Source organism: Eleginops maclovinus, chromosome 11 (assembly GCF_036324505.1).
Source record: "Eleginops maclovinus isolate JMC-PN-2008 ecotype Puerto Natales chromosome 11, JC_Emac_rtc_rv5, whole genome shotgun sequence".
Lineage (NCBI taxonomy): Eukaryota > Metazoa > Chordata > Actinopteri > Perciformes > Eleginopidae > Eleginops > Eleginops maclovinus.
Genome location: NC_086359.1, coordinates 1,068,471 through 1,140,559, shown reverse-complemented (window position 1 = coordinate 1,140,559; position 72,089 = coordinate 1,068,471). Strand labels below are relative to the sequence as shown.

General features: G+C 42.2%; 1 protein-coding gene across 1 annotated transcript; it reads left to right on the top strand.

The window, feature by feature from the left end:
- The first annotated feature begins 17,362 nt into the window (after positions 1–17,362).
- On the top strand, positions 17,363–67,680 carry LOC134872383 (glutamate receptor 1-like). The gene is made up of 18 exons (XM_063895668.1): positions 17,363–17,455; positions 24,510–24,644; positions 39,318–39,557; positions 47,542–47,726; positions 48,286–48,339; positions 48,679–48,837; positions 49,179–49,346; positions 49,693–49,797; positions 50,201–50,311; positions 51,246–51,452; positions 52,539–52,754; positions 52,833–52,956; positions 53,201–53,342; positions 55,118–55,316; positions 55,454–55,701; positions 60,883–60,997; positions 65,700–65,834; positions 66,746–67,680. Exons 1-18 carry the CDS (start codon positions 17,368–17,370, stop codon positions 66,935–66,937), a joined length of 2,823 nt encoding a protein of 940 aa, XP_063751738.1. The 5' UTR covers positions 17,363–17,367; the 3' UTR covers positions 66,938–67,680.
- Positions 67,681–72,089: the final 4,409 nt, after the last annotated feature.

Genomic DNA, 72,089 nt, shown 5'->3' with positions numbered 1-72,089 from the left:
GAAGATAAAAAGTAGAGGAATGAGAGGAAGGATGGGGTGCAGTGTTCAACCTGTTGGTGTAATTGGATTATGATCGTTAACAGGAGGATCCCTTGAGTACACACACACACACACACACACACACACACACACACACACACACACACACACACACACACACACACACACACAAATCCAATCTGAAAACCGACCACTGTCACCCGACAGAAAACTGAAGATAATACTCCACTTACTGCCAAAAAAATACATTCAAAAGTCTGTGTGTGTGTGTGTGTGTGTGTGTGTGTGTGTGTGTGTGTGTGTGTGTGTGTGTGTGTGTGTGTGTGAAATGCTTAGAGGGAGGCTGCTGACTGTGCTGTTTTAGCTAAAAGCACCACTTGGCTCCAAGGTATACACACACACACACACACACACACACACACACACACACACCATCTGGAAGGAAAGCTTTTTCCTGTGAATGTGCAGTCGGCTTGACCTCGTAACACAGTCTAATGTGTGTGTGTGTGTGTTTTAGGTGTGTGAACTATTGTAAACAGAGTGTGTTGGAGGTGAAATGGCCTCTGGACAGGTGTGACTGTACAGAAATGCATCCTGGGAAACGGTTGTGAATAAGAAGTAGTCAGGAAACTGAGAAGGAGGGAAGAGAGAAACCCAGGACTGACCGGGAGAAGAGGACGGAGGAACCGAAGAGAAGTAACTGTCTGGAACGAGCAGTACCAGATAATGCATACGAGAGTCGTAATTGCACATTATTATTAATATCAACATTTTTACACGGTATATTTATTAATTATTCATTCTTACTTTTCCATTTGTATTTATCTCACTACGTATATTACCCTAAATATGATGTTTACAGGAAGTTAAATTACAGTTACCTTTAAAGACATAATCATTTCTTTAAAAAGAGTATAATATGTGATATGAAGTAAGATCACGTTTTAGGCGCAAAACATTTAATTTAAAATGGTATTTCTGCATGTTAGCTGTTTGGTTTGATATGTAAACGGTTGTCGGACGTAGCTTTCTCTGTTTCCACTGATATCATTTGGTGTAATTTAGTCAGAATCGTCTCATTTTACGCCTCGCTCGTTGCATACAGAGGAGCGACACTAACAAGCTCTTAATTACTTTCAGAGATGTCATGGCAACTAACGAAGAGCACGTCAGCGCGCACTGAACAGTCTGATAACACAGGGCCGCAGTGTGTAATCATTATGATATTTATTAACTTTGATTGCCTTTTTATTGATCCCTCCTCCTGCCTCGGTCCTGCTGGGCGGCTTATTAACCCTCGTTAGTCACTGCTCTCAGATATTAATGAGATCATCAGCGGGAGGAAGAGATGGGAAAACTTCAGGGAAAGACACCGAATATTAGAACAAATTTAAACTCAAGGACTGATTCAAGAATACTTTCTCTTTCGTCGTCGTCAAAACTACATTACCCACAATGCACCTGGTTCAGAATCCACAACACACTATTAATTCATCTTTTCTGTACAAATCGCAGGCCTCGTCTTCAAAACATCTGCATTTATTGGGGTTGTTGTCGTCTTTTTTTCGGCCACCACACAATCTGACATCTTTTTGATCATCACCGTCACGGTTTTGTTTAACCATCAACATCTTTGTTTCAGTGTTTGTTAAGTTTGTTCTCTCAAAGACTTGTGTAAAATCTGACTTCATTACGTAAACAGTAGTCACCCAATGCTGACCGTGTGCAACTGGCAATCTGCCGGTCTAAAACTAAAAGTATTTCGACTCCATGATGGTGCAAGGGGAACATTTAGAGGATCACCAAAGTAATAACGATGCATGTTTTCATTGCTTTGTATTTGAGGAGAATAGATACTTGGACGTAAAGCTGGATGAATAACGCTCTGCCATGATATCGCTTCCTGCTAACGAGTGCACACACACCGAGCCGTTTCTCCAAGATCGGCCACGGGCTGCGCAGAAGTGTCCCCCAGTTGAGAGGCCCTTAGGCTGGGCAGCTGACAACAAGAACACCCCCCTCCCCCACCTCCCCCCGACCCTCACCCTATTCCTCCATCGCTGCATCTTTCTGAGAAAGAAACGAGGCAGTGAGGGAAACAGAATAAACTGAAATTATAAAACCGAACAAACAAAACAAGATACACAAAATTCTGCTAAAGCAAAATATGTGCAAAGACACAGATGATCAAGTTTTATTCCGGCTCTTCTCTGCACATTTTCATTTCCAGTCAGTAGCCAGATTTCCATCAAAGTGCAGTGAACCTTTTAACCAACATTTCAAATTATATCTGCAAAAAGAAAATCAGTCGTGATGAAGAGACAGAGACTCACCAGGAAAATGTTGACTGAAGTAACAAGGAAGACAGAGCTCATTTTCTCGTAGTCTTCCACACAACCTGACTTTGTTTTGCATCCAGTCGTCGCCCAATGCTGGACATTAGACAGCATGCGGGTTAAAGCCCCTTCTGCTCTAACAGCTGGGTTACACACGGATAATGGCACACAGACAGTAAGGTCGGTTACTGACTGGATGGATGGACGGACGGAGGCTTCGTCTGAACGTCCTTGAAGCCTCCGTCCTGCTGCAGGCGGCGGTGCTGACCTCTGACCCCGCTGGGAAGGCGTCATGGTGTGAAACTGGTCACAGGGAAGTGGAACGTGGGGGTCGAACTTCCGAGATACAGAAACCAGAGCAGTGAGCTGAACGCATTCAATCAACTGTGTGTGTGTGTGTGTGTGTGTGTGTGTGTGTGTGTGTGTGTGTGTGTGTGTGTGTGTGTGTGTGTGTGTGTGTGTGTGTGTGTGTGTGTGTGTGTGTGTGTGTGTGTGTGTGTATGTGTGTGTATGTGTGTGTATGTGATAATCCTTAAGCTTTCCATGTTTTCCTGAACATGCTGCGGATCAGTAAAGCGTTGATGGAGAAACATGCTTACACGCTACATCACATGCACACACACATACCAATACACATGCAGTCATGGATTAATAACTTCCCTCACACACACACACACACACACACACACACACAACACACACACACACACAGATATGTAACTATGTGCGACGCTGCCTCTGTAGACATGTTTCTGTGTTGAGGCTAATGAAGCTGCAGGAGACGATGCTGAGACACCTTACAAATGATAGACATCCTGTTTCTATGAGTGTGTGTAGCTCTTCACACACTCTTTTCATAGAGAGTAATGCACTGTGATTTAGTCCCCCCCCACCCCCGCTGCCTAATAGACTTGTATGTATTTCATGATATCAGTTAATTGGACGGGTGTTTGCGTCGGATCAAGAACAGGAATCCAAGGTTTTGTTAAACATCACACTCAAGGACCTTTCAAGGGTTTTCCAGGACTAAATCCTTTCAAATATAGAACCCATTGCATGGTTCTGATCACGTGTCAAGGTCAGTTCACTCTCCAGGGGCAGAGGGTATGTAAAGTGATAGAACTGAGGGGTCTTGTTTAGTAAAATGAGGTAAAGTATAAAATTCAAAGACCGTAAGTTGTTGTATTTATCACGTAATATAATACGTAACGTTGTGGTTATCATAACAATTATTAACGCCATTCTGTAACGGTACATTATTTGCCACTTCTCTTCAATCTTTTGAAGCCGAGCTGTGATTTATTTTTGCTGTAAGGATTCTTCTGTAAATACAACCCTGAAATTGACACATGCCTGGACATTTTGTTGGAAAAATGCACAGAGAATGAGCAAACGCTTTACCTAAGTGTGCGTGTGTGTGTGTGTGCGTGTGTGTGTGTGTGTGTGTGTGCGTGTGTGTGTTTGTGTGAGTGTGATATGAAAGCTGCTGCCGTCAGCTGGCCCTCTAGTTATGGATTTGATCGTGTGTGTGTGTGTGTGTGTGTGTGTGTGTGTGTGTGTGAACAAGGCTAAAAGCAAATTCTCACCTCTGCAAACCTCAGATCATGAGGCGTGACAGTGGAAGGTGACACAGTGAAACGGCTGCAGGAAAAACAACTGCATTGAATCAGAGAAAGACACAAATATATATAATTACACATCTGAACTTCAGGAAGGGACAACACAAGTTTAAAGAATCTGCAACAAAGTGGGCGCTATCATTCCTATAGATAGTAAGTTATTATTCTCTCTCTCTCACACACACACACACACACACACACACACACACACACACACACACACACACACACACACACACACACACACACACTGTAGCTCAGCAGTCAGCAGGAGAGTGTGAGTCACACCAACAGGAAGCAATAAATGCAGAGTACTGTTATCTCCGAGGAGACTCAGACTCTGAAGTATGAGTCCATGAAATATTCACAGTCTGAAAGTGTTTATGATAGTGTTGGTGCAATAACTGTAAAAAAGACATCATTTATCCCAAAATGTCAAAGTGGAAGTGTGATGATGGGTGGACTATAATCAGATTTAAGGGTCCACCAGGACAGAAGTCTCAAGGCACTGTGGATGGATACATATATTGAGTATGGGGCTATAGAAGAACGGAGGATGGAGGACACTTAAAGGGTCTCTCTGAAGACATCGGGGTCCACAGAGTAAAAACTCCCGCTCTCATTTGTCTTATTTTAGCAGAGACTCTTTGAAGTGGTCTCAGCAGCAGAGCGACCGACGGCAGACTGGTTTGTTGTCTCGTGGTTTTGTTCTCGCCCTGATTAAAGAGCCGTGCTTCGGCTAAAATAGATCCAGACGTTTTATTTTGGGAGGCGACCGTCACATCTGTGATGTGAGGAAAACAGAAAGGACTCGATCAACTCCAGCAGGTTTGTTATTGTTCCAATCATTCAGCGGCTGTAATTCAGCGGTTTGGTTCTCTCTCTGTGAGTTACAGTTTCAGTTCCTTGCACTTCACTGTGGGCCCTCCCTATCTCTCTCACCTCCTCAGTCAATTAAATCCCAGCACGTTTCTGCAGGAAAGGGAAATCACGTTTAAGAGTTGGATGTTTTGTGGCGTTTAAATAAGCTCTGACGTAGCTTCATGATTCTGGAAGAAGAAGAAACTAAAGTAACAGAAATAAAACCAAACAGAGAGGAGGAGGAGGAGGAGGAGGAGGAGGAGGAGGAGGAGGAGGAGGAGGAGGACAGATGTATGGAACAGAGAAACAGGAACAAAGACAGAGCTGAGGCCGGCGCCGGCGGCAGGTGATGAACAGTGAAGCAGTTTAATGAGAGACTTTAAACAGAATGACAGAGTGAGGTCACTCATTACCTCTGTTCCAGCTGACCTGAGAGCTGCTGCTCACAGGAAGTACAGGTCAATCCGGATTCATAGGCCACTTGCAGGTGAGCTGTGTGCCTTTGTTGTTATATATTATACACATATTACATTCAGAAAAACGTTGTTATTCTTTGTTTTGTTTTCAGCATGTTTTTAATCTATGGAGATCCTGAAAGAAGAACAACATTTCAAAAACCAGGAACTTACCTAAAGGCAGACATTTCAAAAAACACACAATCTTCCAAAACTGGAAATTTGTAAAAACCTCAACATTTCTGAAAAATCACAAAAATGTCTAAAACTCAGAATAAAAAATAAAAACCTCAAAATTTCACGAAATTTCTAACAACTCAAAATTTCACAGAACACAACATTTGCTAAACATTTTTACAAAAGACATCATACAAAAGTACATTTCTGAAACACAACCTTTAAACAAAGGTCCCAAACACAACCTTTTGGAAACATCACTCCAAAGTAACGTCACTAATGCGTCAGCACTCGGCAAATTGACAAATATGGACCAATAAATATTCAGAAGAAGACGGACCCACTGGTCCCACAGAGGGGATTGCACATTCTGCATTTGACCCATCCTAGTGTGAGGAGCAGTGGGCTGCCATATGTACGGCTCCCGGGGAGCAGTAGAGGGAACGGTGCCTTGCTCAGGGACACCTTCGGGGACTTGAACCGGTGACCTTCCAGTTCCCAAACCAAGTCCCTATTGTCCACCACGGACCTAGTGTTATGTAATATTCTTCACGTTTCTATTTCTATTTTGAGCGTTTGTCCCTTATTGTTACTCCTTCTCTTATTAAATCTGCTTCAGTCGTTCAGAACATCCCGCTTCTGCTCCCAGAGACTCCAGCTCTGAAAGGACTCTCTCCCCTGCCCTGTGGCTAGCAGCGTATGAAATAAAGATGTGGTTAAGTTGAGTTTGAGGGAAGTTAGCAGTGCGTTATTAGTCACAAATTATTCATCGCATTATTTGATGACTTATTGATGCTCTGGCCAGGAGAGGCAGAGGTGGAGGGAGTGTTTAAAACAGACTTCATTATGTTCCTGTGTGTATTATTCAGGACTCTGTGCACCATCAAACAAACGGATAACATTTCTAGCAGTTGTTATTTCTGGCTCTCTTTCATTCTGCGTCTTTGTGTTAGTCCTGCATTTCCTTTAGGCTCTACAGGGTTGTTGTTGGAGGTCTCTTTGTGGTAGTTGTATTTGTAGTCATTTTGTGCATCTTTGCGGTCACCAGTTCTTGAGCTGGTTTTACCTGAACTAGAACACCTTTGAAGTTATGTCTTGTTAGTCACTTGTTTGTGTCTTTTTTGGTCCTTTTACGACTCTGTGAATCTCTGGTGATTTTGTTACTTCTTGTTGTCTTTGAGCATCTCATTGAAGCCATTTCCCATTCATTCTATCTTTTCATGGCTGTTCTGGTTCTCTTAGTACCAGTTTTAGATTGTTTTGTATTTGAGATTTGCATCTGTTTCTGCCGTTGTAAGCTTCTGACTTCTTCGTAGTCATTAACTTTCTAACAGTTCAGCGGCTTTGATCCTGTGGCCCGGCTCACAGCAGAGACCCCCTTTATTTTAATTTACTTTTAATCCCTGTCGACCTGGATCCCTCCCTGAGGTTGTTGTTTGATATGTTGGGAACAAGGTGATCCGTGTCGCTGACGTGAGGAGGCCTTTGCGTGGGATGAAGCGGGGACTCTCGGCTCATTAAACTCTGGAGCTGCAGACTCAGGGCTCCGGCCTCCATTAGGCCTCGGAGGATTCAATGAGGCATGCTCTCTGCTCACCTCGCATTAAAACAGCACTGGACACGAACAGACCACGTGAACACACGGGAGGAAACTCATTTATTACCCCCCACAGAGGCGAGAAAATCACACCGAAGACCAGCGGTTCAAAGATTCACTCAAGTACTGCATAGTGCTGCTTTTAATTCTACTCCACTATAAGTATGGAATTTAGTTACTTTACAGATTAGGATTAATGATGGTAAATATAATCCCCCTTAAATCAGACTGTAGTTCACCTGCAGTAAATCCAGCAGCTACCCTGCAGTATACAAAGCCATTCAAACTAGCTGCACCTTTACCAGCTCTGAGAACACTTTAATGATCAATCATTATAAAACATATCAGAGATATTATTCTGAAATGGACCAATCAGACAATGACTACTTTTACTGTCGCTACTTTAAGTACATTTAGAGGAGAGTACTTTCTACTTTCACTGGAGGAACATTTAGAATACTTTCACTGTGACAGAGTATTCCTACACTCTGGTACTTCTACTTTACTCAAGTACAAGACCTGAGTACTTCTACTTTACTCAAGTACAAGATCTGAGTACTTCTACTTTACTCAAATACAAGACCTGAGTACTTCTACTTTACTCAAGTACAAGATCTGAGTACTTCTACTTTACTCAAGTACAAGATCTGAGTACTTCTACTTTACTCAAGTACAAGATCTGAGTACTTCTACTTTACTCAAGTACAAGATCTGAGTACTTCTACTTTACTCAAGTACAAGATCTGAGTACTTCTACTTTACTCAAGTACAAGATCTGAGTACTTCTACTTTACTCAAGTACAAGACCTGAGTACTTCTACTTTTAGATAGAATGGGAGGATGAAACCCTCTTTATTGTCACATGCACACAGCAGAGCACACACAGTGAAATGTGTCCTCTGCATTTAACCCATCCTAGTACTAGGAGCAGTGGGCAGCTATTGTGTAGCGCCTGGGGAGCAATGGGGAGGGATTGGAGATGTCCGGTGCCTTGCTCAAGGGCACCACAGCAGGGCCTAGGAGGTGAACTGGGACCTCTCCAAGTAGCAGTCCACCTTCCATATTTCATGTCTGTCCGGGGACTTGAACCGGCGACCCTACGATTCCTAGTCCAAGCCTCCTGAGTACAAGACCTGAGTACTTCTACTTGTATGTGTTCTGTTTGGTGTATTCCTCTGTTTTGAGACGGCCTAAACTCAATCTAAGATGTGTTGCCCCCCCCCCCGCTGAGATCAGTGACAGAACTGTAAAACTGTAAATAGATTTTAAACGTTGCCCCGAGCGTTCCCTGTCTTCACCTGATTTCTCTTTCTGTCTCACAGTTCCTCTCTATCACGGCGTCGCCTCCTCATTTGCATGACTTTAATCCGCCAACATTTTGGGATGTAATTCAATCTGTCAAGCAGCGGCTCCCTGCGCAGAGTGCAGCTCCCTCCAGCTTCCTCTTCCACTGCGATACGCTTTGACGTCCTAATGATCACCAACATTTACATACTGAATGCTGCCTCCCTGCCATGAGCCTAATTTGCAGGTGCAGCCGCGCTGTGGGGAATCTCTCAGATTTATCTCAGAAACAAACTCATTTTGAGCTTTAAGTGCACCATTACCAGCCAAACCCCGTCTTTATAGTCCTAGAAAACAACAGGAAGAGGAAACATTTGTTAACGTGTTTGTTTGGAAATTTGGGAATTAACTTATTTGCTTTCTTGCTGGGGGAGAATGGAGCTACAGTCAGCAGGTGATTAACTTAGCTTAGCATAAAGGCTGGAAACAGCAGGATCACCGGCTCACTAACGAGCACCTTTTGTTTCTGACTCAGAAATACAGAAAGGTGTGACTTAACTGGAAGGTTACCGCACCTGGAGGGAAAACAGGTTAGTTTTCATACATAGTTCTGTTTACAAACCTTAGACATGTTAAATAGAATCAAACGAGCCAATTTCCCCAAATGGATCAACAATAAAAAGCAAAAACTGGACAATTATGGCAAAAAAGTTTCTAAATAGTCAAAAAATCATAAAATCAAGGAAAAACAAAACTATAAACTAAACCTGAAGAACAGGTCATGTGTAAAGTCTTCAGAAAAGGTGTTCGAGTGTAGCATCTTTTAATCATAATGACGATCTATCTAATGAACAACAAGTTCTGCTCTTTGTTTCCTAGATGACACACACACACACACACACACGGTGCTGACGGTGCGTTGCTGTAGGTGTGTGTTAGTCCTGAGATCTCTGATGAGCAGCAGGAAGGACTTGTGAGGACCATTGTTGACAATAATGCCTGACTGTAACCTCAACTCAACCCAATTCAATCTGCTATAAAGAACCAGTCACACACACACACACACACACACACACACACACACACACACACACACACACACACACACACACACACACACCTTTGTGTAATGACTTCCTGATTTCCTATAACGATGCAAAACGATTACAATGGGAAGCAAAACCGAAATGCAAACAATTAATAAACAGGATCTCAAAAAGATAATGAAACAACTCATGGTAGTGATTTCAAAGAGACTAAAAACAACCACAAAGAAACACACAATCAGATAAAAGCTAAACAACGCCAAAGGGAAGCAAGCAGGACACAAGAGGGATGCAAAAGCACCATAAACATAGAGGCAGACAATCAGAGATTCAAAATAGAGCAAAGAATGAGCACAACAACCACAAAATAAGTAAACAGTGGTGCAACATAATCAAAGAGATGCCACATTTTACAACATATAGAGGCAGAACAAGCACACATTGACCACACAGAGACCCAAAATTAAAAAGAGGACTTTAAATGCATAAAAATTGAGGAAACAGGGAGGCAAAACTGCTGCACAACGAAGACACTCCAATGAACCATCTCAGAATCCTGCAGATCTGAGCATTAGTGTGTGTGTGTGTGTGTGTGTGTGTGTGTGTGTGTGTGTGTGTGTGTGTGTGTGTGTGTGTGTGTGTGTGTTTATCTGCGTCCCAGTAAATCTGCAAATCATCGTGGAGCCCCAAAGGAACCAGAAAACCATCAAATGGCTTCAAAGAGCAGAGTGGTTACCGTGACAACTGTCATAAAAAAGGCAATTAGAAAGAGATTTGAGAAACTGATCGCCCGCTAATGGTTCAACAGGAAGTGTGTGTGTGTGTGTGTGTGTGTGTGTGTGTGTGTGTGTGTGTGTGTGTGTGTGTGTGTGAACATGTTTACAGCATTTTACAATACTTCCACCGCCTCAAACATGGGCAGCTGTTTCAGTAACCTGCAGTTCCACATGGTGTTATTCAGAACCACAACTCAAAGATGCAAAATAACATTTGAATCAAACACAAAACAAACAAATGAAGAAAAGTCAAAGTCCTTTTAAATACCAGCTTATTATAGGCTACACAATGTAATCACATTTATGTAGATATACATCTTTAATTCTCTAAGTATTTATTGATCCATTTATCTTTTTATTCCCACATTTTAGACACGAGTTACTCCATATGTATGATGATTTAACCTCTGTGTTCTCCTCCCGCTAATGTGCGTTCAGACGCTCTGAAGTAACTGTGCGTCTCTTCAGACGAGACGGATTTAATGAGGCTTAAATCAGAATGTCTTAATACACAGCAGAGAGGAGGACATCGTGTGAGTGTGTGTGTGTGTGTGTGTGTGTGTGTGTGTGTGTGTGTGTGTGTTGACCTACATATCCATCTAATAAAGCAGAAATACCATCAAAGAAAAATGTGTTTTTTCCACAAAATGCCCTGAAGAGGTCATTTGACTCCTGCTGTAGGAGGCTGCTTCCTCCTCTTCCTCTGAAGGAGATCTTCGCCCTCATCTTCACCAATTAGCAGCCTCGTCAGATCCTGACTGACAGTCGCTGCATGCCTCCAACAAAACCCTTCAAAATAAAACGTCCTCTCTCAGATTTAAAAAGCTGCAGCTCGTTATTCATGTGAGACGTTCCAGATTCTGGAGTTTAGTCATGTTGGAGGAAGTGAAGATTTCCTGTTTGACTTTAAAACTTTGCAAACGGAAGATTTTTTTAGGAAGTTTTTAACAACATCTGGGTTCCCTTTAAGTCAAAGTGAAAGTCAGATTTATTGTCAATCAGCAATATGTACAGGACATAAAGAGGATTGAAATGACATTACTCTCAATCCCCAGAGCTGCAGACAATAAACACAAATACATATATTTGAAAATATCTACGAATATAAACACAGTACATGCATTCAATGACTGATGAGTCTCAGTCTGAGTATTTTCATTTTCCACCTGACTACTAAACACAGGGTGGTAGTGGCCGAGTTCAAGTCTCTGAAAGACAAGGTGCTACCGAGGTGTCCCTGAGCAAGGCACTGTTCCCTACACTGGCAGCCCCCTGCTCCCAACACCAGGAGGGGTTGTATCTCAGGTCCTGTTCCGTGTCGGCAGTAGCTGTTGAGTCCCGGCCCGCCGCAGAATGCTCTTTGTGTTAAGTGCTTTTGTTAAGAACTGCTTTGCTGAACGATGCGTTGTGACTGCGAGCGGGAAGCAGCTGAGGCGTGGAGCCGGACGTGAACCTGCGACCCCCCCCTGCTCACTGATGTCCTGCGACAGCGTTGATGAATAAAACAGTTGTTCAGTCAGAACCTCCGCTCCGAGAGACTTTCTATTCCTGCTTACTCGTTAGGTTTTGGAGGTTTGTTGTTATTGTGTGGGGCAGCAGTCAACACTCAGAGGAAGAACAGAGCTAACCCCAGGTTTCTGCATCACTTCCTCTTCCGGAAGGATTTTATATACAAGTATTTTTACTCTGATAAAGGTACAACAAATGCCCTCCCTTGAAATCAATCTCCCCCCTCCGTAAAGTTACTCAATTTCCCCCAAAAAATCACACTGGAAAAAGGACTTGATGTCAAAAATAACCTGAAAAAAACAAGAGTATTTTAATCAGATATTACTTTCACAGAAAAGTTTCAAAGCTAACTATTTTAAAGTTTAACCTCTTCCTGTTTCCTGACCCTTATCTATCTTTATGGATAGATTATTCCTTAGACCCAAAATATGTCTGTTAAGGAGTGAGTCTTTGCAACCTATTATTTAGACTTATATTTTCCCTTTTCTTGCACTTTTTTGCAGTGTTTGCATGTTTAAAGTTAGCAGAAACCCATTGTTGACTCACATACAACAGCAGAGTTTTGCACCCCAGTCGCTCCAGCTTGGCTGCAGGAACGATCAATAACAACAGCGGCTGCAGAGACCCGTTATACACAATAATAACGAACCGACTGCCACATGTAATGGATGTGAGCCTTTGTGCTAAACTGCAGAATAAAACCAGCTATATTTTACTTTGAAGGGAAATTATTACAGCGGGGGAAAAGTTTGTTGCAAGAAGTGTCCATGCAGCAAAACATACTGTACACCGTTCCAGTGTAGACATGTCTAAAGAGTCCTCTCCTGCTGATGTTCAGGTGTATATCAGTATGTAGCGTCTCTACTTTAAAGAGTCCTCTCCTGCTGATGTTCAGGTGTATATCAGTATGTAGAGTCTCTACTTTAAAGAGTCCTCTCCTGCTGATGTTCAGGTGTATATCAGTATGTAGAGTCTCTACTTTAAAGAGTCCTCTCCTGTTGATGTTCAGGTGTATATCAGTATGTAGAGTCTCTACTTTAAAGAGTCCTCTCCTGCTGATGTTCAGGTGTATATCAGTATGTAGAGTCTCTACTTTAAAGAGTCCTCTCCTGTTGATGTTCAGGTGTATATCAGTATGTAGAGTCTCTACTTTAAAGAGTCCTCTCCTGCTGATGTTCAGGTGTATATCAGTATGTAGAGTCTCTACTTTAAAGAGTCCTCTCCTGCTGATGTTCAGGTGTATATCAGTATGTAGTGTCTCTACTTTAAAGAGTCCTCTCCTGCTGATGTTCAGCTGTATATCAGTATGTAGGGTCTCTACTTTAAAGAGTCCTCTACTGCTGATGTTCAGGTCTATATCAGTATGTAGCGTCTCTACTTTAAAGAGTCCTCTCCTGCTGATGTTCAGGTGTATATCAGTATGTAGAGTCTCTACTTTAAAGAGTCCTCTCCTGCTGATGTTCAGGTGTATATCAGTATGTAGTGTCTCTACTTTAAAGAGTCCTCTCCTGCTGATGTTCAGGTGTATATCAGTATGTAGCGTCTCTACTTTAAAGAGTCCTCTCCTGCTGATGTTCAGGTGTATATCAGTATGTAGTGTCTCTACTTTAAAGAGTCCTCTCCTGCTGATGTTCAGGTGTATATCAGTATGTAGAGTCTCTACTTTAAAGAGTCCTCTCCTGCTGATGTTCAGGTGTATATCAGTATGTAGTGTCTCTACTTTAAAGAGTCCTCTCCTGCTGATGTTCAGGTGTATATCAGTATGTAGTGTCTCTACTTTAAAGAGTCCTCTCCTGCTGATGTTCAGGTGTATATCAGTATGTAGTGAGAAACTCCCTCTTGAGGGAACACAGGGATTTTAGCCTTTGCAGACCATTTACATGCACTAAAACTTTAGAACTACAGGAGCAGAGTAGGGCCTCTTTAATGGTTTTTCGACGGACTGATAACCACACAGTTTGAAGATCTGAAACAAAGCCTCTCTGCAGCTGTATAATTACTTGACGACCTGTTAACAACATGTGAACATACATGTGTGGGTCACATCAGTGTAAATGTAAGTGACAGGTGAGATGGGGGGAGAGTGGGGGAAGTAGGGGGGAGGCAGAACAACAAAGCTAAAACATCAGCAGAGTCCCTGCATCTATGATTTAGACTCAGGAGCAGAGCCGGAGCGCTGAGTGTTGTAAACACACTTTACATACACTGTGCATGCGGACAATAGCGCTGTGTGGGCACAATGCACCATCACTTATTCATCTCTCCATCATCCTGTATGGAAAACAGATTAAAAGCATCATTCTTTCATGAGCCTTTGCGCAAAAACCATCATGTAATGTATGGAAGTATCGTTTGTCAGACTTGAGGGCAACAGAGCTGCAGCTGGAAGATTCATGTCCAACTAAACAGCACAAAGTAGAACAAAACGGACGGTGAGGTCTGAAGTTAATGCAGATTACTGTGATGGGAGGAGTTCAGTCCTTCTCTACAGACTACAGGACAGCAACATGGATAGGAAAGGGTTGGAGTTAAAGCCATTGGTCCACTCATTCTGTCCCAAACCCTTAATCCTGTCTCCAGGTATGTCTGCACCTTTTCGGTTGTTTGTTCGTCAGCATAACGGATATCACCTTTTCAGCATCAAGCCTCCAAGAACCCTTCGATCCTCTGCTGCCGGTTTGTTAAAGGTTCCCAGAAACACCAGCATAAAGACTAATGGTGAAGCAGCTTTTGTTTATCATGCCCCAAAGCTATGGAGCTTATGATCATGATTATGATGATTGTTATGATGATGATAGTACATTTCAGAAAACACTTCTTTATTGGTTATTTTTCCAGTTTTATTGTTTAATCATCCTCACTCGGCAAGGAATTATTGGTACGCGTTAAAAGTGGTAATAGCTACTCATGCAATCTGCATTCAAAACGCACCTATAGAAGTCCTAAATGTAAGCGTAGGATGAATGAATAACAGACAGGGATCAGATCTATTGAAGTCATCCCCTCTGTTCAGTTTCTGACCTCCAGCGGTCATTTGCTATGTGACATTTCCTCTCAAATGTCTCCTTGTTGGAGTCCTATCGCGGCTGAATCTCCTCCTGATCGTATCGCTGAGCAGCCGTCAGATTATTGTTTGATGCAGCTCATGTGCCGCCTCAGCTAATTACACTCAGAGCTAATTACAGTCTCAATGAGGCGAGGAGACAGCAGACTCAACAATGAAGGATTTACTACCGCTAACATCCCCTGACTCTCAGTCTTCAGACCTGTTACACTACACGATCAAGACACACATAGCCTGCGATTATTAAAGGATGCAATGCACCTCTACCTGCACCAGCAAGCAAATACATCCTGTGCAGCTGTTTATTTTAGGCACAGTGCATGGATTTGATGCAACAAATTCTATGTCTTGCAAAAACCAGTCAAATTCTCAAAGATCAGCTGCAGGTTACACAGGAATGATTAGCATTCGTGCTAACATACGCACTTTAATAACGGGGGTCACGCCCTTCCCTGATCCTGGCAGCATTTGATGATTGATGACTTTTTTTTGCAAAGGTTTTAGTTTGAAGCTGGCAGACGGGGATATGGAATATTCCCCTCTCCTGAAGAGTGTTATAATAGGTTTCTGTGCCTGTAAATGGTCTTCAAAGGCTAGAATCCCTGTGTTCCCTCCAGGGAGAGTTCTCCTCCCATGATCTGCGCCTTGTCGATCTGAAAATGTGTGTTTTACTCTTTGCTGTTGTTCTGCATACTGTATTTCTCAGATCTGGGAAGAATTGCATTGAGTTGCAAAAATGCATAGGGAGGCTGTGGCTCAGTGGGAGAGTGCGTTGATCTTCTGATCAAGGGAGCACTGGTTCAATCCCCACTGCAGTCAGCATGTTGCTGTGAATGTATGAAAGCCGCTCCGGATAAAAGCATCCAACATGTAAGCTATACGGTTTGCACGCTTGTCATGTCAACCACTTTTTAGATCGCAGCTGCCTATCATGCCAATGCACCATGCTGCTTTTACACCAAATACGTGATGAAGACGTTTTTTGGATCCCTCTTGGGACATAAAGTCACGCTAACACAAACACAGCTTCAGTCCGGATCATTTCTAACCCAAACTGTTTTTCAAACAGGGAGATTTTCTACAACGTGTTCAATCAAACTGAACATATCGGAACAACTTGACAGTGATTATTTGTGATTTAGACATCCAACAGCGCTGTGGTTTTCTACAAACAGATAAACAAGACGTTTCATTCTCCACGTGTCACCAGTAGTTTTCAGTGGGTCCTCCTACGCTGCCTGCTTGTGGAGAGCGGATAGATAAATTAGGCAGAGATGTGGATGAAAGAGCTCTGCTTTGTGGCAGTAAATTGGCTGGATATGGAGAGAATAAAAATAATGAAAAAGGGGATTACCAGCGTTCCCATTATTCGTCGTGTGGGCTAACTGTGTAGGAGGAAGGCCATGTTCTGATTAGAAACCAACAAGTTAACGTGAGGCTGCTCTGCCGCTGATAAAGAAACATGCTGCTGTTTTGACCGAAGGAATGAGAGAGGAAAGGGAGTTTGAAGATTATCCAACAATGTATGTTAAACAATGTGGGAAACACACAGGAAACTGTATTTCTAACCTTTCCTGTTCACCAAATTGTCCCAGATTAGTCTGAGATGTTTTGCCATGACATTTGGTACACCCATTGATATTCCCCTCATGGTAACTCGTGAGAACTTTGGTGGTTCTCTGACTTTTTAATGAGGCGCTAACATCAGCTTACATTTTGAAATATTGACTTTTGTATATGACCAAAAACCGGCACAACTAACGACATTACCGCTGACTTACTTTAACTGAAGTCACGTGATACACATACTGAACTGAGAAGTGAGACCATTACAGTTGTAGCTCTCCTCACTGCCCTATAGAGACTTTATATGAAGATCAAATAAAGATTCCTTAGAAAACATGTCTGATCATTATTTGAACTACTTTAGGTTGAGAGAGTTTCGCTTGTTGCTCTCTGAACATCCTGCCAGTGGCTGATGACCACGTTCAATGGTGGACACAATAATCAGAGCCTTTACTTAAAGTATACAACACATGAATTGAAAGATACAATGGGAGAGGGAGGGAGAGTTGTGGGGTAGAGGGTTAAGTAAAGGATGAGAGAGAGAGAGAGAGAGAGAGAGAGAGAGAGAGAGAGAGAGAGAGGAGGGAGAGAAGGAGGAGAGAGAGAGATTAGAAGAATGGGAGAGAGAGAGAGAGAGAGAGAGAGAGAGAGAGAGAGAAAGTGAGGTGGTGATAAAGTGAAAGGAAGGGAGAGAGAGGGACTGGGTGAAAAAGGAGGGGGTACGTAAAGGGAAAGCGGGAGCAAGAAAGAGAGAGAGAGATAGAGAGAGAAAGAGAGAGAGAGAGAAAAAAGGAGGAGAGAGAGAGAGAGTGAGAGAAAAGGAGGAGAGAGAGAGAGATTGAGAGAAAAGGATGAGAGAGAGAGATTAGAAGAGGGGGGAGAGAGAGAGAGGTGTGTGGGAGAGAGGGGGGAGGTTTCAGAGGCTCACAGTCTCCCTCTCTGGATGTGTTGTCGGAGCTCCGCAGAGAGAGCCAGGTACCGGTGGATGTGTGAGAGTTTCCCCGGGCTGCGGTGACTCTCAGGCGGCCCCGCGGTGAATGGGACTCCGCCGGTCGGTCCGCGTCTGCTGGAGGAAACATGCGGAGCTGCCCGGTTCTCCCGGTGCTGCTGCTGCTGCTGCTGCGGCTCTGCAGCGGGACAAGTTTCCCAAGTAACATCAACATAGGTGAGTGAGGGGTGATGATGGGAGGCACCTGTCCAGTAGGAATACTGCAATATCTTAAATATTTATACGACTTGTACTCATATCCCTGTTTTTCTGATCGGTCATGAGCATGCATGCATAATGACGCACTCAGCGAGGCTTTACCTCGCGTGCATTTAGATTTTAGATTTGTATTGAAACATAAACAAAGCATGAAACTGGTACTGCTATTTTACCACTCTTCTCGTGACAGATATGTTTTTAATTGCACACTTTAACTATCATAAAACCGCCTGTGAGAGCTTCTGCAGCTTTATCAGTTCTTTTGATTTCATTTGAACATTGATGGGGACATTATGACAGGATACAAAGCATGCAACTGCTGCTCAGAGGTTGAATAGATGTAGCTTTTTTACAACTCTCGTCCCTACAGCTGGGCTCTTACATGTGTTAAAACATACAACTATTACTATCTTTAAACCAGAATAACTCACGAATACTGAAATACGATAAACTGCAGTTAGGGAAATACAGACACAGGTTGGTTATGTACGGTACTGTCGTTAAACATGTGCACTTCAGATGATTTTGGACACCTACTGCTTCAACTCAAGTCACTTCCTGCTACTGTTCCTGTGGTAATGCTCTGTATTTGCTGCCTAAATCGTGTTAAAGCCCCCCCCCCATCGCTCCTGTAATGCCTGCGGTCGGGATTCCCCCTCAGTGTTAGTATTCATATATTCAGGAGGAGACTTACAGTATGTTTGTGTGTTGCACTTTGATATTCCTGCAGGAAGGGACTGCAATATATTATTGGGATGACGCAAGAGTTGAATCAGCACCACGGACAGAGTCACAGTTACATTATGGGATAGAGTCACAGTTACATTATGGGACAGAGTCACAGTTACATTATGGGACAGAGTCACAGTTACATTATGGGATAGAGTCACAGTTACATTATGGGATAGAGTCACAGTTACATTATGGGATAGAGTCACAGTTACATTATGGGACAGAGTCACAGTTACATTATGGGATAGAGTCACAGTTACATTATGGGACAGAGTCACAGTTACATTATGGGATAGAGTCACAGTTACATTATGGGATAGAGTCACAGTTACATTATGGGATAGAGTCACAGTTACATTATGGGACAGAGTCACAGTTACATTATGGGATAGAGTCACAGTTACATTATGGGATAGAGTCACAGAGTCACAGTTACATTATGGGATAGAGTCACACTTACATTATGGGATAGAGTCACAGAGTCACAGTTACATTATGGGACAGAGTCACAGTCACATTATGGGATAGAGTCACAGTTACATTATGGGATAGAGTCACAGTTACATTATGGGATAGAGTCACAGTTACATTATGGGACAGAGTCACAGTTACATTATGGGATAGAGTCACAGTTACATTATGGGATAGAGTCACAGTTACATTATGGGATAGAGTCACAGTTACATTATGGGACAGAGTCACAGTTACATTATGGGACAGAGTCACAGTTACATTATGGGACAGAGTCACAGTTACATTATGGGATAGAGTCACAGAGTCACAGTTACATTATGGGATAGAGTCACAGTTACATTATGGGACAGAGTCACAGTTACATTATGGGATAGAGTCACAGTTACATTATGGGATAGAGTCACAGTTACATTATGGGACAGAGTCACAGTTACATTATGGGACAGAGTCACAGTTACATTATGGGACAGAGTCACAGTTACATTATGGGATAGAGTCACAGTTACATTATGGGATAGAGTCACAGAGTCACAGTTACATTATGGGACAGAGTCACAGTTACATTATGGGACAGAGTCACAGATACATTATGGGACAGAGTCACAGTTACATTATGGGATAGAGTCACAGTTACATTATGGGACAGAGTCACAGTTACATTATGGGACAGAGTCACAGTTACATTATGGGATAGAGTCACAGTTACATTATGGGACAGAGTCACAGTTACATTATGGAACAGAGTCACAGTTACATTATGGGACAGAGTCACAGTTACATTATGGGACAGAGTCACAGTTACATTATGGGACAGAGTCACAGTTACATTATGGGATAGAGTCACAGTAATGTTAGAGGATAAATGCATTAGGAGAATACAGGTGTCAGCACCGTGGACAGAGGCATAGCAATATCTTTATTATTGTAATTAAAATGAATCCTCATGAACTGCAGTTCTGTGTACATAATTAATTTCTGTCATGCCACTGTTCGGAACATAAATGTATGCAAATGTACAAAATACAAATAATAATAACAATATTTAATTGAGTTAGTGCAAACATTACTCTGTATTTTTTTTCTTGCTTCAGACCAACGTTTTAGGCCACAAACGTATGTAAATGTCCACATTTAATCATACAACATATGAATAATAACTATATATTAAATTAATAAAGCGCTGATCCAGTATAGCAGTGCATATCTTTGTAAATGACTTGTGTTCCTCGCAGGCTCTTGGGACTGACACAGTGTACAGCCTGCCTTTAGTCATTCTTTATTATATTTACTTTAATGTTTATGTGTGTACAGGGACAGGTGTGATCTCATTACAGCAGGAGATAATGTGCATGCATGTCCCTGCAGGAGCCTTTAAATAACATTAAGCTCAACACCAAATACACAAACTCTACGATGACATTAGAATGCAAAGGAAATGCAATCATTGCTAACAGTACATCTACAGGTGGGTCAAACGCTGTCACGTGAAGCTTCCCCACTTCATATTGCTCTGTTTTATTCAATCATTCATTTTCTTGCTGTTTTTGTTTATAGTAGACTATTATTTAGTGTTAGTCATTGAGTTGATTAAAGTAATTCTATGCTCTTATTCTGAAGGCATGTTTGGGCACCTGGTGTAATTGTATATATTGGAGACAGGTGGTGGTGGGAGCAGAGCACCAGTAGGCTCATGGTTTTTTATCAGGGTTATTGAAGCCACAAGGAAGATTTTAGGAAAGGAATCCATTGGAAACCGTGTTTATTGTACTTTTGCCAATGGAAATAAGAATACATAAGAATATTTTAACAAGGTTTTTTAACGGTTAGAGAAGTTGTATTTATCTTGGGGTTAATGACCAACCAACCAGCTGCAAGATATAAGTGAATCAATCATTGTAATCCAAATATACATACGTGTATATATTTATTTTCCTATGGAGAAAAAAGTCCTATTTAATTTTTTGAATCTGCTAAATCTCTGTTTGAATTCATGCATTGTATTCAACATAAGTCAAAATAAAATATGTTGGTTCAGATTAAGGTTAATACCATAAAAGAAAACAAATATAAAATGTGTTGATTTTATTGAATATATATATATATATATATATATATATATATATATATATATATATTATCCTGCAGTATAAAGACTATTATTTTGGTACTTTTGGTGTATTTTGATATTATTCATTGCAGTGTTTGCATTTAAATTTCAGTCTCCCATTGCCAAGTAAGCTACCAATTATCTTCCTCTCTTTAAATAATGCATAATAAACATCTCTGTGCAGTAATGATGTTGAGTATTTTGCAGAGTCATCAGTTGAAGTGTTTAAATGCTCCTCAAGTACAAGTACCTCCAAGTTAAATAATCCCCCCTCCTTTTGTTGAGTGTTAAAGCGACCGTGAATGAAACACACGCCACATGATGAGGTAAAGTATCTGTTTTGCCCTCTCCAAAAACTGCTTGCACTATAATACGGGAGACATTACTAGAATATTATTAGAATATATGAGTTATTCATCAGTGCTTTAAAGGCTAGAAGCGGTCCATCTGCCTGGACAGAAGCTCCCCCCCCCCCCCCCCTGTAAAGTTAGATGTTCCTGCTGAGCTGTGCAGCCTGTGGTTGGTATGCAGGTCAGATTGTATTTCCTGTTGAAATGCAGGTTAGTTCAACGTGATGCCACATCAGCACCGAGCCAGTGGTCCGCAGAATCACATTATAACTTCATTTTGGGAGAGTCACAGTCCCGCTCGGCAGCTGATCCACGCTGAATGTGAAGCAAACCAGCCGAGGTTAAAAAGGGACTAGAAAGAGCAGCTGGAGGATTCATCTGCTGGAAAAAATCTCACGGTGGAGGAAGAATTTGGAGAGAGACGCTCTGTGAATGTTGAAAGTGAATAGAGGAAACAATAGCTCCATTCTTTGTTCTTGTTCTACTACGTTGAAGCCATTCTGTGCAATGCATGTGAATTAAATATGGTAAGGCACGCCACAATATTCCTATGAAAATAGAAGAAAAAGGGCCAGAGGTCAGACCTAATATGTGTCCATGTTTATAGAAAAACTGGGAAAATCTCAGGGATTTGGAACTGAGTAACAAAGCGTTACCTGAACCTAAATCAAGTTAAGACAATTACACAATAAACGTCAACCAGTGGTGGAAAGTAAATGTATTCAAGCACTGTATGCATCATTTTGAGGCAATCAACTTGAATGTTGACATTGAATGCTTTCATAAGACTATAGTATTGTGAAACTAAGCCTTGTGATCTGCTACAGCTCTCTATGTATTTGTATAAGCTTTTCTAAGGTTTAAAGGCCTCTTGTTATGATAAAGTATACATATATTTCAAATAACAATTAAAAGTTTTCTTCACATTGATTGACACATCAATAAGCACAACTGTTTGGTTTTCATTATTTATTCTGATATTATAGTTTCAATCATTGGTTTTACTTTGAAAATCGGGCTGTTATTTTGAAGGTGTATCGTCGGTGACAGGTGAGAGGTCAGCAGGGAGAAAGGTCTCCAAACTGAGGAAGTGCGGAGGTAAGGGATGTGTATCAGCTGGCCGGTGGAGGCGTGAGGTTGGTCAGTATGAAGTTTGAAATTGTGTTTGTCTGAAATGACCTCTGGGCCTCTTTCGAAGTGTTTCATTAGGTGAAAAAGTGATTCAGTTCATCTCATAGACTGTATATAGAGTTCATCTTCTTACTGGACTATACTGTTCAGTTTTTAAAAGAACAATTCACATTTATTTATCTGTCAATGTTGATGTTGTTTAGCGCAGCAATCCTATTACTGCTGACTGAAGCTGAACGTTACAGCCGTTACTCCGGTACTTTAAGGCTTTTACAGCCGTTACTTAAAGTCTTTTACAGCCGTTACTTAAAGTCTTGTACAGCCGTTACTTTAAGTCTTTTTCAGCCGTTACTTTAAGGCTTTTTCAGCCGTTACTTTAAGTCTTTTACAGCCGTTACTTTAAGGCTTTTTCAGCCGTTACTTTAAGGCTTTTTCAGCCTGTTACTTTAAGGCTTTTTCAGCCGTTACTTTAAGGCTTTTTCAGCCGTTACTTAAAGGCTTTACAGCCGTTACTCTTAAGGCTTTTTCAGCCGTTACTCCATTACTTTAAGGCTTTTTCAGCCGTTACTCCGGTACTCCGTTACTCAGTTACTTTAAGTTTTTCAGCCGTTACTTTAAGGCTTTTTCAGCCGTTACTCCGTTACTTTAAGGCTTTACAGCCGTTACTTTTAAGGCTTTTTCAGCCGTTACTTTAAGTCTTTTACAGCCGTTACTTTAAGTCTTTTTCAGCCGTTACTCCGGTACTCCGTTACTCTGGTACTTTAAGCTAAATCCACTACTTTTAAAGCTAACTTTTTTAAACCGATTCTTCCTGACGTTAATCTATTCATTACATAATTGATCTATCCACTCCATTACTTTAAGCTGGCTATTTAAATGGTTGCTTAGTTAGTTTTAGCTCATTATGTTAACTGCATTAAATGATCTGAATCTTAAAATGTGGCGTCTGATATTTCATTTTATTAGGCTCCCTGTGATTAATGCATATCCTAATTAATGTACATTTTTCCATTTGAAACGTTTTTATTTAAGGATATTTTACTAATAAATCTTGTTAAATGTCAAATAATAATAATACATTATTTCTCTAACAATTGGTAGACTTTAATCTAGCAATTGTTTGAAGTATTAGTTGATTAATTTTATAGTCATTTGATCATGACAAAACTGGGAAATGTCCAACCGGCGGTGAAACACTCAAAAGATTTAGAATTCACTGTCATGGTAAGAGAAGGAAAATCCAGAGGAAGAGAATAATCGACCAATGGTTGCAGCTTTAGAAAAGAGAATGCAGGAAGACTTGAACCACATCAGCGTCTGCAATGAGAGACAGTAAAAGTTAATTCAGCAGCTTTTTACTCAAATAAAAAAACATTTATTCCCACTAGAAGACAAGAGGCTCAATCAGTCAGAGTTTAAGTGTTCATGTAATTTCACCGTGACCCTAAAAAACGTCATGTGGGGAGTGTGTGAGTGCAGAGAAAAGAGGCTTTTAACGGCAATTACTGCAAACCAGACGCGTTATTTTTAGTTCCCGGGGTTGGACTCAGCCCGTGGTGTCATCTCTGTTTGTGCTGCACGAGGCAACGAGGAGCCTAACTTTCTGAATGCTTAACGTCGCTCTGTGTTTCAGGCCGTCAGTGGAGATGTGGAGGAGTTATTGGATTCTATCTGCTGTCTGTGAGACCCTCCTCCAAGGAGCAAAGAGTCTGAAAAATTACTGAATTTTAAAGGTTATTTAAAGTGAAGATGCAACAATTAGTCGATTAATTGATTAGACAATCGTCAGAAAATAAGCCTACATTTTTTGGACAACTGCTAATCTTTCAATCGTTGCTGCTCTTTAAAGTCTTGAAGGTGGAGATTTGGGTTTTTTCCTCAGTTTAACTCATCTTAAAGTGAGCATCTTTCTGTATGGACACACATTTAGGGACTTGGTGGGGTATTTACTGACATGTTTTATGTCATAGAACATTTCTTCAGCTTGTGTTAACCACAGACCTTATTTCAACCAAAAACACCTTCAGAAAACCATTGATCTGCAGAACAGGGGACAGGAAGTCTTAAAATGCTGACTCATTTCCAGGATCTAGGACTCATTCCTGCACCAGTAAAGTTATTTGATCAGATACATGGTGGTTTATGTCATCCCTCAGCTCTGGTGTTACAGCTCTGTTTGGTGTCAGTATTTAACCCCCGCTGTGTCTCTGTGTTTCAGGAGGTCTCTTCCCCTCGGCTTCCCATGAGTACGAGGTGTTTCGCTTCGCCCTCGCTCAGCAGCAGGAAATCCCCAAGCTGGTTCCTCAGGTGGACATGGTGGACACCGGCAGCAGCTTCGCCATGACCTACGCCTGTAAGTGCACTCTCTCTGTGTCATTGATATAGATTTAGAGTTTTACCACTTGTTAATATCACTACGAACTGACGCCTAAAGAGATGAAATTCGAGGCTGACGGCATGAGATGACGGTCAGTGCTTCAGCTAGTTTTGCATTTCAAGCACAATGAAGAGCACGCGGGATCATATTGACATGGATTAGCTGGGGTTACATGTGCTCGGTGGATAAACTTGTATTGCTGCAGCTTTTTAAAGGACATCCAAATGTATTTTTAATAAGTACCATACACCCCGACCCCCAGGTGTCCACGGGCTGCCAGAGTTTTCTTTACGTAACTGAGCCAGATATTGTCTCTGTTGTATTCAGATCCTCTGACCTCTCTGGGTTTATTTGTGAGTCTTCTGAATCAAATTGACTTTAATAACACAGAGGTGGACTCAGTGATGACCCTGACGATAATTACACCCTCTTGGATTTTACAAATGTCTCATAGTTTCTTTGCTTTGGCGTATTTGCTGTCTGGTTCAGTCTCAGGTGTTTCGTCCTCGAACTAAATATTCAAAATGTTTCTTTAATTCATTCATTTATTAATCCTAACCCTGCTTTCTCACCTGCTTTAAAATGTAGATTTAGAAATATGCACAGGTGGTAGAGGTACTCAGATCCTGTTCTTTAGTAAGGTAGAAGTAAGCTGTACGTGAGCTGAGTAGTTTTTAGTGAACCTGCTGGCCTTTGCTCTCTGTAAGCCAGGCTGTTCAGGTGGACAGACCCTCTCCCCCTGCAGATTTATCATCAGATCAAAGGGATTTGAAAAAACGTCCAGAGAATAACCTCCAGTTATTCTCTCCATGAGTCGGCTCCGACTGGTTTTGGTGCAAGTTTGTAACCTTTATTGACATTTGTAGGAAATAGGGAAGCTTCAAATGTAACCCAATATTGTGTTATTGTCTTTTTGGCATGTGTGAAAATGCCGTACAGAAACAGTGACAACAGAAGAGCAACTTGTATAGGAATGACAGGGCCCTTTAACGCTGTATCCAGCTCCCTTATGTTTGGGTCTGGCTGACTAAAATCAGAACAGAAGAGCCTGTTTTTCCTATAATTTAAAAAGGACACAATGCAAATGTGATGCTGTTTATTATCTGAATCAGACACTCATCAGGACACGTTTCTTTGACAGATTTATTCAGATGTGGTGTTTGGTTTCCATTTTAGGAATCGGCTCACCATTGCAGCACATATGCCCAGTTTAAAGCCCTTTGTAAAAACCCATTAACAGACATTAAAGCACAGAGGACAGCTCCTGGATCAGACAGTGTGAGGAACAATGATCTGACCCTTACTCCAGTTCATGCAGGCGGTCAGTACCCACTGGTTCCCAGGTTTGTTTAAAGCGCTGTTGGTTAATGTGCTGCAGGTTAGAGCAGGGTGGATGGTATTCTGCCGTCCACTGTGCTCTGCTTCACGGGTCAGCGCCTCATCCTCCCTCCATCCAGACTTCATTCAGCAGACTTGGGATTTGTGGAAAACAGAACTAAAAGGAGGCGGCTTTTAAAGAGCCGACAGCAGCAGTAAATGGACAGTGGCTCGGGAAGCGTTCAGCACACTGCAGCAGGTTTACAATGTGCTGACCTCCTTTCATTCAGACGCCTTTATTACACCTGAATTTAATTCTGTACGTCTAATACCACCCTCAGGTCATCTACAGGCAGGAGCACATGTTATCTGAGGGTCTGAGGAGAAAGCCCTGAAAGAGTGCAGGCAGACAGAGAGACGCTCACAGAGAAAGTCTCTAAGATGTTTGAATTATTCAGGATTTCATAGTTAGCGGTTCATTTGTATTTTCTGCATGATTTATTTAAAAACAGCAGTTCTTTAAAGTACCTAAAGAACTAAGCAAACTCGTAAATCACTTATTAAACATTCAGAGCAGAATACAGCTGTGTTTATTCATGTATTGGTAAACTGCTGTACTTGATGACCAGAGGAGCACATTTATTAACAGAGGTGCAAATGATAGACTTTAAAGCTGCTCCAAACACAACCATTTCTTAATTCAAAGTCCACTTAAACTTCTCCCAGAGCTTTAAGCTACAAGATAATTCAATGTGAAAGCTAACCTAATGAAAGGTGTACAATGTAAACTAAAAAATAACATAACTTTGTGAAGGTTTGGACTTCATGGTGTGAAAACGCCTTCAGGAAACTCAACAGTGAGCGCCTACAGATTGTTTTAGAGTGTAGTAATAATATATTTAGAGAGAGTTTACAGCCTCGAACCAAACCAAGATGAATCGTGCACGTAAAACATTTGACGGTGCAAAAATAATTTGAAAAAGGAAGCAAAGTCAAAGTCACAATACTGTATTCGCTTATTTTAACAGTCAAACAACTACATATCCCATAAAGCATTGCGGGTGTTGACTCACCTCCTCTTGAAACGCCCCAATTTTTTGCTTTTATGTACTCTAAGTGATCTAAAATGCACTTGCGTAATTCATTCTTTCCTACATGTTTAATCTTTACAAGAATTATTGTAAATAAGAGAACACGTTTCCAAACGAGTCGCCATGTGGGTCTGATTTGAAATCTGCAGGAAATGTCACTCGCAAATAACAGATCTTTGGTAATATCAAGCTCCACCAATGAGACGCGTCCCTGTTACACTGTAGGATTGTGGGTAGTGTAGCTACCACAATTGTGATTTCTACAAGGGCGTATACCCTCGTCTCACAACCTGACAGCTCGTGAAGTCTACCTGGATTGTTACGTCAGCATGACTTTGAATCTCTAGGATTTAAATAATTTACCCAATTTCCTGCACATTGGTCACTTCTTTTGCATATTCTTTGTGGAATACATCTTATATACTCATCGTGAATTGTTGAAGCAGCCGAACAATTCAGATACGAGAATATTATAATAGGTGCTTTAAGTCCTTGTGCGTTCACAACTGTCTGAAAGTCAGTGATAAAAGTGATCAAAGCCCAAGGAGGCACAGGTTCTTATGGATTCTTATTCTGATTTATTGGATTTGAACTCGGAGTGAAGGACTGGGAACTTGTCATGCTTGACTGGGACTCTGATTCAGGTTGTTTTAGAGCAGGACGATCCTCTGAGCAGGCTGTGTGTCCTGGCAGCGCTGCAGGGTATTTTTCTGCAGCAGACGTGAACAGAATGATGGAGCTGCACCTGAGCAGCTCACCTGCCTCCGGACGCTGCTGACTAACCTCACTCCGTCTCGCTCTTATTCCCTCTTTTAACTCCTCTCCAGACCCTCTGATGTTTAACGTCATCATTTATTCACTGAAACTGTCCCTGCTTTAAACCACACGACACATTACGGCCTTCATCTTTTCTGCAATGCTTTTTATCCCCAGATTTCTACTCATGTTTTTGGCGTACAGATTGAAAATGTGATGGAAACGTGATTACTGTTCGTCACGTCCCATGAATTCTACGTGCAATCATTTACTTCTCTGCAACATTTAGCTTATTGTATTTCTTTATGTCCTATTTAAAGTTAACTTCTCCTGCATTACCTTCACATTGGTCCTGCAACATTCCCTTGCACTATTCTTATCCTTTGTCATTCTTGGAGGAGCCTGAGACTACCTACACTGTAGCTGTGCATATGAAAATATAGCCTTTGAATGTGTACCAACCTCTCTCTCTCCTTCTCTTACTATGAACCCCCCCCCCCCCCCCCCCCCCGGTCTGTTGTTGTGTGAAATGTAAAACAGACTGTGCTGCCTCCTGTGAGACAGTGGAAGCAGAGCAGCATGGCGGCCTCTCTTCAGCGTGCTCTGAGGTGGAAAAACAAATATGTGTCTGAGAGCTGCCGCTTCACTCTTTAATACAACAGGAGTTATTCTCCTTGGTGACGAGGTCTGAGGTGCAATGAACCCCATCTGGGAAGATATAAAACTAATTGATAACGGCTTCTTCTCACAGCAGATGTTTTCTTTCTTGTGCAATCAATCCACATTTTCAAATAGTTGCTTTTGTTTTATATTTTCACACCAAACGTTTGTACTTGCTGTGAAAAAGCAGCTTTCTCTGGGCTTTTGCATCACCAATAACGCCAGCACTCTCAGGTCTTCTGCTTCCATCCACCTCACTGCACCACCCTTCACCACCATGGGGTCCAGAGCCTTCAGCCGCTCTGAACCCCCCCTCTGGAATTTCAAATCCCATCTCTTCAAATCGGCATATCCAGCCTGATCACATGACACCTCCTCTGTTCCTATTGGTTCTACTGTCCTGGTGTTCTGCTGGTGTTTATTGTTACTGTACCGTGACGGGGACATATCACAGAGATTAAACCAATAAGACAAACTTTATTCCTCCTCCTTACACTTAATCTTACACAGTCATCATATGAATGAAATGAACTGTGAGCTTGATATTAAAACCTGCAGCTGCCGTTACTGCGAGTGAGAAAACGCGTTGAGTATTACTCCTCAGCCAACACAAGGTCAGGAACTGTGATGGTGTTTACTATTTCACGCATTTCCATCTGTCATTCTACTACTGCTCCTTCAACAAAGGAAGCTCTTACACCCCGCTCTAAAAATACCTGTGATGTAACCTCGTTAAATCTGCTGCTAAAAATATGTGTTCTTTTTAAGAACTGTCATGCAAAGAGTTCAGCCTAGACGATAACCACGTACAAATCAAGGCCCCTGAGTGAGGGATGTAGAGCTTATCGACCCCTGGGCTGTTAAACAATAGCACCGAATTTTAGAAGTATACAACTAACAGAATCAAATCCTACTTTCAGGTCCAACTCGTGGCTGCAGGAACCGTCTTTTCAATTCTCCGGCCGTTAACTTCATAACAAACCTTCAGTGTTTCCATCAAGTTCCAGCTCTCCCCGTGTCTCTCTGAACTTCCTCTCCGTTGCTCCAGAAGTTTCCATCACACCCACAAGTTAATCCCACCCTAACCACTGAATGCTCCCTGTTGGTTCAAAACTGTAAGCTCTAATAAACAGAGACATTTGATAAAAGGAAGCAAGTGACTAATGAAAATGGATTTCGGCTGCAGAACTGTACAATGATTTCCATCCAGTTTTGACGATGACTTTTTACCTTTAGTTTTGGTTATTTCATAATGTTTAATGTCGACAGTTTTCTGGAAATGTGGTTACAATTAGCGTGATGATATGTGTACGCAATTTCATGGCAATATATCAGACGGTTTCTGAGATATTTCAGTCTGGACCGAAGTTGTAAACAGACCAAAAATAATTCCTCCTTTGTTTCTGGAAATGTTCAGAAGTGACTAAACTTTGAGTGACACTCGAAACAACTGCAGTGGAGAGGCTCTCTGCTCTGCTCCGGTTATTAGCGTCACACAGTCGTCTTCATTATATATAATGACACACACACACACACACACACACACACACACTGCATAGCCAGCCTCCTGTCTCATCTTCATCCTCTTCATCAGGCAGACAGACGGTGACTAACCTGTTTGTGTTGTTGAACTCGGAGGACGTCTGCGTCTCAGTCTGGACTCCTTTAAAGTCTTTCTTCTTAATTTCCTCCTCTTTATTACCCGTTCCTCTTTGCTTACGTCCTCACATTCGTTGGCTAGATAATTCTCATTTGCATATATTTCATGCTGCTGATATTGCCTCTCCATGTGGCTCCTTTGACTCCGTCTCTCCTGCTTATATTCTGGCGACACTGCGTACACAGTGTTATTATATTTATGCTTATTAAGCACCAGGGCTGTTGTTCACTTGGTGTTTATTGTCTCACACTCAGTCTGTTATTTAATTTAAAGTCCAGGAGAGATATCCTGTGCCTGTGAAGACGCTGAGCTCACACACACATCACTTATTCAGGGATAGAAACCAGTCTGCAGTTTCAGTTTGTTCTTTAATTATTAGTCTATGTTTGTTTTCCTCACGGTATTCATAGGAATAATGACCTTCCTCTCTCTAAGTGGTGAACATGGAGATAACCCAGGTGTGTAGTTATTTGCACAAAGCCTTCAACTTTGAAATAAGACACTGATCACGTCTTATTTCTACATTTATAAATCAATGAACAAGAGTTATATTCCAGATTTATGACATAGAAAGGATACATCAGATTGTGAATGTTTTACACTTCCAGTTTGAAACCCCCCAAAGTGATGGCCTACTTATTCATTTCAAACATTTTGATATTTGAGAGTTTAAATCTAGATGCTACAGCTGTCCTCCTAAAGCCGGAGCAGCTGACAGAAAATATCCTAGCTCTTGAGGCTAACGTTAGCATAATACTGTTGAATGTCAACTATAATTCTCACCAAGCAGCTTCTTCTTTAACTTCTTTAACCTGCATTCTCTGCACTGTCCAGCCGGGGGCGACTCCACTGGTTATGAGAAATCAAATTGTATAGAAGTCTATAAAGAAATACTTCTCTATTGATTTATATCCTCTGTGAACACTTTCTTAATTATTTTGTCGTCTCAATCTCTAGTCTCAGGTAAATGCTGGTCCCATTTACAGTAAAACAAACAATAAAGGGCGTTAGGGCGGGGCTGGCTGTGATTGACAGGTCCCAACCACACAGTCCTTATTCATGTCGTCCAGCTTTAACCTTTGTTTTCATTGTCCATGTAAATTTGCTTCATTAGCTTTATCTGTTAGGGCGTTCTTTAGCCCAGGGCTGTGCTGCCCACTGGCTGCTAACAGCGAACGTTATCTAGTTGCACATTTCAACAGTTCCACAATTCCTTCCATGCAATGTTTATTAACAGCACCACAATCCTAGAAGCAGTTGTGTGTGTTTTTAGGAAGAATTTAAAAGATATTTGTATCTCTGATCTCTAGTGATGTAGTTTCTCGTTCTGTCTTATCCGTAGTCTGAGCTTCAGCCTTAAAGTGTGTCGGATGGCCCTGACAGCCCGACGCTCTGCAAATTAAGAAAACATCTTCATCAATTTGACAAGAGCGTACACCAGCAGAGCAGAGAGGCAGAGCTGGATGCTAATGAATGTGTCGCTGCAACAATAAACACATCCTGTTATGAAGGAACCCAAATGAATTTGGGCACTTTGGCATCACATCGGAGTACAATTCCTGCCAGCAGATCAGGCTGCAGTGAATGGGGGTCTGAATAGAGCGGGAATGAATCAGGAGAGCGTCTCCGTCTAATAGAGCCTGTAACAGGGTTTTGAAAGCAGTGTATGAACTCGTGTAAACTGTGCTGATGGCTTCATGAACTCTCATCCAGCTGCACATTAAAAATCAGGAGGAAATATTGCTTTTTTATTACTCTGAAGCTGAGTGGCAGAAAAGTCCATTCGTCAGCACAGAATACAGACCTGCAAGTCCTGAGAGCACAGAAAGGAAAGTTTCTCTACTTTTCGGTTAAGGTAATAAGTCTGGAGGTTAACTCGCTGCGTAAGTGTTCACCTGAAGAGCTGCACGATTAGACAAGGGTGTCGGACACGTTGGGGGAAAAGTCCTCACATGAACTCACTGTGATGCGTTTAAGTAAGATGTTTGCTTCGCCTCATCAGTCTGTTTACCTGTCAATCAGTAAGAATCACAGTACGTTTCACAGTATTTCAGTTATGATATTATCCTGTTTTTACATGTAAGAGCATTTTAGTATAGTTTGTCAATGTGGATCAAATGTAGATACTGTGTACTGCAGCATGGGTTCCTCTAGAAAAATATAGCATGAGGGCGCTAACGTCACGTCAGGTCTAAATAACGGGGAGGAGAGACCCTGTTACCTGGTTTACACAAATCCCTGGGTCAGGATAAGTGTGCTGTATGAAGGTATGAAAAAAGTCCGAATTTTTGGGGAAAAGTCTGCTGAGTCATATATCGCTCCTCCAACAACAAATAGATCCAGAGCTCCGGTTCCTTTACTTCCTCTCCAGAAAAAAGGAGAGTAAAAGAAAGGATCAGAAATCTCAGTCTCAGTGTCAGCCTGCTGCCTGCCACGCGTCCCCCGCAGACCCACCGGACATCCATCCCATATTTATTCTCCGTAAGCTGTCTCTGCCGTCTGACCAGACATCTGACCCCATCTCCATATCTCTGGACTCATTAAACCCTTTCTGACCAGCAGAGAGATTGTTTCCTGGCAGCACTTTTGTGAGGACAATCTGCATTTTGGTTTGAGCGTGCACGCTGACTTTTGTGTGTTTTAAGTGTTAAAATAGATCTAGTAAAAAGAACGAGAGTGGCCTCTGAATCTTAGTGAAGTAGAAGTATAAAGTAAATAGAAATACTTAAGTAAAGTACAAACATTTCAAAAAGTACGATAGTAAATTTCCAAGAGAAAAACCAACAGCCACAGACGACAAATTCATTTCATCCTGACTCCCCTTCTGTATCTTCAACCTTTTTAAGTTTGCACTTTAATTATAAACTCTGAGGCGCAGCTAACTAACATTTGAGCTCACCGCCCTCCCAGAGGAGCAGGAGAAGGGAGACGGGGGAGGGAGGAGGGGAGAGACAGAGGGAAATTAAACTGTGTTTCTCTGGCTGCCAGGACTTCCTTATCAGGAGTGTACAGATTGAGACGGCAGAGGGGCGACTCTGCCCCGCAAACCACAGCTTGTTTTGCTTTGTTGTTGTTTTTATTGCTTATTGGTGTAGAAAATAAAGAATGCATAACAATGGGAACATTTAGGCAGGAAGCCCGGTGGAGAGGGACAGCGCTGGTGACATTTTGCCCTTGAGGACTCACTTGTAGTTTCACGCTCCGTTAAATGCCTCAAATGTGAAATGAGGATAGAGTGCAGCTGCATGTAGCGCCTGCAAGGACGTTTATCTCCAACAACACAATTTGGCAGAGAAAGGAAGAGCTGGTGTTCAGATACGAGGAGAAAAGGAGGATTATCTTTAATTAATAATCTTAAACTGTAGTTTCTTGTTAGACAAGACGGAGTCACAGCCAGGAAACTCAGGAAGATAACAAGAGCAGAAAAAGACATGATACGGTTCATTTACTTTATTATGAGTCCAATAGTGAGCAGAACAGACATCATGTCCTTATTGGATTCCAGCAGCAGTGTTGTGGTATTTCAATGTTGAATCCTTCAAGGTATTTCAGTGACTTCCTAAAGAGATGTCACATTTCTCTCGAGGACCGCTTATCCATTTTGAACTCACCGATCATTTATTTTGTTCAGCTCTGCTTCACTTCAGAAAGATGCATAACAACTAATGAGCAGAATTTGAAGTCATGTGACCGTGCTGTAGTTCCTTTATAGCCCAACATTAGCCTCCTTTAGCTTAGCAGTGGAGAGGTGAAGTCATGTGACCGTACTGTAGTTCTTTATAGCCCAACATTAGCCTCCTTTAGCTTAGCGGTGGAGAGGTGAAGTCATGTGACCATACTGTAGTTCTTTATAGCCCAACATTAGCCTCCTTTAGCTTAGCGGTGGTGACGTGAAGTCATGTGACCATACTGTAGTTCTTTATAGCCCAACATTAGCCTCCTTTAGCTTAGCGGTGGTGACGTGAAGTCTTGTTACCGTGCTGTAGTTCCTTTATAGCCTCAGCTGTCGAGGCACCAAACCTCTTTCTCCTGCATCTCCAAACCATTGTCAACCTCTCCGCTAATGCATAGTGTACTCTGGACTCTGTGTAATGTAATGTAGATTACGACAGAGAGAAACTTGTCATTTCCCCTTGAGGATTTATGAAGCATGTCTTTTAGCAAAACAGCTACTGTAGTGCTAACGTAGCAGCTAGGTGTTTGTCAGGATCCCATATCCATGACATTTTCCTTCACTTCTAGTAAAAAGAAATGGGTCTTTTTACTGTGTATATGAAGTCTATGATTGCCGTAGTTTGGATGAAAGGGTTGCATGAGCTGATTTGTGGCCCCTGGAGTGCATTGTGGGTAAATCTCTGTGGACTTGTAAAATGTAAATGTAGACATGGAGGCTGCAGAGACTCGCCCTGAGCCAACAGATGGGATTTAAACCTGCAACTGTTCACAGGAGAAACACTTGTAGTTAACCTACCTTTCTGTGTGTGTGTGTGTGTGTGTGTGTGTGTGTGTGTGTGTGTGTGTCAGCAGGAGATCATCGCATTGATGCCTCGGAGGCAGCGGTTGCCAAAATGCTTTTTTTGCACTGTATGCGTGTGATTCAGCATGAGGATGTGTTAGAGTGTGTGTGTGTGTGTGATGGTACGTCGCCCTGAGGAAGGCAGCAGCCATTTAATCTATTATTCAGCATTGCAACTAAACACATTAATAAGAGCCTGAGGTTGAGACGGGTGCACGCTGACAGGGGGACTCCTCGCATCGGTTTGTTTGAGCTCGGCGTCCGGCTGTTGACGCCTCAGACCTGCTCACATGAAAACACACAATTCAGTTTGTCTTCTTGATCAGTTCTGGTGTAAGCAGATACATTGTAGAGATACTTCATTTGGATCAGTCTTTAGGCACCAAGACTCCCAGAACACCGGCTTCTTCCCTTATTTATTACATCTACTGATTGTGTGGTTTATCTGTTGCTCCAGTGACGTCTCTGAATGATGCATCTTGTCATTTAGACACTTGGGTTATACAGGAACTAGAGCACGGTCACATGACTTCATGTCACCACCGCTAAGCTAAAGGTGGCTAATGTTGGGCTATAAAGGAAGTACAGCACGGTCACATGACTTCACGTCACCACCGCTAAGCTAAAGGTGGCTAATGTTGGGCTATAAAGGAAGTACAGCACGGTCACATGACTTCACGTCACCACCGCTAAGCTAAAGGTGGCTAATGTTGGGCTATAAAGGAACTACAGCATGGTCACATGACTTCACGTCACCACCGCTAAGCTAAAGGTGGCTAATGTTGGGCTATAAAGGAAGTACAGCACGGTCACATGACTTCACGTCACCACCGCTAAGCTAAAGGTGGCTAATGTTGGGCTATAAAGGAACTACAGCACGGTCACATGACTTCACGTCACCACCGCTAAGCTAAAGGAGGCTAATGTTGGGCGTCGTCTCATTTAGACACTTGTTAGCAACCTCCGTTTTTAAATCCAGTGGGGTATTTACTAACGTGTTGTATGTGTTAGGACACAAAGTTTAAATCTCCTCAGCTTGTGTTAATAGGATAACAACCAAAAACACTTTCACAAACCATTGACCTCCAGACAAGGGGACAGGAAGTGATGAAATGTTGACACATGTTAAGGTTTAAGGGCTCATTTCTGCACCACGTAAACATCCTCAGTCTTCACAGACCCTAACCTTTGACATCTTTGTGTTTTGCTGGGTTTAATGTCAACGCAGCGCTCGGTGAAAGTGACTCCTCTGGAACAACACTCAGAGCGGGGGGACTGGTCTGCATGTGGATGACATTCTGGGGTAAACGTGTGACGTATATTCAGCATGACGGCAGTGAAACAGTGATCTGATGTTTGGATGTTTGTCTCCGGGCCGTCTCCTCAGCAGAGCTAGCATAAGAAGTGTGTGTGTGTGTGTGTGTATGTGTGTGTTTGTGTGTGTGTGGGGGGGGGGGGATGTTGACGAGCTAGCCAAGGTAAAACACGTGTCCACCTTTACCTGCCGATAACCCTTCAGCTGAACACTGTGATTATTAGTCTACCCAGAGACACAGATCTGTGGTTGGAAGGACGGTTGTCAGGAGGATGAGGCTCTCTGTTTTTGGATTGGGGTTGGGGGGGGTGAGGTCTCAGCTGTGGGGCCCGTGGCTCTGGTTGCCGTCTCTGGGCTGTGTTTAAATAAAGCTCTGTATGGAGGCCCGAGGAGGCGAGGAGCGCGATGTCTGACGCCGAGTGAGGACGAGGTCAGCTCAGTGTCTCCACGTCAACTTCTCTCCTCACTGAGTTTAATTGGTGAAGCTTTGGGAGGGGGGGGGTGTTGTTGTTCTGACAGATATAAACATCAGGGCCAAGATAAATCTAAATCTAACGATGACAGGAAGACGGGGATTCAATAGACAATCTTCTGTGATTTCCGAAATGTTACTGGCCCCCATGACAACCAGCGCTACGATGCTATTAAGGCTATACATGTCGTCATTGATATAAAACAAATGACTCATTCTTGTATTGAGTATCCCTTGGTCAGAAGAGTGACAATATATCTTGTTTATCTGGTCCTGAAAGCTTCTTTTAACAGCAGTGTTTGTGTGAGAGACATTAATATAGAGTAAACAAAATGATGCTGATGATGGCCTAATGTATGTTTATGATGCTGTGAGTCATCCACAGCTGCTGAGCCTTCTGGGAATATGTATTTATGTTCAGGTCAACAACATCGACACTGTCCAGATGTGATCATCCTTTAGGAGGAGGCAGTGAAGTGATCGCTGATTTATGTTCCTGCAATCAATCACACGTGTTTCTACTGTGGAAAACAAGTATTGAAATAGTGCTGTAAGATACAAACTGAAGAGAGTAAACACAAAACATATTGATCCAAAAGATTCCTGAATGTTCAAGCTTGGAGAAAATATTTAGACTTCCTGTTCCTCTTTTTTAAACTAATATACAAAACCTTCCTTAGAAAGCATAAATATGTGATTGATTGCAGGAACATAAATCAGAGATCACTTCGCTGCCTCCTCCTGAAGGATGATCACATCTGGACCTTGCAGATGTTGTTGACCTGAACATCAAAATGTATTGTGCAGGGACCATCTGTCAGGCCTCTGTCGGGACAGCAGCGCTAACGCTAACAGACAGATACCTCGTTAGCATGATAGCATCAGCCTCGGGGCTAACCTCTATTGTTAGCATGATAGCATGACCCCAGAGGAAAAGAGCTATTAACAGAGTTAGCATGTTAGCACTTCACCAAGGACACACACACACACACACACACACACACACACACACACACACACACACACACACACACACACACACACAAGGTACATACAAGGTGCATTTACTTTAAATGATTTTTTTCCACAAAAACAAACTAAATACCACATCAATACTGTATTCAACGGACACCACACAAAGTACACAAAATTTCACCAAATACACAAATAATACAGAAACATTTCTTTAGCCATTTTGTATCTTTTGTTATTAATGCTAAATACATTTTTACAAACATGGATTATTGGGCATATTTGGATTAATGATCAGCTAATCACATCTTCAATATGTGTGTGTCTGCAACCTTTATTTCAGGGAGGAACATATGACCTTCTTTATCGCTCCAACATCAGGACCCTTTTTACATGAAAGACAGAATATTATGTCTCAGTGCTTCGCTCTCATTGCTGATGATGTTTGGACTTGTATCACTTATTCTAAGAGGACATTTAGCCTTAAAAAGGAGTTTGTTTTTTGGTGGTATTTAGTGACAGGTTCACATCTTTATTGTCCGATCGTTTTTATATTCCAAAACCAGATTTGTGTGTAGAATAAGCTGGTGATCCCACAGAGCTGCGATGCAGGAGCGATGAGAATATTTGGTCCTAATCCTGCTGCGGGAGGAGTCATTTGATTCGGCACGAGGAGCCTTTTGTGTGGAAACAGCAAACTGCAGTTTATCAGCAGCAGATAAGTGAGGCGCTGAAATCACGCCTCCGCCGTGACGAGGAGATAACACCCTCATGTACGGATACAATCATAAACGTTACGAATGAACGAGACAAAAGAAATGACTTAAAGCTGCTACGTTCTGCTTCATTAAGCAGCAAATATATTCCAAAAACACATGTTTTATTAAACATGATGTCTATTTGTATTCATTTTATAGACTAATGTCCAAGAGTAGGATGACGTCTAACATCACAAGGTTTTGACTCAGCTGATATCCTCATGATTTTTATTATTTCAAAGTTTTTTTTTTGTACATTTCTGTTAAAATTCATGATTTATGACTTTTTCTTGGGGGTTTTTTCACTCCCCAGACGTCTTTTTATGCCGTCTTGTGAAACAACCCGCCTTGATTAAAATAAAAATTCCTCTGAAACATTTGGGATATTGGAGGTGTGCTCCACTGAATATATGAAATATTTATTGTAGATTTTACACATTTTCATGCAGAAATGTTATATATCCATCCCTTAAATCTGTGTACATTTGATGCTAAGCTAACAGTTTTCTCCTTTTCATCTTGAACTGTCTGTTTACTGTCCATCTGCAGGACCCATTGCACAGCATTAGTTCTGTATAAAATAAACCCTGCATACAAAGTAATACCTGTCTTTTACAAAAAGCACAAACCTGTCTCACATAAAGCTCCGTGGTGTTTCAGACCTGTGTGTCAGGAGACGACGCACTCTAGAGCGTCGTGTGTCTGAACTGTATTTCACTTTTGGTTTGTTTGCTGACCTGGGATTCGGGGCGGAAAAAGATGAACTGGAGCTTGAAAACAAGACAGACAACAAGACAAGAGAAATTATTGAAGGAAGGAAAGTAAAGGGAGAGGACAGACGGTGAAGGAGAGGCGGGGGGCAGAGGGATGCAAACTGACAGACAGAGAGGCTGAGGGGGGAAATATTAAAATACTAATACTTCGACACACACACGTATAATCTCCTCCTATACAACCTGATGCATGAACAATGAAGAAAGGAGACAACACGTTGGACTTTGAGAAACCTGGACGTACATTTTTCACATTATAATAAACAGTAAAAAACTAACAATTATTAATAAAATGATTGTTAATTACAGCGCCAAATAAAAGCTGTCAATGTTTTAATCTCCTCCTCTTCCCCTCCCAGTCTGCTCCCAGTTCTCTAAAGGAGTGTACGCCATCATGGGTCTGTACGACCGGCGGACTGTGAACATGCTGATGTCGTTCTGCGGCTCTCTGCACGTGTGCTTCGTCACGCCCTCCTTCCCCGTCACCACCAACAACCAGTTTGTGCTGCAGCTGAGGCCCCCGCTGCAGGAGCCAATCATGGCCCTGCTGGAGACCTTCAACTGGAGCCGCTTCGTCTACATGTACAGCCCCGACTCAGGTGAGACCTTTCCTTTATCTGAAGGGTACTTCAACGTGCATACTACAGGTAGAATAAAGTACTTTAACCTGCATACTACAGGTAGAATGCAGTACTTTACCCTGCATACTACAGGTAGAATGCAGTACTTTACCCTGCATACTACAGGTAGAATAAAGTACTTTACCCTGCATACTACAGGTAGAATGCAGTACTTTACCCTGCATACTACAGGTAGAATGCAGTACTTTACCCTGCATACTACAGGAAGAATGCAGTACTTTACCCTGCATACTACAGGTAGAATGCAGTACTTTACCCTGCATACTACAGGAAGAATGCAGTACTTTACCCTGCATACTACAGGTAGAATGCAGGGTAAAGTACCTGCATACTACAGGTAGAATGCAAGTACTTTACCCTGCATACTACAGGTAGAATGCAGTACTTTACCCTGCATACTACAGGAAGAATGCAGTACTTTACCCTGCATACTACAGGTAGAATGCAGTACTTTACCCTGCATACTACAGGTAGAATGCAGTACTTTACCCTGCATACTACAGGTAGAATGCAGTACTTTACCCTGCATACTACAGGTAGAATGCAGTACTTTACCCTGCATACTACAGGAAGAATGCAGTACTTTACCCTGCATACTACAGGAAGAATGCAGTACTTACCCTGCATACTACAGGAAGAATTGCAGTACTTTACCCTGCATACTACAGGTAGAATGCAGTACTTTACCCTGCATACTACAGGTAGAATGCAGTACTTTACCTGCATACTACAGGAAGAATGCAGTACTTTACCCTGCATACTACAGGAAGAATGCAGTACTTTACCCTGATACTACAGGAAGAATGCAGTACTTTACCCTGCATATACAGGTAGAATGCAGTACTTTACCTGCATCCCTACAGGTAGATATGCAGTACTTTACCCTGCATACTACAGGAAGAATCTAGTTCTTTACCTCATTGCTGACAGGTGGATATCATTATTTACAAAGGACATTACTAACAAGGTAGTTGCTTTTTTGGCCTGATTTATGACAGGTAATCAATCTTTACCTGCCGATACTTTACAGTTCCAAATCAGTACTTTTGCTGGAATAAGCTGGTCAAGAGTGCGTATGAGACTGCATGATACAGTAGATCTAATTCTTCCGCGAGCATTTATTCGGCACGTAGGAGCTATTTGTGATGAATACACAGTAAATGCAGTACTTATCACCGCATAGTAAGGCTGAAATCAGACTTCCGCCTGATGACAGGTAGAATACAACCTCATGTACCGATACAATATAACGTTACAATGAAGGACAAAAATACTTTAACGCCTGCTACACGTTAGCTTCATTAAGCAGCAAATATTTCCAACAACACTGTTATACTTAAACATGATGTCTATTTGTATTCTTTCAGACTAATTCCAGAGTAGGAGACGTCAACATCACAAGTTTTACTCAGCTGATACCTACATGATTTTTATTATTTCAAAGTTTTTTTTCTGATATTTCTTAAAATAGATTTATGAATTTTATCTGGGGTTTTTCACTCCCAGTCGTCTTTTAGCGTTTGGAAACAACGTTGATTAAATAAATATTCCTCTGAACATTTGGGATATTGGAGTGTCTACCATGAATAATGAAATATTTATTGTAGATTTTACACATTTTCATGCAGAAAATGTTTATATATCCATCCCTTAAATCTGTGTAATTTGATGCTAAAGCTAACAGTTTTTCTCCTTTTCATCTTGAACTGTCTGTTTACTGTCCATCTGCAGGACCCATTGCACAGCATTAGTTCTGTATAAAAAAACCCTCCATACAAAGTAATACCTGTCTTTTACAAAAAGCACAAACCTGCTCTCACATAAAGCTCCGTGTGTGTCTCAGACCTGTGTGTCAGGAGACGACGCACTCTAGAGCGTCGAGTTGTCTGAACTGTATTTCACTTTTGGTTTGTTTGCTGACCTGGGATTCGGGGGCGGAAAAAAATGAACTGGAGCTTGAAAACAAGACAGACAACAAGACAAGAGAATTATTGAAGGAAGGAAAGTAAAGGGAGAGGACAGGCGGTGAAGGAGAGGCGGGGGGCAGAGGGATGCAACTGACAGACAGAAGGCTGAGGGGGGAAATATTAAAATACTAATACTTCGACACACACACGTATAATCTCCTCCTATACAACCTGATGCATGAACAATGAAGAAAGGAGACAACACGTTGGACTTTGAGAAACCTGGACGTACATTTTTCACATTATAATAACAGTAAAAAACTAACAATATTAATAAAATGATTGTTAATTACAGCGCCAAATAAAAGCTGTCAATGTTTTAATCTCCTCCTCTTCCCCTCTCAGTCTGCTCCCAGTTCTCTAAAGGAGTGTACGCCATCATGGGTCTGTACGACCGGCGGACTGTGAACAAGCTGATGTCGTTCTGCGGCTCTCTGCACGTGTGCTTCGTCACGCCCTCCTTCCCCGTCACCACCAACAACCAGTTTTTGTGCTGCAGCTAGGCCCCCGCTGCAGGAGCAATCATGGCCCTGCTGGAGACCTTCACTGGAGCCGCTTCGTCTACATGTACAGCCCCGACTCAGGTGAGACCTTTCCTTTATCTGAAGGGTACTTCAACGTGCATACTACAGTAGAATGCAGTACTTTACCCTGTATACTACAGGTAGAATAAAGTACTTTACCCTGCATACTACAGGTAGAATAAAGTACTTTACCCTGCATACTACAGGTAGAATGCAGTACTTTACCCTGCATACTACAGGTAGAATGCAGTACTTTACCCTGCATACTACAGGAAGAATGCAGTACTTTACCCTGCATACTACAGGTAGAATGCAGTACTTTACCCTGCATACTACAGGTAGAATGCAGTACTTTACCCTGCATACTACAGGTAGAATGCAGTACTTTACCCTGCATACTACAGGAAGAATAAAGTACTTTACCCTGCATACTACAGGAAGAATAAAGTACTTTACCCTGCATACTACAGGAAGAATAAAGTACTTTACCCTGCATACTACAGGTAGAATGCAGTACTTTACCCTGCATACTACAGGAAGAATAAAGTACTTTACCCTGCATACTACAGGAAGAATAAAGTACTTTACCCTGCATACTACAGGAAGAATGCAGTACTTTACCCTGCATACTACAGGAAGAATAAAGTACTTTACCCTGCATACTACAGGAAGAATAAAGTACTTTACCCTGCATACTACAGGAAGAATAAAGTACTTTACCCTGCATACTACAGGTAGAATGCAGTACTTTACCCTGCATACTACAGGTAGAATGCAGTACTTTACCCTGCATACTACAGGTAGAATGCAGTACTTTACCCTGCATACTACAGGAAGAATGCAGTACTTTACCCTGCATACTACAGGTAGAATGCAGTACTTTACCCTGCATACTACAGGAAGAATAAAGTACTTTACCCTGCATACTACAGGTAGAATGCAGTACTTTACCCTGCATACTACAGGTAGAATGCAGTACTTTACCCTGCATACTACAGGAAGAATGCAGTACTTTACCCTGCATACTACAGGTTTTACACAGTCATTGTATTTGGGCTGCTTGATAAAAAAATACAAACAGCTAAAAGTACCTTCTCAAGGACTAAAGAAGAAGAGGGGGTGATCAGAGGAGCTCTTTGACAGATTCCTCCCCCCCTCCCCTCCATAATGACGGAGTGTGACGGACCCTCAGACCTCTCTAACTGCAGGAACAGAATCCACATTGAGAGACATAAACTGTGGCTCTGAGTTTATCTGACGTCCTGTAGTGAAACAGAAACAGAATTAGCAGCAGAGCGGTTATCTCTCCCCCCGCCGCCCCCCAGTTTAATCATATTGTCTTCCCCATCTGCTCAGAAACCAGTGGTGGAAGTCTTTCTAAAACAACACTGTGTCACTGTGTGTCTAATGGCCTCTGCAGAGGAGGAGAATCTGAAATGTTCCATGAATCTGAAAATGCTGCAGTAAAAAGTCCTTTCCTGCATGTTTTTGTGATAAAGTGTGTGTGAATGGTGTGTGTGTAACACGCTTCAGAATAGAGAGAGGAATGAATGCACACAGTTGGGTGTGTGTGAGATATTTCTGCTGAGAGAGAAGGAGAAAAACATTTGGAGGTAAAGAAATGTGAGCATGTTTCAGAGAACAAGTGGTAAAAATCTGACAAAGTTGAACTATTGTATTTAGACAAAAAAAGGTAAAATATTTCCAAAAAGAAATCCTATTATAACTAACATGTTATTTAAGAAATTGTAAAAGTTGGAGGAAAAAAGTCATAACAACTCTGAGGAAGGCTGTCGAACATTTCAGAGAAAATGAAAGTTGAATAAATGTAAGAGAGCAAGGGCGAGTAAAGTCACATATCCAGAGAAACACACATTTTGAAGGAAAACACAGTTTTAATATATAACAAAATAGCCTCAATGTCACAAAAAGGTGTGTTATATTAAAAGGAAAAGAGTCAGGAGAGTTTGGAGGAAACAGTCTGTACAGGTCTGGATGGTGAACACACTGCAGGTGAGAGATCATGAAGCCTCCCCACCTCTTAACTGACACTAGCACAGCTCTGTTTCACCTATTATGGTTAAATATGCAACAGAGGCATTATGTAGGGAGTGGATTTAGGAGAAGTCTGCAGACTCAAACAGAGTCAGTAAGAATCACCTCCTGAGTGTGGATTCTTTTCTTCACACCAGTCTGAAGGAAGACACGAAACATCCCAAATCCTGCAGATCTCCCCGCGCTGTGGAAGGGCTTTAACTCCTGCACAGAGGGAGTATTTTTGCATGTATGCGGCACTACCTTTTACTCAACCTGACTCATCCCACAATAATCGCTCTGTTGCCATGGATACAGCCTGCAGCACAGCGTGCAGTGACTGCTGCAAACATACATTGAAGTTACAGTGGAGTCCCTTCATCACTTCCTCCTCTTCCTCTCTGATCACTTTATCCACATGTTGCTTCCTTCTTCTCTTCAAAACTCAGTAAACATTTCAGATGTTGACTTCATTTGATCATCTTATCACGGTGGCCGACACACTACAACGGGCCTTAACTCTTCCATCATGGTGGCCTTTTGTCCGCTCTGTGATGGCCTTGATTTGGCCTGGCATTGGCCCCTTCTTTGCTCTATATTCACCCTCTGTTGGGCTGGTCCTCACCCCGAGTTAGCCCTTTTTCTGTACACGTTTTGGCCCTAAGTTGGCCTCTTATTGGCCCTCTGTTGGGCCAATTGACCTTTGTTAACTCTGTTATGGCCCTAGGTATTGGCCCTGTTTTGGACCTCTGGCTTTAGCTCTGCCCTGTTTAAGTCCGGTATTTGACAAGTGTTGGCTCCATTTCTGTCCCTGTGTTAACGGCTTGGAGTCCCAGCGTTGCTTTGTTTTAGACCCCTGTCGACCCTGTTTTGGCCCTGGGTTGGCTAGTATCTGGCCCTGTGTTTACTGCGCTGGCCTTGCTGTGGCACAGAGCTTGCTGTGTTTTAATGAGCAGAGGACAGATGGAGGCTGCTGTAACGCTCTGTAAGACTCTCTTGGGAATAACACTCGAGCTCTTCTGAGGACTCTTCTCCTCTTTTCTTGTCTGCTCTCTTTTGTGCATTTTATTTTCTTCTTATTCTCATTTTTCCTCGTTTTCCTCCTGTATCCTCTCCTCTTCCTCTCCGTACATTAAAGGACATGCATTCATGGTGTTTATGTAAATCAGATGCAGAAAAGAGAACCGTGTCTCTGTTTATTACCCTCTCTTTCTCTCTTTGCTGTACGTCTGGCGTTACACTATATTATCACTGACTCACACTTGACTTGTTTTGCTGTGTGTGTGTGTGTGTGTGTGTGTGTCTGTGTCACTGTGCTGAGCTAATGAGCCGTTACCTATCAGAGGGCATCACATCTTCAGCACCAATTATCAGCAGAATGGAGATAAATGCTCTCTGAGTGTGTGGAGGGAAACACGTGAGGAAGTAAAGGTTTAGAAGGTTCTGTTAGAAAATAGGTACCTCATCTCTAATAATTTGTCTGACACACACACACACACACACACACACACACACACACACACACACACACACACACACACACACACACACACACACACACACACACACACACACAGACAGACTTTAAGACTTGTATTTCTGTCTTTGACTGTGTGTGTGTGTGTGTGTGTGTGTGTGTGTGTGTGTGTGTGTGTGTGTGTGTGTGTGTGTGTGTGTGTGTGTGTGTGTGTGTGTGTGTGTGTGTGTGTGTGTGTGTGTGTGTGTGTGTCTTGGAAGTTTCAATTTGTCTCTCAGTTCATCTCTTCTCTTTAAAGTCTATCTGAATTTTGCTGACTTGTCATCTGAACACGGTGTGTGTGTGTGTGTGTGTGTGTATGTGTCTGTGTGTGTGTGTCTGTGTGTCTGTGTGTCTGTGTGTGTGTCCTGTAACATGCTGATGTCATTACTCTGCGTGTGACTCATTGGGTTGTGAGACAGGTCGTAGAAGACCAGGAGGCATTTAAAGATGCATTCAATTGTGATTTTGTTTGGCCACTAGGGGGCGGAAGACCTCCATTGGACTGCCGGAACATGGTGACATCACTCTGGAACAGTCACGCTCCTATTGGTTAGCGCTCCAACACACTGTATGTGATAGGCTAAGGGGCGGGACATCTCTCAGAGGTAGACCAATCACAACAGAGCCGGCCAGCTAAGATTCTGTTTTACTTATCATACTATATTTAGTCTTACATGGACCGAAACCCCACGAGCTAAAGACTAAATATAGAGTAATAAAATATCACGTATCACCAAAGTACTACTAATTTAACATATTTTTTCAGATGCTTACTGAAGCCCACACATGTCTTCCCCCAAATCAGTTGCCGGTACAAATGAGTTAAAAAAGCAACTCAAAGAAACAGAAAGCATCAGAGTAGTGAAGCAGCGTTCTGAAGTGCGACCCGGGTCGAGTCCAGCCTCAGGCAGACGGCTCACATCACAGCCTTCACATTCACAGCTTCTCTCTCTTCAGATCCTCAGCAACTCTCATGGAATATATATCTGTGTTGTGTCTGAGCGGCGAGGCAGACGGTGCTGCTTTGAACAGAGAAAATACTCATTTTGCTAACAGCAGTCCTGCAGTAGCTTGTAAACATGAGCACATGTTTTTACTTCCCTCTTGATTTATCAGTTAACTTTCTCCTGATGGTTTATGGTCTCAGTCTCAAGTCTTCTTCAACACAGCATCATGTTCATCCCAGTCACAGTTAAACAATGATAAAACAGCGTATGCATAAAAGCCAGATAATGTCAGCCAAAAAGTAGAGGGATTCAACCAAGAGCGTCAACTTTATTGTAAATCTTTCAGTTTGTGTGTACGGACAGAAAGATAGAAATACAGTTTCCCACAATCCAGAGGATGAAACAACACAACAGTCGATATATACTAAGTAACAGTCTCTTGAATGATGAATAAATTGCTGTAAAAATGTACGTTAGAGGGAAAGACCGTCCATAGCAGTGTAGAAAGTATCTGCTGCTGGAGGTGTGTGTGTGTGTGTGTGGGGGGGTGTTAAAGTTCAGGTCCAGTGGGTGCAGGGGGGAGAGAATGTGTCCTCCCTGTGATTAGGTTAGCTCGACAGACATGTTTATTACATTTCAGTATTCAACTTTATTGTCTGTTTTCAACTTCAATGAAAGTAAATCGTCACATTCATCCGAACACGTCTCCCTCATTCACTGGTTTGTGAACTGGCCAAAATGTCCAACTCAAGCCTTCAATGGCTAGCAAACCAGTGGTTGACTTCCCAAAGACTGAGTCCACCACTTTAACCAAATCTCCTCTGGTGTAGCTCCGCTTAAAGTCCTTTAGCACGTTAGCATGTTGTTTGTCAGTATGGAGTCGGTGTTCCAACAGAACCGTCCACACCTCTGCAGAGTATGAACAGTTCTCTTTCTCCCGCTCTTTATCAGGTCTGTCGGTGCTGCAGAGGATTTTGGACACGGCGGCGGAGAAAGTCTGGCAGGTCACCTCCATAAACCTGGACTCCCTGACTGAAGCGGGATTCATCAAGCTGCTCACCGACCTCGACTTCAAAAAGGAGTTTCAGATCATCATCGACTGCGAGCAGGAGAGGCTCAACTCCATCCTCAACCTGGTGAGACTGAAAAGCTGTTTTATTCTGAGGAACGAAGTTTTCAGGAGGAAGAAGATGCGATTTTCTGCCCAAAACAATGTCACATTTAAGAAACACCAACAAAATAAATACAGAGAAAAAGTTGTTTTCAACGCCGAGAAGAGGAGAGAGGTCCAGAGGAAGAGGAGGAGAAATGTTCAAACAGCTTCCCCCAGCTGTTAGTCAGTGCTCAACCACTGATGCATCCTCCTCCTCCTCCTCCTCTTCCTCCTCTACAGCTGTTTATCTCCTCACCCCTTTCTAACCTCTCCTCCTTTCATCCATCGGAGGAGACCCTCACTCTTTCTGATGGCCAATTAATTCCTCAGAACCATTTGAATCCTCCAATTAGCAGCTGTTAAACACACACACACACACACACACACACACACACACACACACACACACACACACACACACACACACACACACACACACACACACAGATGGGGGTGATGAATGCCTAATGGATGCTTTTTATCATCGTTAGAAACATCACAGAAGTGTAATTAGCATCTCATTTATTCTGACTTTTCCTCAGATTGCTGCTCAGAGGAGAAACTTGAAGATGTACCACTACATCCTCGCCAATCTGGTGAGTGTTGACTGCAGGGGAAACATGTAGAGAGCGGGCCAGGGAACACGTATTTCTGTGTGTGACCCTGAAGGCAGCATCTCCCTGGTCCAATGGGATTCCTCGATGTGATTTGGGATTATTGTATAGAGTCAAACAAACGTTTAGTTCAGCAGGAGGATCTCCACTCACTAACACCACTTCATGAATTCTGAAGTAAAACGCTAACGTTGGGCTCTAAAGAAACTACAGCACATGACTTCACGTCAACACCGCTAAGCTAAAGGTGGCTAATGTTGAGCGTGTGTGTGTGTGTGTGTGTGTGTGTGTGTGTGTGTGTGTGTGTGTGTGTGTGTTCAGGGCTTCCTGGACCTGAACATGACAGAGTTTCAGAAGCTCGGTGCCAACGTTACGGGCTTCCAGCTGATGAACCGATCTGATCCAGCCGTGGAGAAGGTCGACAAAGACTGGCTGGAGTTCGACAGCAAAGACCTGAAACTGCCCCGCAGGAGACTCAGGGTACACACACACACACACTTTTTCATCTTGAAATATTTCAAAACTCTTCTCTAAATATTAGCATTATATTACACATTTTTTCTCCAGTAAATAAAACACAAGTTTTAAAATATATTTCATTATTTTTCCAACTTCTTTCTTCAAATAAAATGACCTTTTTTTCTTGAAAGCTTAATTTCCTTCAATAAACATTGGAACTTTTTCACATTAAATCTTGAAACATTACTTTTTTTCTTTACTTTTTTTCTTGAACCGTAGTTCCTCTTTCACAGATAAAAATCCGACCATGAACAGCATCAGTTTCATAATAACAGTGATGATTACGTTTCCCCCTCCCTCAGTACACCGGGGCTCTGACCTACGACGGCGTCACCGTCATGGCCGCCGCCTTCCAGAACCTGCGGCGGCAACGCATCGACATCTCGCGCCGTGGGAACGCCGGGGAGTGTCTCGCTAACCCCCCCGCCCCCTGGGGACAGGGCATTGACATCCAGAGGGCCCTGCAGCAGGTCAGAAATACATACAAATACACACTTATACCCACTAGTACACGCACAGACATGCAGAGGGCCCGACAACAGGTCGGTAAATACACAGCAGTAGAAAAATACACGGACATACTAAGATATACGCATAAATACACAGGAACATATACAGAAAAATACTTCAAGTAACCTCAATCAAGTGGGCTGTGCAACAGGTCAGCGAATACACAGAAATGTACAGAAAAACATATGTGTGTGTGTGTGTGTGTGTGTGTGTGTGTGTGTGTTTGTACATGTATAAGGATGTCAATATATGTGTGTTTTCAGTGTGTTTTCCTCATTATAGAAATGTTGTTGTGTGTGTGTGCAGGTGCGTCTGGAGGGTCTGACGGGTCGTGTGCAGTTCGATGAGCGGGGTCAGCGCACTAACTTCTCTCTGAGGGTGATGGAGCTGGGCCTCACCACGCCCCAACAGGTGAGGCTGCTTCCACCCTCTCTGACGGAGCTGCCGTGTGGAGGATTCACTGTAGTCAGCTGGTTTCAATAATTAGCTCCCGCTCCTCTGATTAAAGATAATCTGTGGAATCAGCTGCTGCAGCGCTAAAACCTGCAGACTGTCAGCGCTCTGCTCCCCTCCAGGGAGGAGGAGGCATTAGGATTTAGTAAAAGTAGAGAAACCACAATTTAAAAACCTTGCTTTAGCGGACAGGTTTTATCCAAAGACACCATCAGGACCAATAATCCTGAAGTGCTTAAGCTTAAAATAAGCCTTTTTAAGTCTGTTTAATCATCTTTATGTACTCTTACAAGTCCTTTACTAGCAGTCTCAAATCTAAGTGTGACGTTGCTATCGCGACCGGATTACCTGATGTGTTCAGATCGGCTACTGGAACGAGAGGCAGGGCTACGTGAGCACGGCCGTCCGGAAGCCGATCCCGGAGGAGTTCCACGGCCTGCAGAACCGGACCTACGTCATCACCACCATCCTGGTAAGAGCGGGAACACGTCATGTGATTACACCCGAGCGTGTTGGTTAAAGTAACGCCACCGATCCCTTCATGATCCAGGTGTGTGTTGTTACCTTAGCTGCCCTTGTGTGGCTGGAATTAGTATCACAACACCAAACACCGTCCTGTCTTCCCTGGAAACACGTTCTCTTCTCACCTTATTGTGGCTATGTACTGCCTGTGTGTTTTAGAGACCATTTTAAGATTCTTTTATTTGTTTTTAAATCTTTAAATGGTCTCGCCCCGTCTTACCTCTCTGAGCTGCTCCATCCTTACACTCCTGCCCGGTGCCTCACGTCAGCTGATCAGCTGCTCCTGGAGGTACCGAGGCCTAAACAGAAGCTCAGAGGGGATAGAGCCTTTTCCGCTGCCGGTCCTAAACTGTGGAATGACCTCCCATTGCACATTAGACAAGCCCCTTCACTGCCCATTTTTAAAACTCCTCTTAAAACCCATCTCTATTCCTTGGCTTTTAACCCAGCATGAGACTCTGTTTCTGTATTTGTTTCATTGGTCTTGTTGTTTTGATATTGTTATTGTGCTATGTGTTTTCATCCATGTGCAGCACTTTGTTTCAGCTGCGGCTGTTTTCAAAGGGCTTTATAAATAAAGTTGATTTGATTTGATTTATTAAATACTGGGACAGAAACTCTCCTTTAACTGGTAAAACTTCATTATTGTTCTCCTGGCAACAATTTTCACTTGTGTTTTTGCAGATGACTTGACAAAGGAGGGTAATTAGGAAAAGACTGTATTTATTTCCCCTGTTTTTAAGTCATATACACAGTAAAGAAGGCACTGAGTTCTGCAGAACCGGACCTACCGACCGGACGTCGTAGGCATCATCCTGGTAGGACCGGGAACACGTGACGTGATTAAAGCTGTTGTTAAAAGTAACGCCTGGCTCTCCGTGCAGGAGGCCCCCTACATGATGCTGAAGAAGAACCACGAGCAGTACGAGGGGAATGAGCGCTACGAGGGTTACTGCGCAGAACTGGCCGCCGAGATCGCCAAACACGTGGGCTTCGTTTACCGCCTGGAGCTGGTGGGGGACAGCAAGTACGGAGCCCGAGACGCCGAAACCACGATGTGGAATGGCATGGTGGGAGAGCTGGTGTACGGGGTGAGTGGGGACGACGACACTGAGACAAGATAATACGTGAGGATGGATCTCACATAGTAAAGTACAATAATAAAATACTCAAAAATATACAAAAAAAAATGTGTAAACTGTCCTGAAATTAGCTTTGAAACAACAAGCAAAAAGAAAATCACCATCTTATTTCTCTGTCAGGTTTTACTGTTAAACAGGGAATTTGTGAACGCTCCCCCCTGTTTTTCACATTAACGATGGAGTAGTTGTGCACTTCAGCCCCTTGTGGCCAAAATGAGAACTACAATAACAAACAAACCAAGAAGGAATTACAAATGTTAGAAACTGTTTTAATTTCACATGGCAATACTTTCCCAAATATTCTTGAATCAATCTGAGGAAGCTGTATTTTCACTGTATCAAATCTTAAATGTTGAAAACGGTACGGAAACTATTTTTATTTCATTTTATTTTTTGAATTTTTTTGTTTTATTATAATTTTTTTTAACCAAAACTTAAAATATATGTTTCTTTTGTCTGGGAAAACTTTGTTATTCTTTTCATATGTGGCAAAACAAAATTTTATGGACAAACAAATAGTTCACTCTAAACTTCAAACATGTGTGGGCTTCCATACACCTTGTTTAAAGTAAACCTCTCAGGTGTGTGTTGTTACCTGAGGAACCTCTCAGGTGTGTGTGTTACCTGAGGAACCTCTCAGGTGTGTGTGTTACCTAAGGAACCTCTCAGGTGTGTGTGTGTTACCTGAGGAACCTCTCAGGAGTGTGTGTTACCTGAGGAACCTCTCAGGTGTGTGTGTTACCTAAGGAACCTCTCAGGTGTGTGTGTGTTACCTGAGGAACCTCTCAGGTGTGTGTGTTACCTAAGGAACCTCTCAGGTGTGTGTGTGTTACCTGAGGAACCTCTCAGGAGTGTGTGTTACCTGAGGAACCTCTCAGGTGTGTGTGTTACCTAAGGAACCTCTCAGGTGTGTGTGTGTTACCTGAGGAACCTCTCAGGTGTGTGTGTTACCTAAGGAACCTCTCAGGAGTGTGTGTTACCTGAGGAACCTCTCAGGTGTGTGTTGTTACCTGTCCCCCCTCCCTGTCCCTGCAGAAGGCGGACGTAGCGGTGGCCCCCCTCACCATCACCCTGGTGAGGGAGCAGGTGATCGACTTCACGAAGCCCTTCATGTCTCTGGGGATCTCCATCATGATCAAGAAACCCATCAAGTCCAAACCCGGCGTGTTCTCCTTCCTGGACCCGCTGGCATACGAGATCTGGATGTGCATTGTGTTCGCCTACATCGGGGTCAGCGTGGTTCTGTTCCTGGTGAGGAGCCCGGGTTCTGGTGCTGCGAACACATGATACTGCTGATACCTTACTACATGACTCTCTCCTGTGTCTCAGGTGAGTCGCTTCAGCCCCTACGAGTGGAAAGGTGAAGACTCTGACGACGAAGATGAAACTCTGCCCTCTTCTTCCTCACGACGAGCGCTGCCCACCTCCTCCTCTGAGCTCACTCACTCTCCAGGTATATTCATCATCCTCCTCCTCCTCCTTCCCCTCCTCTTCCTACTTTGTTTCTTCTTCTTCTTCTTCTTCTTCTTCTTCTTCTTCTTCTTCTTCTTCTTCTTCTTCTTCTTCTTCTTCTCTTCTTCTTCTTCTTCTCTCTTCCTCTTCCTCCTCTTCCTTATTGTATTATTTCTCACATGAATCCTGATCGTCTCCCAGTGTCTGTCCTGGTTCTCGGGTGATGTTCTCCTTGTGTTCCTCAGGGTTCTCCCAGTCTCAGAACCAGAGCCAGCAGAAGGAAAAGGAGAAGGAGTCTCCTGAATACACCAACGACTTTGGGATCTTCAACTCGCTGTGGTTCTCTCTGGGCGCCTTCATGCAGCAGGGCTGTGACATCTCCCCCAGGTACAACCCTCAGATATTTCCTCTGTGGTCAGAGAGGTTTTTTATTTGTCCAGCTTTTAAGTTATGTTTTGGCATTTGAGCTGAATTCACCATGATGTTGTTTGGTATGAGGCCCTCTCATAGAAAGCTTTACCAACATGTATAATTAAAAAATATGTGAAGGTTTAAGATCTGAACTATAGTCTTATATTTATATACATCATACCAATAATATTACTAGAATACTTTACACTCAGAACATAAGGATTACAATCTCTGACACCAAACATGCTATAACAAACTGTAACATGAATTAAAGATGAATCTAAAGTGTGTTTGTCTCTGAGCCAGTGTTGATGCTAAGCTAAGCTAACTGAAATCTTAACACACAACAGTCCTGACACAAGCAGAGAGATACGCACACACAAAAACATACCACTAGAGATCTATAGAACTTATTCATTCAGACATATCATCACACACACACACACACACACACACACACACACACACACACACACACACACACACACACACACACACACACACACACGTTATCATGAAGCTAACATGTAATGTGACATGCTGCCGGGTCCTGTTGTATGTTACCGCTGTGTGAGCGCCTGAAGCTGTTTCTATTCCCCATCTATGTGTGTGTGTGTGTGTATGTGTACATGTATAAGGATGTCAATATATGTGTGTTTTCCTCATTATAGCAATGTTTGAGTTTCAACATGTATGAAATAGGAAAGGGTTGAACACATTTACAGAATGTTTTTTTTCTGAAAACACATCATTTCCTCTATTCTCTTTAAGCTGCTATTAATAACAACAATTCCACTTTTATATCTGTTCAGAGGCCGCTGAACATCAGCGGGAGAGGACTCTTTAAAGTAGAGACTCTACATACTGATATACACCTGAACATCAGCAGGAGAGGACTCTTTAAAGTAGAGACACTACATACTGATATACACCTGAACATCAGCAGGAGAGGACTCTTTAAAGTAGAGACTCTACATACTGATATACACCTGAACATCAGCAGGAGAGGACTCTTTAAAGTAGAGACACTACATACTGATATACACCTGAACATCAGCAGGAGAGGACTCTTTAAAGTAGAGACTCTACATACTGATATACACCTGAACATCAGCAGGAGAGGACTCTTTAAAGTAGAGACACTACATACTGATATACACCTGAACATCAGCAGGAGAGGACTCTTTAATGTAGAGACTCTACATACTGATATACACCTGAACATCAGCAGGAGAGGACTCTTTAAAGTAGAGACACTACATACTGATATACACCTGAACATCAGCAGGAGAGGACTCTTTAATGTAGAGACTCTACATACTGATATACACCTGAACATCAGCAGGAGAGGACTCTTTAAAGTAGAGACTCTACATACTGATATACACCTGAACATCAGCAGGAGAGGACTCTTTAAAGTAGAGACTCTACATACTGATATACACCTGAACATCAGCAGGAGAGGACTCTTTAAAGTAGAGACTCTACATACTGATATACACCTGAACATCAGCAGGAGAGGACTCTTTAAAGTAGAGACTCTACATACTGATATACACCTGAACATCAGCAGGAGAGGACTCTTTAAAGTAGAGACTTTACATACTGATATACACCTGAACATCAGCAGGAGAGGACTCTTTAAAGTAGAGACTTTACATACTGATATACACCTGAACATCAGCAGGAGAGGACTCTTTAAAGTAGAGACTTACATACTGATATACACCTGAACATCTTCCTCTCCTCAGGTCTCTGTCCGGTCGGATCGTGGGGGGCGTCTGGTGGTTCTTCACCCTCATCATCATCTCGTCCTACACCGCCAACCTGGCTGCCTTCCTCACCGTGGAGCGGATGGTGTCACCCATCGAGGGCTCCGAGGACCTGGCCAAGCAGACGGAGATCGCCTACGGGACGCTGGACGGAGGCTCCACCAAAGAGTTCTTCAGGGTGAGGACACACAACGTTGGAACTCCTATCCAGATGTTTGACTCTCCAAGTTTTATGTGTTATGATGTGTTCAGCGTCGGCAGATCGTGGTACATTTGTTAATCAGTTTTTATCTCCACTATCTCATCCTACTTCAGAGGTCAAAGATCGCCGTCTTCGAGAAGATGTGGTCGTACATGCGCAGCGCAGACCCCACCGTGTTCGTGAAGAACACCAACGAGGGTGTAAGCCGGGTCCGCAAGTCGAAGGGGAAGTACGCCTACCTGCTGGAATCATCCATGAACGAGTACATCGAGCAGAGGAAGCCCTGCGACACCATGAAGGTCGGGGGAAACCTGGACTCCAAAGGTTACGGGGTAGCAACACCCAAAGGCTCGGCCCTCAGGTAAACTCACAGTCTGTGGGGTCAACGTCCTGTTGTGTGTGTCTGTGGGAATCAGGACAACCTTTAGACTAAGCGTACCATCTGCGTCATCGAAACAATTGTTTAATATTATTATCCTCTCAGGAATTGGTTTAAATGAATGCCTATATGATGTGTTCCTAAAACAGGATTGGTTGCATGAACTCAAACACATTTACAGATTTTAAACATTGTCTTAGAACATGCCAGAGTCGTGGGATCGAACAGCAGGTCTGGCGTGCAGAGGTTTGGGCTCGACTTGATAAAAGCAAAAAGACCTGACCCTCAAGACCCAGAGCAGAGACTCAGTAAAAGCACATAGTTTATTCCACGACCTTTAACTGTGAAGAAACAGACCGACAGGAAAGGGTAGGGTGTTGCCTGATATATAAGAGGTTTGATATTAAAGGTTCTGTTGACTGGTTTTAGGAAAATCGAACTATAGACTACTGCAATATAGTGGCAGAGATACCCCAGCCTACTAATGGTGTCCTACATACTTAATAAAACCCGTTGTTTGGTTCAGATCCTCGTAAAAACCCCACCATGATCATTTTAATATGTTTATATATGATAAAGTGAGTTAAAATGTACGCAGCCCTAATATGTTTTACACAGAAATCGACGTCAGCTTGTTGAAGAAGTTTTTTAAATAAACATGTACCTGGAGAAATGTATTTATTGGATTCAGACCAATAAAAGTACATAGGCGCTTTCAGCTAAATGTATTACAGGTTTTGAAGTACCAGTCATGTCCTGTGATTCAGACGCGCCTCAATGTATCAAGGGTTATTCTCTCCATCCAATCCACTCTGGCCCAGATTTAAGGTCAATATCAACAAATGTTTTGCAAACTATTCAACTACGTTTTCCTGTTTCTGTCCTGAGACCTGTTGGGCTGCTGTCGGCTCCAACGACGACTTCTGGGGAATGTATCGCGTTAGTTGGCTCAGTAAAATAATTGATTTGTGGCACACATCTTATTCTTCAGGGTTAGAGGACAATAACCAAGTCAAGGCTTTATTTGATTTTGTCAAGTTGAGTCTAGTCCACACCTCTGCAGAGAACGGTCGAACAGTTCATCCAGACTCTCGCTTTGACAACAAACTGAAATCCTTAAACCGACCCTCCCAGAACTGAGGGTCAGTTTGAGGTGTAGATAACTGTCTCTGTGTCTGTCTGTCTTCCTGTCTGTCTGACTGTCAGTCTCTTAATCTGTCTCTCTGTCTGTCTTGTCTCTCTCTTTTGTGTTTGTCCTTTGTCTATATGTGTGTCTCTCTGTCTGTCTCAGTGTCTCTGTGGGCCCGTCTACCTGTCTGTGGTCATCAGTACTGCCTGTCTGACTGCTAACAACAACACAGCATATCTGTCTGTCTATCTATCTATCCATCTATCCATCCATCCCTCCTCCCTCCATCCATCCCTCCATCCATCCTCCTCCATCCCTCCATCCATCCCTCCCTCCTCCCTCCGTGAGCATTGCTGCTGTCAGATAAAATGTGTATTTTTTATAAATGTGTAAAATCGTCGTCAAATATGGAGCGAGTTGTTTCCATCCTTTTTCTCTTTAGGATCCTTACTATATGATAGGAAATGAGTGTCTTCTTGTTGCCTCTTGTCATGTTTGATGGCACATTTCAAACTCGGATTTATAGTTTTTCATAAGCAAAGTGTGTGGTACATTTTCTGAGGTAAACTACAACATCCCGATCAGTTTTGCACCAATAGAGATCACACTCTTCTCATGATTGATATACGGCCAATCAGGTTCATCCCAACAAGAGGCAAGAACCTGGAGAGGCTAATTTAGAAGGTATATATTGTATAGTTCATGTACAAAGACCACCCTTGAAGGAAGAATTAACTGCAAATTGAAGACACCACTCGAGCCTCCAGTTTAAAGCAGGTTGTTCTCTGAAAGCTACAGCAACGATCTAAACCCTGCTGGGACAGGAATATCCTCAGGTGGTTTTTAAATGTTTATCTGACAGCAGGTCACGTCCTTCTCTGTCCATGTTTCATCAGAACGTCTTGTTCTCTTTCTCTCCGCTTCACGTCAGCATTTTACAGACGAACCCCGAGCCGGAGAACGGAAATGAGCTCCACAGATGAGATTAGTGAAAGCTGAATGTAATAATAATGTATGTGCTGTAATTAAAAGCAATATCAATCAGCGGAGCAAAACAGAACCGAGCAAATTGGCTTTCTGCCTTCGTCGTCAAATGTTGTTTTTTGGTTTGTTGAAAGGAAATGAATAAGAGCTTCTGATGGCAGATTGTAAATCACAAAGTTACTCACCAGTATTTTTGAGCAGTTGCCTAGCAACACAGTTGGGTTAAAGCCCCCAATGCTGAGCATATTGGATAATCAGCGTTACACAGATCACTAGTTTCATCTGAACAGACTCTGTTCCCTGCCTCTGGGTTCCTCTCAGTACTAACAGCTGACCAGATCCAGTCAACAGCTCCATCAGCTCTGCTCACTTAAAGGGAAACTCTGGTATGAATCAACCCTCCTCCAACACAGCACTGAGAGAGAAGACAGACGCTAATGAAATCCTTCTTAGTAATGTAAGTCAACTAAAAGGGTCTGATGTTGCCACTGGCTCTGACAACGTTATGGACAGGGAGCCGAATATCTTCTGAAAGATAGTGGGAGAGTTGAGCAGCCCGGTGCTGTCATAGTTTGTTGTTTTGGAAGACAGACAACATATCGTAGAGCAATCTGAAATATTGCAGACGACATGTGGAGATCCTGCACGATTTCAGAACAAAACTTCCCCAAGCAACAGAGTGGATCAAAGTAAGGTAGCTTTACGTTCTGCAGCTAGCCTTAATCCTGAGGGGAAGGCTAACATTAGCATAGATTTGCACCCCTGTTACTACACAATACTTACAGCAATTACAGTGACAAGGTTTAGTTTCTGCAGTTAAATGTATGATTTTAAGTCAAATTGAATGTTTATCTAAAATGAAAAAATAAAACAAACTTATTTTTAGTCTAACTAAAACATCTAACAACAAAAAATACATAACAGCAAATTATAAAACAAAAAAACAAAGGTTGATGTCTAAATTGTCCTCTAATTATGGAACCTCCTTTATAGAATCTGAGGGAAAGCAAACATAAGTAGACTTGCAAATGTACAAACCACAGACTGTGTAGGGCATGGAGACGGAGCCGCTGCTCTTTATCTGTCTGTATGATGATCTCCATTCAGAAAACACAACATTAGGAAAATATGCATTTTTAGAATCAGACTCAGAATCCCTTTATTCCCTTTTTGTTGTCGTTGGTATCTACCATATTTACATCGATATAAGCCCCGCGCCCCCCGCCAGCGCGTCTTGTCTGATTGATGTGAGTTAAACTCTAGCGATTAGAGCCATGCAGATGTTTCGCGTCCGGTGTGAACGTACCATCAGACACAAGGGGTTGAAACATCCAGAAGTTCCCCTTTAAAAGACTGTTCCTCCACGTCTGTCGTTTTGAGAGGTCTGTTCCAAAATGACGTTACAATTTCCCATTGATTGATTACAAAAAATACGTCACTTTAGAACAAAACTCTTCTCTTGCTGTGTCCGTCATCATAACCATTATTGCTTTATTGTTATGGTCCATTTACTTTCTGTAAAAGCACCGTCTGCCTCTCTAGCTTTAATCAGCACTGGTATGTGAAGGTGAACAGCAGGAAACATGTCTATTGTAGTATGTATTAACATCTACTGCACAGAATTATAAACTGTAAACACATCAACAATACTTGTTACTGTTGTTCCTCTTTATTTATCAGGTCATGAATGTATTTTAATGCAAGTCCACGGTTGCTGCGCAGTAGTCAGAAGTAGGATGCATTTGCTGCTTTTCAACCCAGACCATAATAAGATGTTGGTTCCCTTCACCTGTACGCCTCACAGAGAGCTGGGAACATGAGGAACCTTCAGCTGATCACTGGGCTCACAAACCAGCGGAGCCCTTATCATGTGAACGACGTTATTCACCCTCGCCCAATACTCAGTTCTACATCATGAGTTAGATCTGTAAATGTTAGCTCTCCAAAAGCTGATCTGACCAGGAAACAAATAGAGTTGCTCCCTCGTCGGGAACATTTTGAGTTCCAAAAACTGAGTTGCTATTGACACCATTGAGTGCAACATTGAAAGTAAGTACGTTTTCTGAAATTTCACTTCAACTTGGAACCAAACGTATGTGTAGTCTCCACTTTTATCCACAGTCTAACTTCTTAATTTGGTCAGAACCAAGATTGCGTCTTTACAAAATAGCTCAGTGCCATCGTCACCACCAAGGACCCTTTAGACGAGGGCTGTCCAAACTCAGGCCGGGGGCCAACACCGTTGTCCATTCCTAATTGACCCTCAGCAAATTCAAAATGTTTGCTTTTCTCATATCGTACTTCTTAAATATATATCTAAACATACATTACACAGTGTGCATGTGATAATAAGCCCACTTCTTAAATCAATTCATATGTTTGGACCAGCCTGTGAGTTTGGATCCTTAACCAAATGTAATCTTGAATGAAGCGATCAGAAAACGGTGGTGCTCTTCCTGAAACAATACCAATTCTTGTAACCCATCTTGGTGTTTTCTTATGATGAATATAATGTGGTGCTCTTGATTGGCAGTCATTCTACCAATCAGAGGCTCAGTAGTATGATCCCCAGTCCCTTCAGGATCATAGTGGGCAAGAATCTAACCCTTATTGTCTACCTATGGCTCAGGCAACACATGTCACATGTCAAACTTTCGACAATTCGTCTTGTTCCTCTCCATTGGAAAGATTCCCTCAATCAGGTTTATGGGGATTTCAAACTGGCTGGACCCAAGAATGGAAATGCAGTCTTTGAATTATTTTGGTTAACCTATAAACCTATCGTCTGTGGGCTTTCATCGGACGCCTGAATGCTCCTGGCACAGAAAGTGTTTAAGCTCAGTGAGTCTTTCACACTAAAACTACACGCACAACATCAAACTGAAGGGGAACAGCATTTTACCAACGTCTGGGTTGAAGAGCGGGGCTTTAAGGTGACTAAGATATGACCATGCCTGTCGTAAGTAGCCTCCTGTACTGATGTTGCTGTCTTCACTATGGTTCATTAACACGTAGTTCCCTTCTGTCCCCCATCACCATCATCCCCGTAGAAACCCTGTTAACTTGGCAGTTTTAAAACTGAACGAGCAGGGCCTGTTGGACAAATTGAAAAACAGATGGTGGTATGACAAGGGAGAGTGCGGCACCGGGGGAGGGGACTCCAAGGTCAGATCACCGTAACCCACAACGGGTAACGACAGGCAATGCCACACCGGGGTAACCGGCAACAACCCACCGCTCAAATACCAGGCGTAAAAACACTCCGGACGGCACCAGGGGAAACTAAACCGTGGTGTCCTTTACAAGCAAACGAGTAGATAGCTTTCCATCAGGAAACAGGATTTAGAGTCATTTGATACAGATTTCAAAGAAACCAAGCTTACAAACATCATCTTTAAAAGAGTAGTCACTTCATTTTTAACCACAACACAACATAGTATTCGTACAGCAAAGTCTGTACATGGAGAGGAAGCTGACAGTAAAGCAGGATAATCCAGGTAAAACGCCCCCTCTGATCATCTGACCTCTTCCCTATATTTGGACAGTTTTGACTCCATCCCCCAAAAAGTGAAACTACAGCAGTCCTCCTACGTCTCTCTTCCACAGACGACATGTTTCCTGTTGTCAGCCAGTGGACTGATGCAGTTTCCCGGAGTGTTTTCTGCTCTTGCCGGTTACCCAAAGTGATATAGTAATACACATCTCGCGCGTAGGGAGTCAGGCCAAAGCAAGCTAGATGGAGTATTAACGCATATCACTTTTACGCTGACATTTAGAAGTTTTCTGTGTGACGTTCTTTGTTTTTCTTTCTGTTGTTGTTGAGGTGTTCTCTGTAGCGTACCGAAACATCTGTTCTGAAAATGCCAGTTTTGATAAGATCTTTAGAGCTGCTGTAGCCGCAGCAGCTCTTTAACAATAACATAAGATAACATGGAGGTGCATAATGTTATTTATGTTATTTCCACCCCCCTCCCTCCCCCTCCCTTCCTCCCATGGTTCTTTGAAGAATCCCAGTAAACCTAGCAGTACTGAAGCTCAATGAACAAGCCATCTTAGACAAGTTGAAAAACAAATGGTGGTATGACAAAGGGGAGTGTGGACACAAGGACTCCGGCAGAAAGGTCAGTTCTGGAGGATGTTCGGCCTGGTCCCGAGGTCATGTGTTGGTTTACCCCCACCCCCACCCACCTTACCCCATCAGACCCACACCCCCAAAACCCTCGAACTACAGCAAGTACACTCTGAAAAGAAAACGTTGTTCACAGGTTTCTTTTTCGTGCAGATTGGAAGTTCTTTTGGTCCAAGTGACCCTCAATCAACTCTAGTTTCTGAGTTCTACGGATCCTGTTATTTAAAAGAAAGAAGAACATAGTAATGGTTCCTCTTTCCAGACAGATGTGAATTGTTATTTTGTACTTAATTGGAAATGTTCCAGTATTTATAGAGAGATGTTAGACACAATGATGAGGAACTCTTGAAGATGTTTAACTCCAGATCATGAAACTCTGAGTTAACTTCTTGACAGCCGTTAAAACCTGTATCATTTTGTTAAATTTAGACAGAATCAGGCTAGCAGTTCCCCCCTGTTTCCAGTCTTTGTGCTAAGCTAAGCTAACCATCTGCTGCTAGTGGCATAGTGCAGTCGAGATGAATAAAAGCAACAGATCACCCGGTGCCAGAGGTCCCAGGAGAGCCTATATCTGAGATGCCTGGGGCCCGGGTCGCATCATATTTACTTTGGAAGTCTAACAGTTGAGTAAAAAGTAGAAAATAAAAATGTTTACCAAATTTTGAAATGCAAATTAATATCCTGGCTTTAAAATGAGTGAACGTTGTTTTGTTGAAAAAGGTTTTGTTTTCCGAGTGTAACACTGCTGTTCAGCTGACCCTTCTGAAGAGCGGGAGGAAAAATCAATCATTAACTCTCCTGATAACGTGTGAGAACCTCCTGACTTTAGTGTGTGCTTGAACCCGAGCTCAGTTTATGAACTTTGCTCCGACAAAACTTCTTCTAAACTCTGCGTGCCCTCAGATAAAATTGTGCAGATTGATGAGAAAAATGAGCCGGGCTTCAGCTCATTCTGACGGAGCAGACGTTCTCCCAGATAAGAGGTTTTCATGTCTGCACATCAGATTCCTTCAGAGGCTTTTCTCTGCTCAGCTTTCCTTCTGTTCTCCAGAATGTTCTGTGGTCAGCACTGTGAAGCAGCCGCGGACAGACAGACCGTGCTGGAAAATGTGACTTTTTACATCACTTTTAATCAGAACTTCCTTTCTATGCGTCCTTATGTATTTTACATTTAAGACAACCTTGCAACTTGGAGATTTTTGGTCGAGAGAAGCCAATCTGCGTCCCAATCTGGCCGAAGAGAAGCTCCAGATTTATTTTTTGTTCACGTCAGATGTAAAAAGTCAGATTTAAAAAAACTGCAAAGATATTTTCCTGACTGTCTGTTTGTAGCTGCTCACCAACCCTTGATGAGATTGAAGCTACAGACCACAGCTTTACCCCCCTCCTCCTTCTCCCCACACACACACACACACTTTTGTCTCCAATCTGTCATGTACCTCCTGTTTCTGAACTGGCCGTGCGGCAGACCGTTATCAGTCTGTCCGTCAGACTGAAGCTGCTGTCAAGAAATCACCAAATTAACGTTATTCTTTTTTTAAAATCTTTGCCTCCCTATTTTTTCAGTAACTGATTGACCTTAAATTGTAAAATGTGGACAATCAAGACTTTTTGTAGATATTAATTTGTTTTACACAAATAAATGACAGTAAAGTAGTCGTCGGGAATTCAAGTGTTGCAAATGCTACTGAAAGATGTATGAAAAGAAAACCGTGCAGTGGAAACAGACATGAAAACTCAACATAGTGCAGATTTTAAAATATAGGAATACAATCTAACATGTATTTAGAAAACTAAACGAGAAACTTAAAAAAAAGTATTTACAGGGAACTATTGAAAAGTCAACTACCTGGAAGTACAAGATAGATAAATCAGAAGAAACACAATGACACTACAGGAAGTACACAATGACACTACAGGAACTACACAATGACACTACAGGAAGTACACAATGACACTACAGGAACTACACAATGACACTACAGGAAGTACACAATGACACTACAGGAACTACACAATGACACTACAGGAAGTACACAATGACACTATACTACACAATGACACTACAGGAAGTACACAATGACACTATACTACACAATGACACTACAGGAAGTACACAATGACACTACAGGAAGTACACAATGACACTACAGGAACTACAGTAAAATACATTTCAGAACATTATCAAAAAGTTTTTTTGTGTACCTTGATGTGTTTCCGCTGCTGATTCTTAAAAATGGTTCAATTTCATTCCGGCTTTGAACCGTCTGTAGTATAAAACAGAGCGCCTGATTGGCCGAGGCTAAACATGACAGTTTGGAGAGGAAAGCTCTCTGATAGGTTCTCCCCAACACTCTACATCACTTCCTGTTGAAGAGAGGCCCCGCCCACTATGAGTGCTGTCCCCGCCTCTTTTTGAACAGGCTGCATGCAATTGGATGAGGGGCTAAGTCCCGCCCACAACAACAAGTGACGCATGATGCAGAAAAACAACCAGAAACTAAAGAACAAAATCCCAGTTTTTCAAAGAAGGGTTTTATTTATGTTTATATCATTTGATTAGACGGAGGTTTGTATTTCATACTGTGAATATAATGTGAACCGGTAGATAAGTAACTTTTCTTTAACTCAGCAGAAATGTTCTTCTTTGTTTCCCCTCACTTTGTTTGCATTTTTGTGCATGAAGTTGCATGAATTAAATTTAGATATATGGTTTGTCAACGGCTGTGATTTGAGGCAGTAAAGACGGTAATATATCCTCAGTACGAGATGGAAACTGAAAGAGCACTTCACAAACTTCTCAAAATATTACCCATGAGTCTCTGCCCCGTTTTAATGGACAAAGAGCTCTTAAAGCTCGGTGACTGGATATATATTTTTCCCAAAATGCACCTTAGGAGCAACACTAGAATACTGTTAATTATTATTAGTATCTGTCAGGGGTTGGGGAAACAGGACCCAAGTGCAGTAAAACAAAAGGGAGGCAGGTATGGGTCCAAACAAAAGGCGAGCTTTATTTAAATTAAAGCTGTACTTTCAACCAAAAATAACCACACCAACACTAAACAGGGGATACAGGGACACTGGGAACAGGAGCAGACAGGTAACAGGTACAGGATAAGGTAGGAAACGACAACGACTGAACACCAGACAAAAGGGAAACAGGGACTAAATACACATGGGTAATCAGAAGGCGAGAGACAGCTGGAAGGGGGAGGAGACACACAGGGGCAACAGGTGAACACAATGGCTATCAGGCACAGGAGGGAAACACAGACAGGAAGTGAAACTTAACATGAACCAAGAGGGGGAAACATTTCAAAATAAAACACAAAGACATGACAGACAGGAAACCAGGATCATGACCGTATTAGTTGTAGTAGTATTATATACTTATGTACATTATTTGTACACTGTAATAAAAGCATTATATGCACAACAACAATTGTAGTTGTTTATTAATCAACCACCAAGTTGTCGTCATATTTAAGGAGAGTTGGAATAACTACATAACTTTAATATAGTTAAGCAATAAAATATCAAACACAATCCAGTGTAGAGGAGTGTCCCTTTACTGATCCACGTCTGCAGCCTCTCTATCACAGCCTTTGAAAAATGATTTTAGTTTTTTTATTAGAAAAGTTGTTATTAGTTTTTCATCTTTGGGGGATTTTGATGATGTCATGGCTGTCTGCACCCTGAATGGCTCTGCCTGACCCCGCCCCTCTGCTCTGATAGGACAAGACGAGCGCGCTCAGTCTGAGCAACGTGGCCGGCGTCTTCTACATCTTGATTGGAGGACTCGGCCTCGCCATGCTGGTCGCGCTGGTCGAGTTCTGCTACAAGTCACGCATCGAGTCCCGCAGGATGAAGGTGAGACGGGATCTCAACATGACGGGTTTTCACTTTAGCATGATATGAAGTCTGACAATCCCCCCCCTGCCTTGTAGTCCAATCAGATATCACGACAGAGCAAGACTCAGGAGTCTTAACAACAAATAAAGTAAAATACTTTAACATCAGGCGCTGGTGTGGGCTGCATCACTCCCAAACAGGAAGTCAGATATCGTTGTTGATTTGTGGCTAATTGAGGTGTTTAAAGGGGCTTCAAACTACATGTTGATTAAAATGATTGGCATCTATAAACATTTAAGCCACTCTCTTATTGGTATTGGTAGTTTAGTTTTGATTTAGTGTCTCTACTGGGACATGCTTTAATGTTCAAAAAGCTCTTTATTTTTCTCATACTGAGAACGAAAGAGGGAAGTTCTAAGGAAGAAGGCCAGAAGTGAAATTCAGGGAAAAATTCGAGTTCTGACAAAAAGTCAAATGATGAGGAAAAAATGAAATTTGAAAAGATACCGAATTCTTCGTGTGTAGAGTCTCTCCTGGGACATGTCTCCATGTCTCCATGCTTTAGTGTTCAGACAGCTCTTTCTCTCATCCTGCCTGTGCTGCAGCACCTCATTTCACCCTCTGTCTGAAACCAGAGCCCGGTCTGCTCTGATTGGTTAGCTGGCCGGCTGTGTTCTGAATGGTCACCCACTTAGAGATGTCCCGCCCCTTAGTCTATCATGTACAATGTGTTGGAGCGCTAGGTAATGGAAGCGCAAGTGTTCAAGAGTGATGTCACTATGTTCCGGAGGTAAACAAAGGAGTCCAATGGAGGCGTTCCGGGGGGGGGGGGGGCTTTGCAGACCAGGAACAAATACTTATTTAAAAACTGTTATGAAATAAAAAATACAGAGTTTCAGTTTTAATCTCTACATGTTCTCTTCCTGCAGGAGCTCATTGATGCCGCCATGAGCTCCAACCTCGGGGGAGGAGGAGGAGGGGGTTATGGAGGAGGACGGGGGGGCGGAGTCTCCGGGGAGAACGGACGCGTTGTGACGCATGAGTTCCCGAAGTCCGGCGCTCAGGGTCTGCCGTGCATGGGCAAAGCTGCCGGCATGGGATTGGCCTCCACCGGCATGTGACCCTTACGGATGCTGCTGATTGGACGAGACGCTCCTGCCTGTCTGCCTGTGGGTGAGGAAAAATAGTGTAGAAAAAAGGATAGAGGAGGAGAGGGAGGGTGAGCTAAAAACTTGGTGTTTCCCCCGGGGGCGACGAGTGAGTTTACTCAAAAGTATTTTTATTTACACTTTAAAACCCGATCCGCTTTGTTTTTAATCCTGTTCCCTCCAGTAAAAGTCTGAGCATTATCTGAGACACAGGAAACCACACACACTTTATTTTTAGTAATAATAATAAGTAACTTATTTGATAATGTATTGAAAATCTCCTTCAATCCTGTCCAAGTCTTTTGTAGTGAAGGTTAGACACTCAAATGTTCTTCAAAAAAATACTTTGATGCTAATCATTCTGTAGTTTTACTTTAGATTTTGAAAGCAGGACTTTTATTTGTAACAGAATTTGTACAATTAAGTATCGGCATCTTTTACTCTTAAAAATGCATACTTCTTCCACCTCTGATAACACGTCAGAAAACTGTCCAAATGTCCAGCCCAGTCTCTCAAAGACAAAGATATTCAGGTGTATTGATTTTACACCTCCATATTTGAGTCTGAAAACAGACTTTCCTGCAAAACGAGTCTTAATCATTTTAACAGCTTTAGATAGAATTGTGCACATCACAGCTCAGGACTTTGGTTCCACAGAGGAAACACCAGGTTTTTAGAGAGGAGCAGGTCTGAGGGGTCAAAGGTGAGACAGAACATGGGAGTAATGGGAGGAGGAGGGGGGGAGGGGAGGGGGAGGACAGACGGTGGTTCTGCAGGCGTTCACTGAAACTCCAGAACTCTGATAAACAGAGAGCACCTGAACACACCACGAGCTCCTGCTTAACGAGGGCTTAACGAACTCTTTTTCTACAGCGCTGTCTTAAACCCTCCTCTTCTGCAATAATGGACCCAGATGGGGGGGGATTTTATTTATTATATCCTCATCCTTCACACGTTCACGGCACTTTGTCGAGACGAGCATGTTTTTAAACACACACTCGTGTTGCTGATGATATCTGGTCAGTGTTTGCCTCTTTCATAGTATGCATTATTATTATTGTTATTATTATTATTATTATTATTATTATTATTATTATTATTATTATTGTTATTATTATTATTATTATTATTATTATTATTATTATTATTATTATTATTATTATTATTATTATTATTATTGTTATTATTATTATTATTATTATTATTATTATTATTGTTATTATTATTATTATTATTATTATTATTATTGTTATTATTATTATTATTATTATTGTTATTATTATTATTATTATTATTGTTATTATTATTATTATTATTATTATTATTTTTATTATTCTTATTATTGTTATTTTATTATTATTATTATTATAATTATTGTTATTTTATTATTATTATTATTGTTATTTTATTATTATTATTATTATTATTATTATTATTATTATTAATAATATTATTATTATCATTATTGTTATTATTATTATTATTATTATTGTTATTATTATTATTTTATTATTATGATTTTATTGTTATTTATTTTTGTTTTTATTTATTATTATTATTATTGTTATTATAAGTATATAGAGGTGCGTCCCACGCTGATTTTCTGCACTACATGTTTCAGTCCTGCAGCGGCATGATGGCATAACAAGCAGCTGTTTCATCATCAAATACCCAGACCAGTGACAGGAAAAATAGGTGATTCATTTCTGCAAATAATTGGGAGTTCTGCATCAATCATAAAACAGTTTCTAGTCAAAGGATTTTCATAATTGTATTCACAGGGGAAATCAAGTTTGCTTTATGTATTAAAAGAACAGCGTTAATAAATACTTAATTTAAGAAGTATTTCAAATAAATTATAAAAAATACATGAAATAGAAACATTTCCCAATAAAAATCCCAAACCAGACAATGTTGATATTGCCATTACAAACAGCAGAACATAATATGGACACTTTATCTGATACAAGTATTAATTTCATTACTAAACAATCTTCTCTGTGACATAAAAACATTTAAGGGGAAACCGCAGCAAAGAGTCTCTGAAAAACCTAGAAACTGCTGTGATGTGATTTGAATACCTCCTAAATAAGTTTAAAACCACATCAACCCAAAAGACTGAAGCTGTGAGTTCAGTTCCAGTGCTCCCGGATCTAAAGGTGGAGCTCATCGTTCACCTCTCTCAGCACGTCCACTTTTTGTACTGAAGCTGAACGTCGGGAATAAAACGCTCACATTTGTATGATATGAATGATTCGTGAAACACACTTTGATCTGGAACATTTTATTTCTATTGATTTATCTGCTCATACTCTTTTTGATTTGGTTCATTCAGTCCAGTTGCTCTGTTTAATAAAAAACTGTGAACATGAAATCAAAGAGTGTCGCCTTTTGTAGTTTCAGATGTTCCTCTTCTCCTTCAGATGAATCCTGATGTCTGCTCAGGGAGTAAAGTAGAAGTACTCAGGTCTTGTACTTGAGTAAAGTAGAAGTACTCAGGTCTTGTACTTGAGTAAAGTAGAAGTACTCAGATCTTGTACTTGAGTAAAAGTAGAAGTACTCAGATCTTGTACTTGAGTAAAGTAGAAGTACTCAGATCTTGTACTTGAGTAAAGTAGAAGTACTCAGATCTTGTACTTGAGTAAAGTAGAAGTACTCAGGTCTTGTACTTGAGTAAAGTAGAAGTACTCAGATCTTGTACTTGAGTAAAGTAGAAGTACTCAGATCTTGTACTTGAGTAAAGTAGAAGTACTCAGGTCTTGTACTTGAGTAAAGTAGAAGTACTCCGGTCTTGTACTTGAGTAAAGTAGAAGTACTCAGATCTTGTACTTGAGTAAAGTAGAAGTACTCAGGTCTTGTACTTGAGTAAAAGTAGAAGTACTCAGATCTTGTACTTGAGTAAAGTAGAAGTACCAGAGTGTAGGAATACTCTGTCACAGTAAAAGTATTCTAAATGTTCCTCCAGTGAAAGTAGAAAGTACTCTCCTCTAAATGTACTTAAAGTAGCGACAGTAAAAGTAGTCATTGTCTGATTGGTCCATTTCAGAATAATATCTCTGATATGTTTTATAATGATTGATCATTAAAGTGTTCTCAGAGCTGGTAAAGGTGCAGCTAGTTTGAATGGCTTTGTATACTGCAGGGTAGCTGCTGGATTTACTGCAGGTGAACTACAGTCTGATTTAAGGGGGATTATATTTACCATCATTACTCCAGATCTGTAAAGTAACTAAAGGTATTAAATACATGTAGTGGAGTAAGAGTACAAAGTAGCATAACTTGGAAATACTCAAGTAAAGTACAAATACCTCAACATATTAAATCTGGGGGCAGCGGCAACTATAGGATGGTTGCATAAACCCTTGAACACAGGTTTTAGAAATGAACACTAAGATATCACTTGAAAATGTTAGATTGACTCTGTAGGACAGAATTTCAAAATAACACCTTATCTTAAAGATGACAGGCATCGATGTTATTATAGTTGATGATACTTTTATTAATACATGGATTAATATAATTACATATTGGTCAAATCAAAGGTTAATCTCGATCGTACAACAAGAAATGTGTGAAATCACAAAGAACGTTTCAGTTCCTGTTCTTCCTGGATCTTTCTCCTGGAACAAAGTCTTGCTTTATTTCTCCCCTGGACTAAACCCTTGTTGTCTTTATTGGACTCTAACCCCCCGATCGTCCCTGTTACCGTCCATTAGCTTCTGTCTGCTCCCAGGACTTCTCTTTAATGTTTTGGTGTCCGGAGGGGGGACATCATATCACATAACACCTCATTAGTCCTCCGGCTGAGGGGGAGGACGGAGACGGATGGGGTCCAAACAAATCTGACAATTAGTCCCAGAAAAGACCTCTGATTACAGTGTTTGTGGCCCATTAACTTCCACTGCTCGCCCTCGTGGAAACTTCCAGAAGAACAGTGAGGAGGAGGAGGAGGATCTCGGAGGAGTGTCGACACAACATCAAAATCATTTCGGATGCAAAACAAATTTGAAATAAAACAAATCGAGGTTTGTTTATAGATCCAATTATTATTTTTTGACCGCTAACATCAACCTCATAATCTCTCATGACAAAAAACCAGACTGAGAAATAAATGCAAATACCAAACGCTGCAAGAAGCTCCAAACACCACGGAGACCAGGGGACACTAAAGAGAGACGCACACAGCTGGAGACCAGGGGACACTAAAGAGAGACGCACACAGCCGGAGACCAGGGGACACTAAAGAGAGACGCACACAGCTGGAGACCAGGGGACACTAAAGAGAGACGCACACAGCTGGAGACCAGGGGACACTAAAGAGAGACGCACACAGCTGGAGACCAGGGGACACTAAAGAGAGACGCACACAGCCGGAGACCAGGGGACACTAAAGAGAGACGCACACAGCTGGAGACCAGGGGACACTAAAGAGAGACGCACACAGCTGGAGACCAGGGGACACTAAAGAGAGACGCACACAGCTGGAGACCAGGGGACACTAAAGAGAGACGCACACAGCCGGAGACCAGGGGACACTAAAGAGAGACGCACACAGCCGGAGACCAGGGGACATTAAAGAGAGACGCACACAGCTGGAGACCAGGGGACACTAAAGAGAGACGCACACAGCTGGAGACCAGGGGACACTAAAGAGAGACGCACACAGCTGGGACCGGAGCGCTGGGTGACGTTCAGGATCATAAAACTGTCTCTGTCTCTGTTGTTCTCCTGAAATGTTTTCTGGTCTTCCACGATGTGATCACAGGACTCCTTCTGATGTCACTGCAGATATTTGACCCCTGGTTTTTGGTCACGTTGATAATGGGCCCAAAAATAAATGTGCAGACAGAAAAATAACATTTGGGGACAAAAGGAGAAAAGTAGACAACGAAAAAAATTGTGTCCCCTGGTCTCCAGCTGTGTGCGTCTCTCTTTAGTGTCCTCTGGTCTCCAGCTGTGTGTGTCTCTCTTTAGTGTCCCCTGGTCTCCAGCTGTGTGCGTCTCTCTTTAGTGTCCCCTGGTCTCCAGCTGTGTGCGTCTCTCTTTAGTGTCCTCTGGTCTCCAGCTGTGTGCGTCTCTCTTTAGTGTCCTCTGGTCTCCAGCTGTGTGAGTCTCTCTTTAGTGT

What these genes read in the sequence shown, in the direction of transcription:
- LOC134872383 (XM_063895668.1), top strand. Translation starts at nt 17,368, where the DNA reads ATGCGGAGCTGCCCGGTTCTCCCGGTGCTGCTGCTGCTGCTGCTGCGG. An exon ending in CATGTACAGCCCCGACTCAG is followed by an intron (nt 39,558 to 47,541) that starts GTGAGACCTTTC and finishes GCTCTTTATCAG; the next exon opens with GTCTGTCGGTGCTGCAGAGG. An exon ending in CCGGGGGAGGGGACTCCAAG is followed by an intron (nt 60,998 to 65,699) that starts GTCAGATCACCG and finishes CTGCTCTGATAG; the next exon opens with GACAAGACGAGCGCGCTCAG.